Below are 52,937 nucleotides of genomic sequence, written 5' to 3'. Positions count from 1 at the left end.
GCACCCTTACGGGCAGGTGCGGGGGATGGCCGGCTGAGCGGGCAGGCAGGAGCCCAGGGCGAGGGGCTGGACATAGAGGGGCGCTTGCAGGGGTCTCTTCGGCAGCGAGGAGGGGCCTGGAGGCAGCGGGAGCAGCAGGAGCAGCCAGGCTGTGCTTTGGCACCCATGGCATGGTTACCGCTCCTGGCAACAGGTCTGGCAGCCCCAGCAAAACCCTGTCCCTGTCGAAGTTCACCAGGGCTGCAAGTACTGCAAAGGGAATTAAAAAAGCAGCATACACACGCCTTCCACAGGCACAAAGGAGGGAAAAAATGCATCTCAAGGTTTCAGGTCTCTTCCCAGAAAGGGTAGACCCATTTTTGTATCCAGCTATGTCTCAAGAAGCATTTTGTCTTGGATGGGTACTCATTGCTGCTACTCTTCCTTATCAGCCTGAGCAGGTTTCTCTTCCCTGCCTCTCTTCCCCATGCTTTGCAAGCTCAGAAAACTGTGCAGGTTTTGCTGTGGACAGAAGTCGACAGCATCAGTATTTTTAGATCTCAAGGCTACTTCTGTACCTGAACAGGAGAACTTTCCTCATTCCCTGCATGCCCACTGTGCTCCCAGTCCCTGTCTGTGACAGTCCTGGATGGCATGAGAGGCACTTCTTTAGCAGTCCAAACATCCGGTCCCACCAGTGTTTCTCACACCGCAGAGCTGACTGCCATTGAGGCCATGTATTAGTTCTTGGCCAAGACCCAGGACATCAGCTGCTCCTCCAGAGAAGAGCAAGCAGAGCCCTCCAAGGCATACAGTCCTGCTCTCTCTCAGGAGTCTTAGTCTCCTGCCAGACAAACTGAAAAGAGATGTTACTCCTGGACTAGCATGGAGACAAGCACACCCCCGAGGGGTCACCATGTGCAGGTAACCCTGGGGCAGCCTCTTGAGGGTGATCTACGCGTCCCCTTTGCTGTTTAGATGCACAGAGACTGAACTGCACTACATGCAGGACCCAAGAGACTCACCAGCATTCACTCAGGGAGCTTTGGGGGAGCTTTGACGTAGCTGCATCTCAAAGCACAAACCCCGCCTACCAAAATGTGATTTCTCTGCAGCATGGCTCTTATTTGGCCTCTGACCTGGGGCAGGAGGTGCTGCCTTGTCCCACAGCCAGATCACCGCCACTGCAGCTCACCTTCTGCTTGGATGCCAAGCACCAAAAGTTCACCCCTTAGTGACCTGACCTTTAGTCAGGCCACCAGCCCTGCCTCAGGCTGGCCTGGCAGAAGACCCAATTTGACTTTCCTACCTGCACTGCTGTCAGTCAGGTCAATTCCTTAGATGCACAGCAGAGCACAGGGCCCCTGGGAGAGTGCACACACATCTGCTGCAAATTAAGAGACAGCACTTCCATCCTAGCCAGCATCTCTGCTCACAAGGCATCAGCTGATTTTTCTCTTTCAAATTGTCCAACTGACCGTCAGGTTCACTTCAGACCAACTCAGCCTTAAAGGAAATCTGAGGAGAGGTTATGTGCTCAGAGAAGTTTTGCTGTTCCTCTTCCCCAGCTGAACCACCTGGTCTCCACCCAGATGCAGCTGTGATACCAGACTGCTCTCTTTCCATCAGTCATCCTTCTCACTGCTCTTTCCCCCTCTGCCTGAAATGGCCACATTTCCAGCTCCATTTCTTCATATCCAGGTGTGTTTTCTATTTTCAGACCTATCAGCCACCTTCTCTTGAAGTCACTCCGGCTCCTTCCTTTTGCAGACAGAAGAGACATGGAGGAAGGGAATTTTCTCAAGCACCAGCACATGGAGCAGGCAGTTCTGCTAAAAATGCAAGGTTGGCCATTTCCAATCCTGAGCCACATCACTATCATTCCTGTGACAGGTAAAACAGATATCCTGGCCAGCACAGAGGAGGAAGAGGCTCAAACCCAACCTCTCCAGCTTTAATTTACATTATTCCACTCAGGCTAGAAAAAGCTGGACTGAGTTTACTGTCATTCTGACTTGTCATCTTCTAAGGCACAGGCTGCTGTTTTGAAAAGGTTTTAGCCACGTGTGAGCCACCCCAAGCACTGAAGTTTTATTTTTTCAAGACCAGAAGGTCCTTGCCAGAAACAAGAGAACAATTCAGCAATACCATGAGCTGAGGCACTCCTGTCCCAGATCAGCCCCACTGCTGAACCTCGACAAGGAACTGCATGGCTTCGTGCACTTCCTAAGTCCTGCTGGTTACTAACAAAAGTACTGTACCTCATGGAACTCTGCTAAGTTAGAGGTTCCACTAAGTGGGTCTTCACAGGAGCACCAAGGAGGAGGGCAGGATGCACAAGAACTTGACTCTGTGTACTCTGTGTCCTTGCTAGTGATTTGATTGCTAAGTCTAGTGTATTTAATACAAGCTCATGACTTAGCTTGGAAGTCATTAGCCAAAGGTCCACCACTGACAGGGGACCCTAGTTGAACAATTGTTCACAGCTCTGTAGGACTTTCTGCCCCAATGTCTACCCTCAGTTGAAAGAAGCCTTCAGACCATCCTGGTGAGCAGCCCAAAGCCACTGCTCCCTCTGCCTGAGCCAAGAGCTCACACTGTGCCCATGTTGGGGGTGCCTGTGTCAGGTATTGCCAGCTTCCCCTGACACAGAACACAGGAAACAGAAACGCCCAAACAGAAACGCATCCATTTCATGCTACTTTCTTCACAACAGCCTCCAGCAGTCCTCTGCTGCTTATGAAACAAAGATGGTATCTTTACTAATGGTTACTGATGGCTGCTTCTTTCCCCATAAACTGGCCAAATCTTTTTGAACTCAAACTGTTAGCACCCATAACTGAGGAAGAACTTGTCACAAAGCTAAGCAAGGCATAGACTTGTTCAACCTGCCATCTTGTACTTTAACCAAGCATGCCCAATTCTAAATATTAATGAAAACAATGAACAGTCATTCCCTACTTGTCACACAGTTTTACCCACCTTTATCATTTCAGTTGGGAAAAGATGCCAGAGTGGGTGAATCCCAGCCTACTTACAAGGTTTCTTGAAGGGAGCTTTTCCCTTTTCTTTGGCTGGCCTGATGTGTGTGTATCATTCCCAGTGCTACTACCTGAGCTGCAGCTCTTCCAAATACCACCATCCATATCCCAGGTACTGACAGAAACCTTGGAAATGTGATCTCCCTCGCCTCCACAAAGATCTCCTTCTAGATCACTTAGGAGATGCAGCCTACCCTCCCTTTGACTCTTTACCCCCACAGATCCAGCCCCAAAAATTCCATTCACCAAGTGAAATAATTGGATGACATCAAAAAGAGGGTTAAAGACACTTATAAAAAGTTTTATTTACAGACCATTCCCTAAGCATGAAACCCTCCAAATGACAGAAGTCACAATTTCTGTAACCTATGTGTACAAAGTGCATGTCTTTCCCCCTTCTTCTCTCTGTAGCAGAAGAGGGGGGTAGGGGAGTATCTCTTTTTCTTTATACCTTTCTGCCCCCAAGACAATGGGAGTAACAGCTGGGTCAGACTGAAGGGGACAAGACCTGTTGATGACTGGGTTATCCACCAGGCAGACTATGAATAGTAGTTTAGAATAAAGTAAGGTTAGGAAAAGTGACTCTTTGTTTACTTGTTCAGTCTGCCCAGTGGATTCTCTGTGGAAAAAGAACATAAGATCAAAGCCCCAGGGAATAGGAAGGAAAGGTTATTCAGCTATTCATTAAATTTATTCACAGACTCAATGCAACCACTTCAGGTTTCTCAGGTACATTTGACTCAGTTTCTATTCACAGCCCTGTTGCTCTGGGTTCAAACACAGGCTCCAAAACTGAATCTGATTATCCCAGTGGGAGAGAACTCCTGTACTCCCCAAGCAGTTAGTTCCATAAGCTCACATATAGCCCCACACTATCTGTGTCAGGCAGGGATGAAAGGTTTTGGACAGCAAATGAAAACAGTGCCAACAGCAGCCCGTTGCACGGGACGAGCTACTCCATCTAATTCCTCTTGGAAGCAACCTCGAGAGAGAATCTCCTGCAGTAGCACCCTCCCTTGCACTCCTTGGTGCAGGCAGAGGCACTCTGCCAGCACTGTGCTCACCTGACAAGTAACAGGACCCAGCAAGGAGTGTATGGTTAAGAGCCAGGAAAGCTACACAATCACCTCGCTAGGCTACAAAGCACCAGCGTGAATGCAAGTGGCAAGGAGGAGCAGTGGGCAGGTACAGGAGTTCACTGTATGGAAATTCAAAACACAGATGCCAATACAGAAGAAAGCAAACAGAATGGACACTGGACTCTGAACTTGAGGAAGACTCACTTCAAGGAGCTGATGTGTAATACATCCTCTGTCAGTATGAGGCACTGCACAGGCTACACACCAGACACAGGCTCCATTTGAGAGCTCTCAATCAGGGAAGGAAATGCTGTAGGAGTGCTGGGCCCAGGTGTAGCTTCCTTATTACTTGGATCAGATCTATTCTGAGATAGTGCTTTGCTCACATCAAGGCATGATCTTATTCTCTGAAGAATTCCTCCTTCTCAGAGTCACAGAATCAACTAGGTTGGAAAAGACCATTGAGATCAACCTATATGACCTAACATCAGTATGTCAACTAGACCAGGTCACTGAGTGCCACATCCAATCTTTTCTTAAACACCTCTGGGATGGTGACTCCACCACCTCCCTGGGCAGCCCATTCCAATGCCCAACTATTCTTTCTGTGAAGAACTTTTTCTTTATGTTCAGTCTTAACTTCCCACAGTGCAGCTTAAAACTTTGTCTTCTTGTCCTGTCTCTAGTTGCCTGGGAGAAGAGACCAACCCCCACCTGGCTACAATCTCCTTACAGGGAGTTGTAGAGAGCTCCTCTTCCCCAGATGTCAAACAGCTCTGAAGTGGCCCATTCCAGGCAATAGCACTATGACTCACCTTGCAGTGGCAATGTTCTTTTGCAAGGAAAGTTTTAAGTGTCTTTCAAGTGTATCTGTTCTTGTGCTACAGTTGACCTTCATTTTGTTTCCATCCCACATAGCATTACCTTGATTTACTCAGAAAGCATCTCCTTCCTTGTCAGCCTAATGAAAGAAATACTGAGTTTTCCCTGTTCTCTTGTAGGATAGGTACTCTATTTTTGATATTGTAGCAGCTTCCTTCGTAACTCCTACTATAACTTGAATTAATCAGCATACATCACTACCAAGTACTATTGCTGAGAAAGGATGCTCACTATTTCTGAGATGTGCAGATGCTGATTCCTACATCAATGCATCAACTCATACACACTGAGCCATTGTCAGAAAAGAAAGATACACCTGGGAGTGAGCAAGTTGACAGAATGTTCCTGCCCTGTTAAATGTGGGCAGATTTTGGGCATGGCTGAGAAGAGATGTATTTGGCTCCCTGGAGACCAGAAAGCCAAATATTCCCAAGCACAAGTAATGCAGCGCCCTTCTGTGGCAGCTATTGGAACTACACAGCTATACGAGACCCTGGATTTCCTGTTGCAGATGGCAAGTTCCAGTCCCTCTGTTGACAGCAGCTCCTACTCTTCTGGTCACCTCTTCAGCGCTCTCTCTCTTCACCTGCAAGGTGCTTGTCATTGGCTGTAGGAGACAGTAAAAGAGACAATTTGTCTTGACCTCCCTTGTCATACTGAAAAGCTGGCAGAACATGTGACCAGCTCCTTGCCTCCAGGGATCCGGAGCATTGCAGGCAGATGACTGGACCTGCTTGATCTGCTCTAGCCCATCCCCTCACCAGATGGGAGAACCCGGCTGTGAGCCCACTCTGTGGAAGGAGAAGCAACCTCACAAGAGCAAATGCACCAACAACTGTGCTTTGTGACAGCTCCAGCACAGGGCACCGCTCTCCACCGGACAACAGAGCTAACAGCGTGTCACACAAAATCCAAACGACCTGCAGGCAGACCACTGCCATATTTATGGGCTGTGGAACTACACTTAGGAGCCTTGCACATCCCTCTGCAAGGAAGTCCATTTCGTTCATTAAAATGGTGGGAGTAAAAATGGAGCCTTATTAGCTTCCAGAACAAGGTAGTTTAAGCCAGATCACACTAGGAAGTACTCACAATCACAAACTCTTTCCAGAGATCTCTGAAGTGGGGAGATCTGTCACTTTGGCTCGTTTGTACAGTTCTTCAGGGCATGGCTCTTCCGCTCCTTCGTGTTTGCGTTTTGGAGAAGCCTGGTCTGCTTGAGACAGCCTCACTGCTGTAGAAGGAAGAAGAGTCATCACTGCAATGGTTTCCCTGTGTTTAGATGGCCTCACAAGTACACCCATGCCTAACCTGCCACAGAGCTGGGAGAAAGAAGACTGCGCACAAGCACAGAGCCATTTGGTCACAGTTTCCCTGAAAACATTTACCAAAAAATCTTCGTTAAAAGCAGAATTAAGTCACCCAAACACAAGAGTATCCTCCTTTGACAGAGGACAGCTTAATTATACCTGATTAACCCTACAGCGATCTGCATTTCTCCTTTAAGTGGCTGCATATGATCCCATACAGGCAATAAAAGACTCACATTAATGAACTCTTATTCTTCAGCCATTTTAGACATGAAGGCTCACTGGGGACTTTTGAAAAAAGTGTAAAGGAATGTGAATGTTTTACTAGCTATGTAGCCTCTTCTTATTAGAAAAGGATCCTCTCCTGCCTGTAACCTTTAACATGACATGCAAATCAAAAGCACACAAATAGGTCCAACTCACCTGTACTGGTGCTGCAGCCCTGCCCTGAAGCCGAGTCTGTGACCGGGCCACTGAGATCTTCCACACAAGAAGGGACAGATGCCAGCAAACCTAGAGAATGGCAAGAGGATCTGAGTTAAGAAACAAAACATACCTGGGCTGGGAGAAGCTTTTCACAGAAATACCTTTAGTGATCACCAACCAGCACATCCATATCCCAAAGCAGGGGGAGTTCAGAGCTGCACTGACCCAGTGCTGACTACAGACACACACTGTGATCCAGCTGTGCATTTATTTAGAATACACTGCTTAGGTTTTCTTACAAAGTGAACAATGGACCACTGGTGGTAATATAGATGGTGCTACGCTATCAGCAGCTCTCAGACCTAAGCACTCCACTCTTAGCTGTCTGAGAACATAAGGGAGCTCTCCCTGGAAACCAACTGAGCAGATTTGGCAGGCACTGCTTCCTCTTGCAAAGACAGGCCAGAGAAGCAAGTAACACCTATTTTAAATCATGACCTTTTCTCCCAGCATTCTATCTCCTATTAAAGACACAAACTTTTGCAATTGCTGGTACTTACAGAGGCCCCTATAGCGTGACAGCTGCTGGTAGATCTGCTTCATGCGCTCGATGTTCAGTCGGCTGGTCTCTGCGTGGTTCACCATGGGTTTGGGGTAGTCCACCCCAATGATGCACTTGGCTGCCTTCTGCACAGACTCTGGGGCATTCCATGGTTCGTAGATATATCGTGAAGGGAAACCCTTTAGTTTGGGCAGATACCTCCTGCAACACAAGTAGAAAGCAGTGCAGTCCACACACAATGCACAGAAAGTGCCATGCACCTGTGAGCCACTGATTGACTTCAGCTTAGAGATGCAGAAACAAAGATCAGCTCCAGTCAACATCACTTACTTCACATAGTCACCACTGGGGTCTGTGCGACGTCCAAAGCCCACAGGACAGTAACAGTGGAAGAACTGCTGGAAGAATGCGCTGCATGAGAGCCACATCCAGCTGCCTGCGTTCACGCTGAAATCTGCATCCAGCAACAGCTCATCAAACACCTGCAGCAATTGGAGGAAAAGGCACTGAGACCTTCCCTGGGGAGGACTTTGTGGCAGTAGGACCCAAGATGCTATTTCAAATGGCAGGCACTGAGCTATGAGAACAGAGCAGCAGCACAGAGGTGATCTGCTGGCTGAAGTCAGTTGGCTGGTCAATGCATCTCACTTCCTGACACTTTCACTTAGGGAGGCATGGTCTGCTCACACTGATAAAGTGCTGGCTTATCTCTCATGCAGCTACAGACTAAATCACTACCTAGTGTTGCAGCAAGCTTTGGGTATTGATCCTAGCCTGGCAGGCATAACTAATGTAAAGCATGAGCCCCAGGAAGGAGAGGATGCTGCACAGAAGAACGTGCGCCAAAGCAAGAAGAAAGAACCTTTCTGAAGGTCCCAGAGCACACTACCACTGAGAGGCAGAACAGTTTCAGCAGTATCTCACTCACATCCATGCACAGATGCTGCACTTTAGGCAGCACTTTCAATTATGCTCTTTGTCAGCTTTGTGACCGGAAGCCTCTGCCTCCACTTTTTGTGTAGGGCAGTATGTACACTGGATAGATTCAAGCTGTGTGTCCTTTCAGATGGCCCAAGAGGAGGGTCTTTTACCTCTTTCCTTGAGAGACTCTAGACTCAGATTTCACAGTCATGGAGCGCTCCCTGACCGGCACGGTGATGGATTTTATAATGAGGAAAAAGGTCAGGTTAAGAAGTGACACTAAACTTGCAAAGAAAACAGATGGACTGAGAGAATTTTTACAAAAAAACAACCCAAAACTAAAAGCACCCCCCCATTTAGTTATGGTTACTTGAGGCTTGTGACACAGTCAGAGCCTTGCAGTAGAAGGCAGAAAGAAGTCAGGCTGTTGGCTGGCCAAGAGCCTGCTAGCAAACCCTCTCTTCCATGCACCTTTTACACGTGAAGCAAAAGCCATACCTGTGTGCCCATCCTTGCAGCAAGTGCCAGGGAGACTTTGTTTTCCTTATGGCCTCCTGCAAATATCTGAAAATGCCAGGACTCACCCTGACTCCTGACTCCCAGCTGATCCAGAGGTCACCCCTGGTCAGGAAGCAGGCCACTGCATGTCTGGCCAGATGGTGGATCCACCCTTCTTGTCTCAGTTGGGTCATGATTGCATCAATCCAAGGGAAGCCTGTCTTGCCCTCTGCCCACTTTGCCAAGGCTTCAGGGTTCCTGTCCCAGGGGATTTGTATGCAGATGGGATTCCCCTCCATGCGATCAAATTTTGGGTTGTTGGTGGCTGCTGTGTAGAAGAACTCCCGCCACAGCAGCTGTCCGTACAGAGAGAGGGGGGGTGTGCTGTTCCGCTTCACCTGTGGAGAGGGAACATGGCTGTCACAAGCACTGAAGGACTGCCTTCATGAAGCTGAGCTGTGAGGCACCCATGCACTTACACACATTTCCCAAGTCAGCTACTGACCACTGCCATAAAGGAGCTCAGTGCTGGATCCCCCCTTATCAGAAAGCCCAGATGGTAAAGTCAGAGCACTGACAGAGGTCACTCAGTACAATGACAAGTGACTGGAACGATGTAAAACTAGCTGTAAATGGCTCCACATGGCTCATAAAACAGAAGTCCAGACTGAAGAACAAGGTACCACCAGATTTAAGGCCTGCGTGAGTACATACAGGAGAATTACTTTCTTACCCAAAAGCCTCCTCTGGTAGTAGCAACAAGCTCAGCCCAACAATTAAATGCTAGGGAGGCAACTTATCTTTTGCACCAATTCTGGCACACTGTCTGGCAACCAGCATCATGCTATACAAGCTCAAACCCCACCTGCCCTCCAGGTGAACCTTTTGTCTTACCTTCTTGTACAGCTCCCAGAGACGATAGTAAAACAAGCGGCAGGACAAGCAGCCAAAACGCAGGTAGGGACTGAGTCCTGTAGGGCTGGCCAGCAATGAATTGGCATTCATCCGTGGTCTCTCGTAATTTGCAACCCATGCCTAGACAGATTCAGGAGAAATGAGCCAAAACCCCCTTGTATTTGTGGGACACTGCTAAAGGCAAGCCTCTGTGCAGGTGGTGAGGACACTCACATCTGACAACACAGTCTCTTTTATTTACTTCCAACCACTGCTCAACCCCATGCCCCATTCAAGAAATGCAAAACCTTTGCCCCAAGATTTAAGCCAAAGTTATTTTGCCCAAGAGGATTAATTTGCTTTGCATACAGGAGCTAACAACCTGGAGGGTTCCTAGGGATACCAGCTAACACAACTGTTTATGTCCAGGTACATCTATCTCATTTTACACACTGAACAAATAAACTGGGGAGATTCAGACCCTTTTGTGGAGCATTATGTTGATAATTTATCTCCTCTTCAGCACAAGTATTTATGCTTTGATTTCCACAACTGATATCAAGCCACTCAGCTGGATGGATTGAAGAAGTACAAAATGGTTAAAACTGAGCCATGCTTTGGCAGTGGGTCACCTTTCATTACTTTGAAATTGTTTGCCTTGTGCACTATAATCAAGAACACCAGCTCCATTTAAAAAAATCTGATTATTTCAACAAGGAATGCCAGCCAGTGAGACACCCTATTAAGATGCTGATGGACAAGGGGAAGGCATTCTTTTATAAGCATGTACTCACACTAATACCCAAGGTAAAGATAACAAGAGGTGGTGTGCAGTGTGCAGCCAGGACTGAAAAACTTAACAGAAGAATTTCCAAGTTTGCACTCCTCTAAAGGAAACTGAGAAGTAGACACAAAGAAGAGTCCAATGTGCTTCAAACAGCAGCATAAATAACATACTGCTCTAAATTTTTGGACCATACACTCCTTTCCACAGGTGAACATTATGACCACTGCTAGGAAGAGCAGGGAATGGGGTAATAGGCAACACTACATTTTTCATTTGGAGGCACAGTCTGCAAGAAACACCACTTAAATAAGGGGTTACCTTTCTTTCCAAGTGTTTATCCAGCCGTGCCAGAGCTTCTGTCTCCCCTCCTTGCCAGATTGCAGGGGCAAGACCATCAGTAGGAAAGCCTGAGAGAAAGAACTTTGTAAGATTTGAAGCTATGCCAGACAGAGGGCATAGATATGGATAATGCACTAACAACAGCAAGACAGTACATACTACAGTTACCTAACGTGGCTTACTTGCTGCTCTAATCCTTGTACAGCAGGCAAATCATGTAGGATATAGGGAGAGCCTGCTCATGATACAGCACTTCAAGGGCCTCTCCCTGCAATGCTACAGGGAGCCTTATGGTGACTTTCCCCATTGCTCACAGCCAGCATTCTCTCTGGCATGTCAGCACTACCCACAGGCCAGAGCAGCTGACAATGAAACATCTGCTTCACAGCTCTGCCTTACAAAACACCTTGCCATCGACATCAGCAGCTCACTAAGTAGCCCAGCTGCTCCTGGTGAGGCTCCTACTCTGCTGAGGCTGGTGCTGGGGAAGGCACTGGATTAGTGCAAAAGAACCACTGCAAAGGGGGAAGCAATAATGCAGTCCCCCTACAGTGCTCTGGGCACACAGAGGAGCCTCCCCTGGCAGCAAGCAGAGCAGTGTAAGGTTACAGGTAGTCTCACATTTGGCCAGACAATAAAGAAAGTAGATCCATGCAGGACTGCAGCCCTCAGGATACTCCTGTTGTGAAGCCCCATGCTTTTACATGACTGTTGAAGCTGTGCCTTAAGGTGTCAGGAGATACTTCCTATAAAGCTGGTATGGAGCTTCCAGTCACAGACACACAGACAGTATTCTGCATTAGTCTTTTCTTCCCTTGCATTTAGATTCACTTCCCTGATGTAGGTCTTGCATTCCTCATGCCTCAGCTATTCATTCTCCTTCTTCAAGTCTTACAGGACTGTAAGGCACAGCAGGATGAGTGGAAGGAATTTTTGTAATATCTTTTGTCTTGCTAAGTTCACAAATTGGTGCCGCTTGGCAATACCGGAATGAAATTATCTAAACCTGGTACACAGTTAGTTTACCTCCTCAGGTCTGTTACACAACATGCCTGAGATTGCAGTAGGAGGAAAGCAGCTGGTGAGGACATGAGATCCTAGTACAGTGGTTACATGCTCAGTATAGCAGAGAGCACAATGACAGATGCAGAGCCCTTCAGAGCAGTGCTAAAGGGGATGCTGGGCATCAGCAGCAGTGCAAGAGATGCCAGCGTGTTATCACAAGGTCCGGCACTTGCTGAAAGAATTAGGCCACGCTATGGCTAGAGGCAGCCCATGTCAGGTGAGAACATGTGCCAGCCACTGCAAACAGTTCCACTAGATCCTGTTTCAGCTAGCAGTAGTCCTTGCCTTCACTCTTGACACATACCCAGCTCTTCCAGGGATGGGACCCCATAGACATCATCATGGTTTTCCTGGATGTCCACTTTACATGTTTCCATCTGCTGACTTATTACAGTGCTCACTGGCTTCTTGGGGAGCTCCATACGGCTAATGATGGCCTGGAAGCGCTTGTAGGTGAGGGGTGGCTTGTGGCCATTCAGCTCAATTATTCTGGAGATAAAATAAACAAGATGAAACAACACAGCCTCACTACCACAAACAACACATGGAAATGACATCCAGACTGGACCCTGCTATCTCTGTTCAGGATAGCCTTTCACTCTGATTACTGAAATCCTTATAGACCTATGTTTCACTTGATGCATCCCTCAAAGGGATATTAAAATCAGCCAAACAAAATTCTAAAATACATCAGAAGACAAAATATCATATATTTCCACATCTCCACAGGGGAAAAAAACAAACCTCAAAACAGCTCCAGCTGAATCAAGCTGAGCATCATATCTCTCTCCTGGAGCTCATCAGACCCCTGTATGAAACCTCTACCTGATTACTGCCTGTCTCCTCAAGGTGGCAAACCCTAGACTTGCATCTGGGTCCCCTGACACCTTGTGATATCCTAATCTGATTCTGACCGTACTTCCTTCTTTTCTGACACAGAAGACTCAGCCTGTTAGTGACCCCTCCTCCACCTATCTTGGATGAGACAAATCCCAGTTTGCATCATTCCTCTCTCCCTGTGATTAGAGAGATCACTATCCTCCCTTCATGCCATAAGGTCACGAGCAGCCCTGTCTCATGGTATTGACCTGTGTCAGATCACACTATGGAAAAAGACAGTCAAGGTTCTCCATTCCTCTACTTCATCAAGCATCCACAGCCTGCTGGGGCCATGCAGTCTTATTTTTCCTGGGACAGAGAACTTTGAGAAGCCCCCTGGGCACGGTAAACTTCCCCAGGCTGAAAGATGCCATTTTTAACCCCTCTCCTGTAGGAGTGGAAGGAGTTAACAGCAAAGCCGACAGCACAGGGATCGCCAGCATTACGTAAAGCGGAGGCAGGCAACCCCACGGCTCACACAGGAGCCGCAGCACAGCAGCCTTCCCCACCCATTTCAATCAACAGCTTATGCAAGGGGCCGGGCTTAGAGCCGAGTGTTCCGGCGGCGCCATGTGCCGCCCCTTCCCCCGGGGCCGCACGTGTGGCGGGGCGGAGCGACACGCCGGGGCCGGGGCTCCCTCCCGCACGTGTGCGCCGCGGTGACCCGGCTCCCCGGCACCGGCCCGGAGCCAGCCCTCCCGCACAGCCGGCCGAGGGAAGCGGAGCCTTCCCCACGGGCAGCACGGCTGAACAGAGTAAAAATGAAGCCGCCTGCAGTTTCCTCCCTGTTTTCTGCTTTTAAGTTGTAAACACTGGGAGATAAAGACATTAACGAACAGGGCAAGGAGGGAGGGAAGGCCATCGGGATGTGCACAGCACTCTGACATAGACAAAGCCACAGAGACAGATATATTTGCATTTGCCTTACAGCCAACACGTTCTGTCCTGCATCACCACCAGAGTGCATCTCCTCTGCTCTCCTGCGTGCACTTTTTTGCTGTCTGTCTCCACGTTCCACCCCAGAGATGGCAAGAAATGACAGAACTCATCACCCACCACACTCTTCTCTGTGACTGCTTTGTGAGTCCCCAGACAAGACCAGCCAAAGATTCCCAGAAAAATCAGTGTTTCCACTGGATGAGAAGTGAGGTACTTCCAGTTACAGCACTCTAGAGAGGCTCACTTGTTTCCATAGGAATTCAGAGCTTGGAAGAGAAAATGTGACAAAGCTGCACCGTGTTTGCCCTGAGGTGCTTGTGACAGGGGCAGGGAAGCTTCTTCTTCCACACTGCCTCTTTTTTCAGTCCTGCTAAAGCTGCAGTTGAGTCTGAGATCCACACCCTTGTACAAGATCCACAGCTAAAACTTCTGTGGACAGCTGGCTACTTGGAGCAAATCACTGTGACTAGCAGATGGATGCTAGTGTCTGTGCTTGAAATCCTCAAGGATGTGAATATGAGTGAAGTTACCTACTACCACTCCTGAATTCATAAAGACTTATTGGATCGGGGACACAAATATATTAAGATAGGACTAGGACAAGTTGCACATTTCACAGCACCTGACACTGGCATTATGCACTAAATCTGGACCTTACACAATGCTGCAAGGAAAAGAAGTATTGAATACTGGATATTGCACAATATGGGGTATTATGCTACACTTACTGGGTATTGTAGTACTGTTCAGGCCTTCTGTACAAAAAATTGTACAGGAAGCTCCCCAAGCAGGGGTCCTTTCCTTCCTCATACTGACCTTCTAATCCAGGCCATACACTTTCACATGACTTTCAATGACAAAATGGGAGGCCCCTCCCCAGGATTTAATACTCCCAGTTCACCCATCTCCCCCAGCCCAATTTGCCACATGCAGCAGTTGTTCTAGCTTTCCTGAAGTGGAACAGAGAATCACTGTATTCATCACACAGAACCTTACCTTAGTTAGTGAGCACACCCAAAACTGGCTGTGCTACCAAACTAGCAATATGCTGCTGCCCAGCACTATCTGACAGTAGTACCTTGATGCCAGAAGTTATGAAGGTCTGTTTGACCATCAGTCACACTTCACCTCAGGAAAGCAGGCAACCCAAACCTGACCAAACAATTCCAGCACTGCTATGATTATAAGGTATGTTACAGTCAGTCACCTGTGACAGCAGAGTGTCTGCAGACTCAAATTCATGTCCTCACAGGTGTCAGCTTCTAAATCATCTCCACAGCAGTGCCCCTGCAGGATGGCTAATGGGCTCAGGAAAGCTGCTGGCCTCAAACACCTGACACCTCAGCTCGCTAGCAAATGACAAGGCTGGGTTCTGGCAAGGGACTGAATGTGCTGCCCTGCTTCCTTGCAGGAGGAAGAGCTGGCTGCCAGCACTCGGCACGCAGGCTGCCCAAGGCAGCCCAGTACCAATTCACGCGGACTGTGTTGTTAGCCTTGCCAGCTTATGCAATTGCTCTGATCCAAATCCCCGCTCCAGAGAGCTCATGGAGGGTTCTGTCTAGTAGAACAAAGGGTATTTCTACAGATTCAGAGAGGAGATGGAGAGATAAGCAACTGATCTGTCCATCCAACAGATGCTGAACAAAGAACAAGCAGTTCAACTTCCGCAGAAACACATACTGAGAAGATGAGAGATGAAGAAGTGACTTGATGACAGGCTCGGTATCGGCAGTGGGGGAAAACACCTGACACCAGAGCACCATGCAAGACAGGAGAGGATAACAAGATGTGGCAAGCAGAAGTTTGAGTAAACCTTCTTAGAAATAACCCACCTTTTTGGCACAGTGTACTCAACTGCAGAAGCACCAAGGCACGCACAGCTCCCCAGGCTCGGTTCATTTAAGTTAGCACGTGCTCCTATGAGAACACATTCTACAGTCATTTCAGCCTTAGCCTCCGGCAAGGCTGATCCTGATGTATGCTACAAGCACACAAGATCACAGCATTCTTTTCTGACCTACACCACTCCTGCTGAACAACCCAGCCTGCCTGGGATTACAGAACCCACAGTGCTGACCACAAGTAAACACACTACAAAGGATTTCGATCCTAAGGAGGAGAAAATGGGCAGATCCAGGGAAGAGACAAAGCAACCTGTCACCTGGAAGCTGTCAGACAGAATAACTGTCAAGTAAAGGCTTATGAACAGGCTAAGCTGATACCCAAGAAATTATTTTTTCTGTCTGACTTCTACAATCTGAACATTGCTCAGCTTGATTGGGATTTCCCAGATTTTCTTAGGAGTATTTACCAGCACTGATGTTCATTTTCTACACCTCTCTCCTTGTTTTGGGGAAGAGGAGGTGAAAGATGCCCTGATAATCACACAGGTATGCTGGCAGTGCCAACAAGGGGCAAACTGTAATCTTCCTACTGGGTAAAACTGGTCAAATTCACAAGTTAACTGAACAGGCTCTTGGCAAATGTTTAAAAGAAGCTGGTGAAGGTGGTACCAGGAACACACTGCAGGGGACAAGAGAAGTGCTGGATTCATTTATGTAGGAGTGAAAGATTAGTCTAAATTGTTTGAAACTGGGCTGAAAATCTTGTCAGAAACCTGATTAAAGAAAGATGAGAAGTAGGATGCCACCACCAGGTATTACTACCACCTGCTAATTATGCAGGAAAAACATTAGGGTGAGCAGAGGGACAGTACATACCAAGAGTTAGAAGCTGGAAGGAGAGATAGTCTGAGACTTCCAGGAGAAATACAGTATCACAAACTGTATTACCACCTGCTGAGAAATCTCAGAGATGCCAAGAACCAAGAAATGTCAGAGTAACCGGACACCTCAAGCACATCCACACAGACTGGGCATCTATCACACCCCATCACCTGCCAAAACCCAGTTTTCAAGTTGCCATAAACGACTGCTTCATGAAACAAGAAATCAAGAACCCACAAGAAGTGTTAATTCATTATTTAGTCTTAGACAGTGCTAAGGTATAGCTGAAAATGTTAGTTATCACTTGCCTGCTCTGTGACTTTAGCATGCATCAATTTAACACCCTTCCAGGAGCAACAATATCATACAGATGTGAAAAGCTATTTCAGAAAGATCACAAGAGTCAAAACAATTAAAGAATAGCATCAGCTAAGACAAGAGAGGCAGAATCTTTTGAAAAAATGAAGACAAAAACAGAAACCCACCAAACTTTGGTGGGTTAAATTAAAAACCACAGCCTTCTTGCATCTCCTAATCAAAATCAAAGTTTGAGAAACTTTTTAAAAAAAGCATAAGTAGTAAAACAAAATCTAACCAAGACCATCCCATTTACAGATAGTCCAAGATATTTACAGGCCCAAGAGGTGATAAACTCATTAAAGAGAGACTGTAAGAGCACCTGCATATATTTCTGTAGGTGTATTCACTATGGAGGTATCTAGGGAGGTTATGACTCTTGGTTTTTTTAAAGAAAATGTTATCAGATGCTGTGACAGATTGGGAGACCAGGAAAGAGTGCCTGGTGGAAAAAAGTGCACAAAACAATGCTATGCTTTAAAAGCTTGCCAGGGCCACCAACTATTCACCCAGAAATTGTAACTGTCCAAATACTGTGGGGGAAAAAAAGTAAATACCACTCCTGATTTTAAAAGCATTTCAGGGGCATCAGAGGGACAAATGAATAGACTGATGTGAACATTAGGCAGATGGGTAGAAAACACTAATGGAAACAGTGAATGCATGGATGTACACAATATGTTGGAGGGTTAATTTGGCCTTGGTAAAAGGGAAGTTGTGCCTGAAAATCTATTAGAGACATTTGAGCCTGGGGCAAAGGAGTCAATATATCCTCTGAATTTTGAGAAATTTCATTGAGATCCCTCAATGAAAAAATTTAAAGAAACCACAATAATTTGCAATAAAGGAAAAGATCCATGCAGACAGAAAATTCTTTCATTTACAGAATTAGAGAAGGAATCTATTTTTCCAACAGGAAGAGAAATCCTACACAGAGCTGAACTAGGGCTTGTGCTGCTCAATATTTTTTACAAAAATATCTGGGAAGGGACAAAAAAGAGCATGATGATAAAGATTACTGACGCAATAAGCATCTGGGATAGCTAAAGATAAAATGCAACTTAACAATTTCCCTATATACCACATAACCAGCTGCCAAAAATATCAGATGAAATTGCAGTGTTGGTCATGTTGTTTCTCCATATGCAATCCTAAACTTATTTACAGAGTAGCAGCCTCTCAAATAGCTATGACCATTCTCGAAGGAAGCCCTGAGACATCAGTTTAATGTTTAGCAGCACTCAGAAAAATCAGAAATAATGCTACTGTTAGGAAAAGACAGGACACATTATAGCACTCTAAAAATCTATGTTGCTTCTACATTTTGCGCACTTCTTGTCATTTTCACCACTGCTCTCCACCTCTAGAAATACCTGGAAGTATAAAGAAAGGTGATAAAACAAGAGATTTAGAACAGATTCCATCTGAAACTCCATTTTGGAAAAGACATAGGTGACATGAAGAAGAATGTGATGGCCGTTGACACTGGAGGGGTGAGAATGTAATAAACTTTGGTAATAAACATGGTATTCTAATGCAGAATTAGAAAACAGCACCTGCTCACAAGACAGGTTCAAGAATCCTTCTCACTCCAGGGACAAACATTTCCACACAGTATGTGCTAACTGCAAAGCTTCTTCCCGTAGGAAATTATGGATGTTAAAGATTTACAGGAGAAAATCTACATTCAGCATTACTGGCACAAGTCACATCAGAAAGAAAAGGGAAAAAAAAGGGAGAAAGAAAAAAAAAGCAAGCAACCTGTAAGAATAGTTCTAAAACACAGTACTGACTTTGAAGTCAAGCATACATTAGAGTCTTAGCTGAAAGACTGTCACCACCATTTAAAATCACATGTATATAGAGGGATTATACATATAAGTGAATATATAAAAACTCAACATCAAAACAACAAACATAGCAAACACACAACAAAGACAAAGCATTCAGGTTTTAGAAAAAGGGAAGTTTGTTCCAATCTACCTTGTTTTACTTCTTCCAGCTGTCCTGACACATCCATCAGTTAAAAGCCCTGCTTTCATAACCTGTTTGAGACAACAGCTCAACTACCTTTATTACAATGAAGCAAAAAAAAAAAAGCAATCCATACATTGAGGACATGCTCAAGGGGAGCAACCAACAGGACACAGCTGAGCAAATTAAATGCCACTCAAGTACAAAGTTTAATAAGCTTGAGGCAACACCTTTCTGTACATTCACGTCACTGTCAGCACTTTGACGTGTTCTAATCAAAGTGGAGTGTGCCAAGTAATCCTTACAGGCTCACTCAGGATGACAGTGATCAGTGTAATGGAACAGACTGAAGTCTTTGCAGACAGGACAATCCCAGCCTAGCCCTGACAGCACCTCTGCCCTTTCTCTGCCCATACCTGTCCAGGTCATAGAGGGTGTGGGAGTTCTCTATCACCACCTCCACACCAGCCTCCTTGGCCAGTTTGACGATAGCTGCATCCCTCTCCTTTCCAAACGGCTCCGAGTCATATTCAAAGGTGAGACGAGTGACTCCCCATTCCTGCAAGAAAAACAATACACCCAGCTGTCAAACAGAAGACTATTTCTAACTAACACAGTTACAAATGAAGATTTCAGAATTCCTGAGCAATTTAAAGTTCTGGAAGCTTTGAGTGTTGCTGTGAGAACAGCAATCTGAATTTGAGATAAGCAAAGAAGCAACAATTTTATCAGCTCTAGCAAACATCAGATCTGCTATGCAAATTTGTAATGTCAGGTTTAAAACACATCAGAGGAGGTTCAGTTCTTGTCTATTACTGTTCTTAGATATCAGCTCAGTTCCTGAGCCCTACCAGTAACACGTTTTGTTGCACATGCTGTCCTGAAGTAACCTTACCATCCTCTTCCAGCATTTGCAGAAAAAGCATTTCAGAAAGCTCTTCCAACAGAAGTTCTGCTCAACCCCCCATGTTTTTTATGTGGCAACATTAAGTAAAATCAATACAGTCTAAATTTTTCCTGATATCTCTTTAAAGACATCACACAATAGGAAACCAATATCCATCCCAAACAGAAAGAAACAGGAAATTGCAGGACATAGGACAGCAACTGAGTGAATCTTTCTGGTGTGCACAGTAGGGTATGATACTGCAATTCAGATTTAAAGTCCTGCCTTTCTGGAGTTATTTTAGAACTCTAGAATTATAGAATGGTTGGAGCTGGAAGGAACCTTAAAGATCACTTAGTTCCAACCCCGTTAGTCAAGCCATGCACTTACTCTCATCTTCATAGCTTTAATAGATCCCTCACAAATTACATGGCATAGGCCTTATGAAAGAGCACTCAGACTCTTCCAGGCTTTTCTAGAGCACAGATTGTTCTCAAAGTCTATGGCCTAGTTTTCCTCAGAAAATGAATCCTATGAGAAGAGGTTTAATGGTTTCCACAGCGACCTTCCCAAGACATCCATCAACCAGAGCAGCAGCCCACAGATTTGTTTAGCAAACACAACCAGAAATCTACAGACATTTAAAAACACCCTCACACAACTAAGAACCACAATTCTCCAAGTGAGAGAGTCTAAATCACCCCTGTATATACAGGAGACTTTTCTACCTGCCAAACAGAAGCAAAGCACAAAGAACAAATGTGGTAGTTCCCTGAAGACCATTAAAAATAATGCCAAATACGGGGAAGGGGATTTTGAAGCAGAAAACAACTGTACAAGCCACCTACATTTCTAAACTTGCAGACTCAAGCCTAAAATTAATTTTAAGAAGGACAGAGAAATTAACAAGTTATATACCAATGAATGTACATCTTAAAGAGATCCTCCACCCATTTTTCAAAGTAAGAACATGACAGCATCCATAACTCAGAGCAGGGGTCAGACAGACATTCCAGGCCCTGCCCTGCTCCTCTGTGATTTAGCAGTTTAATTTTAAACTTTTCTTTCTTCTATAAGAAAGCCAGGAGCAACTAGAGGACTTGGAAAAGATGGCTTGGTCTCAAAGAACTACACATTACTGCCTTGAAAGAATGGAATAAAAAACCATTAGGCTTACAGGAATTTTAGGTAAGCAGCCAACACTTTAAATTCAGGTATTTCCTACAGTTTTGAGAAGGCCACTGCTCTATGTGATGCAGGAGTACACAGGAAGCAGAGCACAACCAACCAGAAAATCTGTTACCTCTATGACAGTAAATTGCTGCAGATATACAAAAGAAAAGTTATGACTGATGACTTGCCTCTTAGTGTCTAACCTAGAGCAAAGAAAAACTGTAGGGGAAAAAGCACCAAAGGAATTGTGAAAACACTTCAGTGAACAAACAGTGCACTTTTATAGAAGAGGTAAAACTACAGATGTTTATTCAGAAGAAGTGAGACAAAAAACTTCTGCACAGGTTAACACACTGCTAACGAGTACACTTGTCATGGTATCCATACACAGCAGTGCCTTTGTGGTGACTGTTAATGACAACATAGCTCAGCTACTGGCAGAGAGAGCAGAAATTACATTAGGCCTAAGTATTGCAGTAGCAAATGTGACATAACTCTCCTCTTCACAAAAGCTGACAGCAAGGCACAAGCTGCTGCTAATTCCGTGTTCAGTGCAGCAGCTCTGGAGAGTCTCAATCCCTACCAAAGCCATATATTTATCATGTAAATGATAAACTTCCCTCTACCTTTTCCAGCTCTGTTGCAGTACTCCTGAGATACTCATCAGCTCACCTACCCAGACAAAACAGACTGCAGCAAAAAGCAGTTCTGGCTGATTACACAACCAATGTCTCCAAACTTCAGACTCTGCCAACTAGTTTTTGTTCTTTAACCAACTGAGCATTTTCCTCTGATAAAGTTTTAATTATCTGGTGAATACCCTGAACTAAAGAGGGCATGAACTACTATTAGCTGGAACTTACTTGCAGGTCAAAAGATAAAAATAATCCAGACTCTGAAAAGGCTAAAAGCAGCACATAGTTTGTGTCATGTGTTAAGATGCAGAAGCCAAAATAAGTATCAGTGCCCCTTCTCATCTGCACAGTCCAGTTCCTCCCCGGTACTAACTGCCCTCCTCCAGAAAATACACATCAGAACCATTTACACAAGGAGGGTACATATTCAAGTTCACCACTCCTTCTCTGGCAGCTGCTCTGCAGTAGGATTTGGGGGACACTATTCTGTCAACCATATAAGGCACAGCCCACATGACACCCCCAACTCATACAACTATTAAGAGACACATTTTTTTCATTTAGTTTTGTAACACTATCAAAGACATTGTCAAAAAGGAAGAATGACACTGTATGAGAATCCCTGATATTCAAGGAGATGCTCTTGTTAGCCCTGACATCTGCAGCACTGACATATCATATTAGAAATGTGCTCCAATGATCCATTATTGATCACCAAGGTAACTGCATATTCCTAAACAGTACATCAGCAGGAAGCTTGGACCCAAGCTATATCCTGCTGCTGAGATGACTAAACTGCAGTCTTGAACAGAAAAAGAAAAGGAAGGTCAGCTAACATAAAAGCTCCTGAATTTTGAAATTTTAACACAAAATCCTACTTGCAATTCACATACAGATCAGTGAACTTTCTTCTGTTGTCTGTAAAGGTTTATGAACACAGCAGTCTTCCTAAGTAAAAACTGCAATAAGCAAATTGCCACTAGGGAAGAAGCTCTCAAAAAGAAGGGTCTGTGTGTCACAGCCCTGTGAGAGGTGACTTAGACAAACTAAGTTCAAGACCACCATCCAAAACCAGATGGGCACGCTGATAGTAGGTTCCACCCTACAACTACATTTCTTTGCAAGTCTGAGTTTAGGTGCAGATCTGGCTCCCAAGCTGCTCCTCATAGATAGTAGTTAGTTAGTTGTAGTTAAGGAGGAAAGTTTGTTATAGTGAAGAACTAGTTATGGTTAAAGAGATGCCGAGGGAATCACCATTCATTAGGGAGTGAAAGCAAGTTTAGCACCAGGTCACCAATTTTTCTTTGTTATGCTCCAAAAAATTACTCTCTTACTTTAAAGAGTCTTGGGAAGACATCTGTTGGCTGCCCTCGCACAACAAACAAGCGAGAGTTCAGTTTCCTTAAACTGTTATCCAGATCTTCCAGGGACTGGAGAAGAAATCTGCAGAGAAGAAACAACAGCAGTTAGTGTCAGCTATAAGGCAAATGAGAATTTGCATGGAACTCCAGCAAACCTGCGTCACCAAATGAAGCTGAAGTTTGGACAAGAACCAGAAAACAAGAATTCATATTTACCTCTGGTCTGTCTAACATCTTTTATGAGATTGCAGCACCAGCCAGCTCCCATTCACTCACATGCAATTTGTGCTTGTCCAGATCCAAGAGGCTTCCAGGATGATGTTCTTACTGCAACCCACTTCCCACATTCTCCAGAACACCCTTGTCAGTTCTTCTCTCCACATTACATGGAGAAAGCATAAACCATGTAATTCCCTACTGTATGTTTTTTCACAGGTTTTGGGGCAAAAAGGGATGTTGCATATGAAGAACAATTGTGATGCATTACTCCAAAGAAAGTAATGAAATACTGCAAGAACTGGGCAGGTTTTACAGTTCTAGCTATAAATACATCATGTCACAGCAGAGAAATGTACTCTCCCAGCTCATCAGTAGCACAAGACTGAGCACCAAAATCTCCCAAGGCAAGTATCATCTGTACTTTGAATAATTGCAAAGAGAACTGCAATTCACCTTGCACCATGAAGGCACAGAGATGAGAGCATACCGAGACATTCTTCTACTCCCTCTCACCCCAAAACTCTAAAAAGCCATGTAAGTGCTTTCTGCATTTAATGGTATGTCTTACTAATCCCCCACTAAGCTATAAACCACCAAATGTATAACATTTGCTTTTCCAGTCACACATCACCCCCATCTACAGAGTAACTTCACTTTGTTTTATTTAACTCTGCAAAAGACACCAGCTTTAAAACTTTAATGTCTCCTCAGCACCTGGCACTGCTGGCAAACCCACAACCCTTTGTAAGTGAGCCTGCCAACCTTTACCTTTCCCTCTGTCCTCCACGCCCACTGTGCAGTGTGATCTGCCAGAACCCCTCTGCTCCCTAAAGACCCCCCACAACCAAGGAAAGCCAAGCTACTACAACTGCACTGCAAAGTGGCAACTTCTCTCTCCTCAGCTGCACTGCCCACAGTGTGAACTGAGAGCTTCCAGATAGAGCAAGTTAGCTCTGCACTTCTAGAAGGAGAAAAGGGTGCAGGGCTCAAAAAGAAGGGCACTCTATGACAAAGGAGAACACCCAGAACCAGGTCCAGGTAACCTAAACAAACCACTCCGTGAGCCCCAGCCCACTTTCAATTTATTAAGTACGAGCATCAAGTGCCCGAGGTGTTCTAAAAACTTTAACAAGCATTAATTAGTCCTATATGGCTCACACATGCTGTGCAGTTAAATAACATAAGTTTTCCAACACGATAAATTTGTAAGAACTAGGTAAAACATAAGCATTTGCCTTTGAAGAACAGAACTCTGAAAACAAATATTTGGATTAAAAAAAAATCAGCAAAACAAACCCAAGGCTCACAATGGGAATGAATGGGACTTTAGCCAACATAAGTAACTTGCTAATACGTTTTTTGCCTAACAGCCAGTGGCACTCATTTCTGACCTCTGCAGTAGTTCCACACCTCCAAGAAAACATTATTTTTAAAAACTTTGCTTGCTCATATATTCCATGATTACAACATAAAGAAGACTCCTAACTGTTTCCCTCCCTTCACAACGTTGGTGGAAACAAACAAGGATTAAACAGATCAGGAATTAATCTGTTGTGCCACCACTTTGGTTCTTCCAAATGCGGACAATCGGCAACAACAGCAGCACGTGAAAAGCATTTCTGTCTGTAGAAAGTCTGGTCTATGGAAAGATCAAATCAGATTCCTATAACAGAATTCACAATTTTCTGCACTTTGAATGACTACACTTAAGTAACTTCTGCACATTTACAATTTTTAAGCCATTGTCTGCTGTGGGATTCTAGAAACATATAGATATGACCCATACAATCCCATGCCTTGAAATGAAGCTAAGGTGCACAGTAGAAGCAATCAATTACAACTCCAGTTTCCCTAGTGCACAGCCACGTGACATTTCCAAGAGCTTTCAAAGCATCTTTAGCCGGGTGGTTGTCTGTCGACTTCCTCTGAGAGGGTAGTAGGAGATCTGCTTCACTTGTATGCAAGGGAGTCTTGCCCGGGAGAATCCCTATCTGGACTGGGGTTCCAAATATTTAGGCTGCTGAGACCTGCCAGAACAGCATTATGTAACGTTACTGGCTACAGGTACGTGAGGTCTTGATCTTTGCACAGACGTGACTCATGCTATACATTTTTCCATTTGCAGAGATGAGGAAAAGCCCATTCAGCTTCATCTCTAGTTTCTTAGCAGCAGCCGCTGTGCATTTCCCTAAAACCGGAGCGATGGGAGGACCGGAGCTGCGTGCGCACATGCCTACGCGCGCCCGGCAGCCCAAGGGCAGAGGGGAGGCGTGCTGCAGCCGCGAAGCTGAGCATTCTTTGCCCTCGTCTCTACATTCAGGGAAAAGGGTTTCCCAAAGCTAAGTGTCCATCGGTTGCTGCTCTCACGCACTCGCCCCACTGATAAAGTCTAATGACATTATATAAAGTTGAAGGCATCCTCCCCCACAGGCAGGCAGCATTGCTGAGAAAACCGCGGCGAGGCCAAGCGGACAAGGCACAGCCGCTCTCCTGCAGGAGGGCCGGGGGAGCACTAAGTGGGCCCAACACGGAAGCGGGTGCTGCTGCGGCCCCAGCGGCACGGCACACACCGCGCCCAGAGCGCTCCGGTGCCGCGGGAGCCTCGTCCCGCACGGTCCCACCCGCGGCCCGCAGGCCCGGTGCCACTCACCGCCAGCGGTTGATGCCCACGGCGGAGGAGGCGGCGAACCAGGGGTCCAGGATATAGATGCAGCGGAGGGACGTGGCGTCCCGCAGCGCTTCCTGCAGCGCCGGGTTGTCGTGGAGCCGCAGCCCGCGGCGGAACCAGTGCACGGAGCGGCACAAGGCCGGCGCCGGGCCCAGCGCGGCCGCGGCCGCCGCCGCCATCGCCGCCGCCCGATCCGCGGTACCGCCCCGCCCCGCCGCGTGACTGGCGCGCGCGGGGGCAGCCAATCAGCGCGGCGGGGCGGGGCGGGCGGCGCGGCGGGGGCGCTGTGCTGCCCTCCAGCGGCCGAGGCCGCAGCTGCCGCCTGCGGGGCGGCGTCGCCCGAAACCGCCCCGGAAATGTCGCTGCCACCCCCAGAGAGCGACCCCCCAGTTTAGTCAGCAGGGTGGGTCGCCACAGGTCAACGTTAAAAATCTCCATTCCAATAAAAAAAAGAAAAAAACCAAAATATTTTCAAACACCCCCAAATGGCTGCCTGCATCGAAAAGGGACCTGCGGCCATGAACCCTGGAGCAGGAGCACCTTCCATCCCCCCAAATTCAACAGGAACATATTTTGGGCAGAAATTGAGTGTTCTTGGGTAGGCGTGGTCAGACATCACTCACGGGACATGGTACATCATGTAGGATCCATGGAGCGGGGTATGAAGCAATGGCATGGACTGCCCAGGATTGCTATGGGAGTAACTTTATGTTTAAAAGGGCCAGGGATTTAGAAAGCTGGTGCAACATCACAGCTCACCACAGGATGTTTGTTGCTACTGACCCCAGGAATCAGAAATCACAGCACTGACATATTCTATTGCATAGAACCAGACTGAGGAGGTGGGGCAGGTTGGGCAGAGATTTCTGCAGACCTGCTCAGCAGCAAGTTCCAAGCAAAGGAATTGATACCGTAGAGCGAAACTCATTGCATTGAAGGATTCACAGAGGAGCTACAAAGTAAACATGGATCAAGCCCCCTGAAACAAGGGAATGGACAACAACCCCATTTTCAATACACACCTACTCCCTACAAAGAGGGTAAGGAGAAGTGTTGCAAACCCTTGGTGTACTGGGATCCCCACCCTACAGCAACAAGTGTTTCAGAGTAACTTTTCCACTCCTGGGAGTCACTGAGTGACACAGAGGCCAAGCTCACTCTCCTGTGAGAAAGGCCACTGGAGCGAGCATGCTCTCCCTCACTGCGTACAGCGCAGAGAATGAGAAGTTTAATTCCTGACTCTTACCATGCTTCCTCAAATTGAGAAACCAGGTGTAAAGCAACACAGGAAAAAACCTCAGAAGGATGTGATACTGACTCTTTGGAAAGGTGTTTTGGAGGCACTGCTGTTGCTTAGACTCGTACATAGCCAGAAGGGAGAGAATTTCGATCCTCTGCACTGAATGGGGCAACAGGAAGAACAGCTGTTGCAAAAACTTTATACAGCAAAACAGTTTACTGAAGTCTAACCCAAACAGTCTGGCTACTTGCCCCTTCCTTGCCTGCAGGTTCAGGATTTTATAACTCCAGATTGCATTCATTCAGGTAATTTTAGATCCCTAACTACACAAAGCTCCCATTCCAGTCTTTGTCTGATATGAACCCAATGTGCCCCCCCCGCCACTCCCCAGATACAAATTTCCCAGAATAGGTAAATAACAACATCCATTTTAAAAAACAATCACAAAAAAACCCAACCCAGTTGATCTCCACAACACGTGCTCTCCCCAGCTCTGACACGGGGTGAGATAAAACATGATCCAGTCAGGTCTTTGGCTCTGGTTCCTGACACAGTTCCCCATACACTTTGCAGGTCATTTTTTCCTGCTCCTTGTTCTTCTCCCCAAGAGGAAAGGAGCACCAAAGGTTATCCCCTCCAGGCCCAAAAATAGAGGTGCAGAGCTGCCTACACACCAGTGTCATTTCTTTCACTGCTTTTGACATTAGGATCCTCTTGCACCTTTCTCATTTCCAGTCCTTTCACCCACGTGTAGGCAAAGGAGCCCCCCAGAACCATCAAGTTACTCGTCCACCACAAGAAGCTCTTTGTCTCCTCAAAGTAGATAACAGCCAGCACTGTTTGTGCACAGGCCTTGGCTGTCCCAGACACGTTGTGGGTGAGTGGGCTAGTGAACTTTATCTGAAGTCCAGTCACGTACCCAATGGCAAAGCCAAACACTCCCCCCAAGATCATCATGCCCCAAAAACTGGGGCTCCCCAGTTTGTCAAAGTGGTAGAGGGTGCGGAACTCGCCCAGCAGCACCATGAGGGGGAAGAACAGGACACAAGCATTGATGTTGTTGTAGAAGGTCAGGCGCCAGATGCTACCATCCACCACAGGCAGCACTTTCTTGGTGTAGATGGCATTGAGAGAGACACAAAGGCTTGCCAAGATCCCAAAGAATATACCTGTCCATGACAGAGTACCCTCTGCTCCTTCCTGGTCAACACCCAGCCAGAAGCCACCTGCAACCAAACAAATCAGACATCATCTGAACAACTGCTGAAAGGCTCAAAATATACAGTCAAAAATTCATCATTTACTTGATAGTGAACAACAACAGCGAGAGACAGGCTTAAGGGCTTCCCCCTTCTTTTATGCGAACCCACAAAATGCCACGACTGGGAAGACTTATTTTGTGAGTGCAGGAAATTTACTCTGCGGGTAATGCCACCTCAGAGGACTAATTCCTACACTGAGCAGGCAGCAGTTCAGAAACTACTATTCCAGCTAGTCTTTGCATATGGGTAATTTTCAGGACAGCATTTTATTTTTAATTGAAAAGGCTGAAAATTGACACATGGGTAGAAAAAATATTCATCAAAGTTTGAGAAAACCTAACTTTATAGACTTTTCTCTGCTGTTAACAGGAAGGAAAATATAGGTCAGAGAAGAAGATGGAAAGATAGTAAAAACATGGCTGTAATATTAAGCATGATAAAAAAATCAAAAGGCAGAAACTGTATGCAGTATCTTCATGTTAAACTTTGATGGGCAAAGCACTGTCTAACCGCCTCCAAAACAGGAGCTACAGGCTTTGCTCTCCAGGGCAGAGAGGGAGACCTCTCCCCACCCAGCTCATAAGCAAAACATAAAAGGGAGATGAGCTACTGAAGGAGCACTGCACCACATTTTCATTAGCTGCTTCTTGTTGGAGGCTGTCTGGGAAGTTGCCTGCTTGAAACCAAGCCCAAATACAAATGGGTTCCATCCCTCGTCAGGAGGGGCTTTGTCTCAGGCCACAGAGGACACTCAGCTATGCTGCTATAGGCACACAGGCAATGCTCTCACAGAGAATGGAGATGGAGCCAGGAGGACAGAGCCTTAACCCTAGAGAAACCCTGTCAGGCTGCCAGGCACCACACTCCTGGGCAGTGCCTGAACAAAAGATTAGCTGAAGGCAACTGCTTTCATCACTTGCAGAAAATACAGTAGCCTGTTCCGGTTCACTTCTTCCATGGAGATGAGATTCCCGTATTTTCATCTGACTCCATCTGGCCATCTAACACTAAGTGAATGCATGCACACATGGAACCAGACTGGAATCAACAGTTCACCATTCCTGGCATCTAAATGGCCCTTCAGTGGAAGGTAGCTTTTGGGATTATTTTGCCTTTGGAATGGACGATTTATAAGCATTCCTGTTAAGCCACTCAATGCCTTGCCCTACATCCTAAACACACCCCCAGATTTTCTGGTGGTGTTTTACGCTTGGCTTGATCAGCTAACCCTTTATCACATGCATTCAGCCTATTGTCAAAACCAATTGGCTGACCCTATTGTATGGTCCCAGTGGTGCTGACATAAATGTTATTGTTACCAAAGTTAATAATCAACAAGAACTTGGAAACAGGAAGAAAGCCACCTGCTATTTTATGGCCTGTAAAGGGGGAAGAAAGAAAAAGGTAAGGCAAGTTAAACTTCATTAGAGGGTAGAGAAGTTTTAGTGCTCAAAGGAAAAAGGGAGCTGTGTCAAATGAGAGCAATTTCTTCTCATAGTGAGTCACTTACATCCTCCAGACATACAAATTTGGTTGCCATACACAGAGCAAGGCCCGAGCCCTGAGCTACCCCACCTCACCAGGGAGCTGCCATGCAGGTGGGGATGACTTCCCAAAGGAAAGACATCCCACCACCGTCTCTCCGGGGCTGGCTGTCGGGTGGGAGCAGCCCTTCCTGCTCCCCCTCACCTATGATGACTCCGCAGGCCAGAAGGGCATAGAGGGAGGTGGTCTGCTTGAGGAGGAGGTAGGAAAGCAGCACGTTGAACACGGTGGTGAGGGAGCGCCCCACGTTGTAGAAGGCCACGCCGACATGCTTGAGGCAGAGGTTGTTGGAGGTGACCATGCCGATGAAGACGGCGGAGAGGGGCAGGACGCTGCGGGACACCTTGGGGTCGAGGCGGAGGGTGGGCAGGCCGGCGCAGGGGGGCCCGCAGGCCGCCCCCAGGCTGAGGCCCAGGCAGAGCGCGGCCGTGAGGGCGCACTGGAAGAAGGTGACGAAGAGAGGGGCGTCGAGGCGCAGCGAGGGGCTGTCCAGCAGGTACTTGTTGAGGAAGACCATGGCGATGGACGTAAACCAGTAGAGGCAGACCACCACGGCGATGCGCAGCGCCCGCAGCAGGAAGGGCGCCCGCCGGTCCCCGCCGCCCTCCGCCGGCAGCAGCGGGTCAGCGCCGCCGCCGCCGCCCAGCGCCATCCGCAGGATCCCCGTCCGCGTCAGCTGCGCTCTGCTCATGGCGGGCCGGGCCGCCAGCGACGCCCGCCGGCCCCGGCCCCGGCCCCCGCCCGCCGCCGCCTGCCCCGCTCACCGCCTGCGCCGCCAGCCCCGCGCGTCCCGGAGCGCTGCGGCTCCGCCCGCCGTCCTTTATTCACGCCCCGCGGGCGCCGCTCGGCACCGCCCCGGCCGCGGCGCCATGGCGGGGGAAGGCCCGGCCCGGCCCCGCCGCCCGCTCCGCCCCGGGGCAGCCCCGGCCGCAGGGGCAGCGCGGCTCTGACAAATATGGAATTTATTAAAAAATTCTTAAGAAAGGATGCTCTTTGATATTTGAACTTCGTGTACTTCCAGGCCGAATCAACAAGATAGGAGACTCTCCGTGGAACAGAGAGCAGCGAACAAGCAAGCTCTAAGTGATGCCCGGGTGTCAAAAAGAAATTACTTGTCGGCAGAATAGCCTTGTTAAGGTTCAGGTCTTCACGCATTTCAACGACCTCAGACCCAGGTGGAAGTTAGCAAAGCTTGGGGGGCAAGCTGACAGGCCACACAAAGAATGTAGAATTTACTGGCCCTAAGGACCTTTGGCAGGACCCCTAAGATAAGGAAGAAACTAATAAAGACAACTCAGCAACTGTGCTGAGATCAGCTCCAACTGGGTAAAAGGTAATTCCAACCCGGGGAGATTATAACCACCAACTCACTGACCAGCAGCTCAGGAAGCCCACTGACCCAAAAGAAGAGAAAGACAGAGCATGTGGACTAATAAACATGAGAAGCGAGAAAATCATCTGGATAGAAGATAAAATATTATTAAAAAAAAAATCTAGGGAACTTGTAGCCAACAAGAATTAGCTTTGTTCTATAGCAAACAATGTCTTTGTTTGTGAAAATATGTGAATAGTAAAAAGTTTTGGTAGCTGTCACACTGGCCTTGTGGATTTGCAACCCAGCACCCCTTAACATGCAGAACTGTAAATAAATTAAATACCTCAACTCTGTGTGTGGATTGGTGTCTTGCAAACTGCATGAAAGAACCTGTTTTGGGAAAACAGGGACAGACAGCAACTGGGGCAGTTTAATGAGGACCTGAGGATGGTCCTTGGGCACCCTCCACAGCCAGGAGAGAGGGCCTTGCTGTCGGACTGCTGGAGAGGGGCTGCCACGCTCATGGATATTGATGGTGACCAGCACTGTATCCACCTGGCATCGCTGGGCAGTGGTGGCAGGAGGTAACAGGTGGTTCCTTAGTCAGGAACAAGACTGCTCTGCTGACTCCTGTCAGCATCCTTCATGTGCTGGTTGGAGCAAGTGAGATCTGGGTGTTGGACAGGCAGTGGTTTGCTAGTGTGGATTTTGCCCACATCAAAAGCACAGTGTGCTCTGCTGCCTAAACCTTCTGTACAGAAAACAGATTTGAGTTTTTGTAGTGGTAAATAAAACCTTCCCAATATGACCTAAATGAAATAGGCATGGTGATATGTCCAAGCAAGGACAGCACAGGCAAGAGCTGGCTGCCTAGTTCCCATTCCTGCATCAATAATTTTCATATCTAAGTAGGGGAATGTCTGCCAATGCCATTTATCTCTCCAAAACTAAGGTACAACCTGTGCTGACTTGTGCACTACCCTGCTCCATTGCAAGCAATACAGGGGCTAATGCTTTCAATGTAGCCTGGGTGTTAGGATAGGCTGCACACATTCTCATGCTAACTCACTTATCCCACAGTCCCACATCATCATTCCAGGTATAAAACACCCTTCTGCCCATAATCACATGCCAGAAAATCCCATGTTCTCTTAATGGTGCTTTATAACAAAGAAGCCTTTCAATAAGAAACTCTAGCATGTTGTGAATTCAAACTGCTGGACAAGATGAAATAAATTAGAATTAATGCCAGATTCCATGTGGTGGGGGAGGCAGCAGTGAGCTCTGTCAAACATTGGTCAGTGTGACCCTCACTTATGTCAGCTGAGACTGCTGCAAAGTGTCTGGTTTGCAATATCCTGGGGCCCAGCAATTTGCACAGGGCATAATTAAGAGGATTTTGGAAGCAAAGCCAGCAGCGTTAATTGGCCCCCATAGCAATCTTTGCTGCTCTTACAGTTGGGAAGGATGGAAGGATAGTAGGGGTTTTGGGGAGAAGAGTACTTAATTAGGCCACTTGGTGCGGGTGGAAAATGTTTCAGGCATAACGTGCTTTTCTCAAATCTCTGAAGTCACTCTATTTTTTTTCTCCCAGGTGCATCAGTGGTTTAGAAAATGATGCTGCCCTTCCTCACAACTCTTGCCTTCTAAGCAGCATCTGGGCTCTGATGGGAAGCATGTTTCCTCTGGACAAAGAAAGCTGGTGCTGGTGTGCTTGCTTTGGGCTACCCAAGTGCCTGCAGGGTGAGGGAGTGTTCAGGGTTGTGTTAGGAGCAACATCTCAGCACTGCACCTTGGGATACGTGCCTGGTGGAGCCCTTACAACCCCAAGTGAGTTTAGTCTGCTCACCTCACCTCACCCGCCTCCCCGCTCTGCCTGCACAGCTGGGAGAGCCACCCCATGCATGGTGCTCGCCCAAGCTCACATGGGGTGTGACATCCCCTGGATGCAGGCTCTGCAGCTCCTGCCATGGAAACAGCAGATTGTGACTGTGCAGAGGGGCTGGCATTAAGGCAGGGAAAGCTGCCTTTGATCCTGCTGCTAGAGGTCAGCCAGCATTTACTCATTACTTCATATCCTGTGTTCCTTCCATCCACCTTCTTCCAGTGCCTGTCCCAGCACTCCTGTCATGAGTGGTGTCAGTCAAGAAAAGAAAGAAAGCAAAGAGAGCAGGGCACTGTGTTCCATAGGTCGGTTCCATAGGTCCCTGTGGCCTGTTATACATACCTGTGGCTTCAGCATCATATAATTTGGCTTGAATTTCAAGGAATTTGACCTCTCCTACCGCTAATATTGCAAGAATGACATGCCCCTGGCAGATTCAGAGTCAGATATAATTTTTTTTCTTCTCTCTGCCACTCGCTAGCATTGTTGAAAGTGCCTTCTCTAAACTAAACATGGGGGTTGAAGAAGCCAAAAACCCCCTCCCATTGCATCGTGTTCACTCATTCCATGCACAGAAGATTGCTTTGGCCTGCAGAAGTTTGAAATATCCCAATCAATAAAATCCTTGTTGCTTCTCCTGGGGGATTATCCTACAGCCCTATCACACATGTATGGCACGTCTGCATGGGAAAATCAACTAGAATAACTCTCTCACCTCTGCCAATATAACTCCCTGCTGCTGACAGTGTATTCCAAAATAAAAGTGATTTGTTCTTGAATAATGAGGTAGTTCTGTGATAGTTGTGCTGGTCAGTCTCCCTAGGCAGAGCTTGTCTACAGCATGGCAATGGTTTGACAAGCACTTTGAATAAAGGCTTTCCTAGGTGCAAAAACTGACCAGCAGAATTACTCTGCCATAGCCCTGCCTGCCTACCTGCCTCCCAAGGGTGCTTTGCTTTGGGAGGAAGCTGGTTTAAAGTCATAGGTTTAGAAATTTCAGAATAAAGGTAGGAATAAGTAGGTTTAGACAATGTTGTCTGGCCTCCTGAACAACATCAGTCTTAGGCTTCCCTGAATTAAATCTTACTTGAATTAATCCTGATTTTCTATGAGAAAAACAAAATCAATTTTGATTAAAAATAATTCCAAAGACTGAATTCAATAGGGCACTAACAATGTTATTCTGATGGCTGGCTCTTTCCCACTAAATAATGCACACTGCTTTTCATGCTTGGCATTGCCCGGTTCAATGGATCTTGTTACAGCTTTGCTGACTCTTTTACAGGCAAGCAGTTACAGGCAGATGAAGCTACCTTTTAGCCTTGTTTTTGGAGAAGATAAATAATTTTAATTTCATTACAGAGCGTGTTTATTATGCTACAGCAGCAAAGATTCACTTCTGTACGCAGAGACCTCAGTATTTTCCTGCCCTGCTGCCTGGCTGTGTATTAACATGGTAGCACATATTGTGATGAGCCAGCACAGGATTATTCCTGGCTTAGGGATGTGCTGCTCCATGTTGCCTGAGTGCTTACAAAATAAGCAATTAACACTAGTAAAGGTCTGAGGCTGGAAAATAAGCAGCTTTGACAGGTTCTTTATGTGGGAAATCTGGCTGGGAGTGTCCTTGCTCCCATGTCTTGTGAGATGCCTGCACTGCTGCTGGTGCCTGGCACACCTGATGCCCTGCCTGCTGCTGGTGTGCACACACATATACATACACTCCTGCCTCTTATTTACTTCTTTCCTATGTGATCAGAAAACCTTTTTAACTATGAGAGGTGCTGCTCCTCTGAGGGGAGAGCTCTCCCCTTCCCACTAAAATTAGGTGACCTACTTGAAAGCATGCAAATCAGCTGATAGCCAGCAGCCTGGCTTATAAAACAGCAAGAGGCTTTGGGGTGTATATCAAACCTGGTGGTGAGACAGTACAGATTGCATTTCCTGGCCACACAAGAGACCTGGACATATCGACCAGTGTGTTATTGTGGGAATAGGCCCTCTGTAAGTCATGTAGAAGAGCAAACAATGCAGCAGAAAACACTGCCAGTTTTGTTTCTGGGTTTAGGGTTAGAAATAGGACTTATTCCACTACCTAGAATGGGACATGGGAAAAAATCCACTCAGCAGAGAGGTCATTCCAGTGTATTTAAGAATTTATTGTTCCTAGAAGCATACGTATCTGATTTCCAGTTAATACAAACATCCTTGATGCTGACATTTATGAAGTATGGAGCTTACAAGTTAAGATGTCAATCCAGATTCATACATGTGTCAATGCACACATATATACAAGCATATTCGTATGTTTATATCTGCACATATGCATATGTGTGTGACTATGCTCAGAATATGTACAGGTGGTGTGGTGCCACAATGGTGTCCAAGCAGGGACCAACAACCCAGGAGGGCTCATCTGTGACAGGAGCATTACTTTATTGTGACAGGGGTATTACTTTACTGGACCTACTGGTGATTCCTCTGGTTTGTCGTGTATCTAATTAAAATTAGCTTGAGCTTTCGAGGTTTCAAGTTTGAACTGCAGATACTGCCTGGTAAGGACAGGTCTCAGCTGTCATACTGTTATTTAGCATTTGTTGATAATCAATACAGGAGAAGAAGGCCAATGCAAAATCTAAGATTTATCAGATCAGATTAGCTGAATCAGGTCTCTCTCTGCTAGGGTAGTAAACACGAATCAGGGGAGACAACTGAGTAATCTCTTGGTATTGTCCTCAAACAACACCTGTTTTTAGCAGCAGTGTTTCCCATTACAATGCAGCGTCTTTCCAGACTCCGCCTGTCTGTAGGAGACATGGCCCTGGCAGAGCTGTAGCCCTCCTGCTGCTGTAGCAGGATAATAGATCTTGCTGCAGTTTCATTGTGGAAAAACATGGAACTCCAGGGGAGTCCAGTGCAGAGGAGGCTTGGTGTCACTGCAGAATTGGAACAGTTTTGGTCTAGGTGGGTTTTTTAGCTGTGGTTCTTTGCCAGCTTTGTTGGCCCAGACAGCTGCTGGAAAGATGCTTTGGTGCCTCCCCCACATGCTGTCCTCCAGCAGCCTGCTGACACTAGCTGGAAAGTGCTTGGATCCAGCTGCACCCAGCTCAGATACCTTCCTGGACCCTAGAACATCACACAGAATCTGCTGGAGCTCAGCCCAGAAGGGGCTAACTCCCAGCTGGATCCAAACTAGCTTTGAAGCTGGATCAAAACCAGCACTGCCTGGGCTCTTCCATCTCTGGACGTCTGGTGCCAGGTCCCTGGAGCAGTCATGCTGACTCAGCTCTGTAGAGAGGCAACAGAACCTCTACAAAGGCTCAACCACATCCAAGGAGTCCTGAGCTTTGCAAATCTGAGCTGTTTCTCGAAGCAGTGCAGGTGTTCCATCAGCCAATAAAACTGGCCACACCTCAGACTCTGCATCTGGTGTATGCTGTATCCCCAGCCAGGATGGTCTCACTGCACATAAGTGGAAGGGCATAAGAAAGAGTTAATGAAGGTTTCTCCTGGTTGTCTTGTCCCCTCCTGGCTTCCTCAGAATTTTGAAATGGTGGGTACCTGCTTTGACCATGGGCAGAGACTGGAGGTAAAGGTAGGAAGTTCCTTCCACCCCAAATTACATTATCATCTGCTGGCAAATATCTGAGCCTCGATGCTTCTTCCCCTTTGCTGCTCCCCTGGCGTGAAAGCCAAGCTCTGTTGGAAACAGTCACACCGAAGTCCCCACTGCGCATCTGTACCACGGTGCTGGGGGATGATCTGGATTACAGGGAGCGGCTGTGGCAGAAGTGACACTAGAGGGCAGGGCTGGCACACGGTTGGAACCTTCCCAGGCGGGGGTGGCACAAGCCTGGGGCTGGACTAGGGTGCAGGTGCAAACTGCTTTCTGGGGTGCATGGGGACGCTAAGGCAAGGGGTACATCTCCAGCTGCCCATGCTGGCCTCTGTCACCACCCAAGAACGGTATGGAATCAAGCCTTAAAGGCCCAGGTGACAAATTAGAAATCACAGCATGACACAAACCAGCAGAGATTACATACATTGCCCAGTTCCTGAATGTTTCCCGGGCACCCCTCACTATCCACCTCATCCCCGTGGGCTGCGGCAGCCTCTGCTTTCCACTCGTGCCAGGCAGGAGCTGGCTGGGGCCCGACTGCCTGTGCAGCAGAAATGACAACAAGGCAGGGTGAAAACTGGCAGCCCACAGCAAAAAAAGCGTGAAGAAGATGCTCCTTTGTGCCTCTGTCTCTGAAGAAGAGGGGATAGCGTGAGGGAAGGTGATCAGCATCCCAGGGTGATCCCTGGTTTGAAAGGATGGCTGGGGATGGCTCTGCTTGCCATGGCTCGGGAGCAGCCTGGCTGCAGTGATGCTGAGCTCTCTGCCTGGAGCTGGAAATGCCCCTGCTGCCAAGGCCAGGTCAGGTGAGGGAGCAGTAGCCCAGCCCCTTAGGAGCAGGGCAGGCAGGTAGTGGGCTGTGATTTATGAGGCAAGCCCTTGGAATCTCTCCAAACCCAGTGCTTAAGTGCTTCTAAATGGCAGCATTAATTACTATTAAAAACATACATTTATATCTCTCTCACCTGCTTTAAATCCTGTGAAATTAGATTTCCTACCCAACCCTTCCAGCCTTAGTGGCAGCTCAGGGTGTTTTATAGCCCTATAAAGCCCCACAGTACCTGCTGTCTACATGGGCTCTTATTTACGAGGCCTTTAAAAGTCTTCCTGGCTGCACCATCTGAGCCCCCTAATCATTCCTTTCCATGTGCCTTGGGGGGAGTGGTCCCTTCAGCCACCCCAACAGCCATTCCTCCCCACAGGGACTGGCTGATTCACAGACCCAGGTACCTGGGGTGGGAGTGAGGCTGTGCTGGGGCATCCTGATGAACCCATTTCCAGCATTTGGGCCAGTTTCCCTGGGTTTATGTAAAAAAGGGATTCAGTGAGACAAGTGCCTCATGACACTGTTGTGAATGTCCTTGTTTGTGTGTCTTTTACAGCAAAGTCATGCCAGGTATCACCAAAAGCCACCCAGAACCTCCCAGGGTTAGGCTAACACCCCAGATTTACTGCGCACAGAGAAGTAGTTTATATAGATAAAAAGCAAATATAATTTACATAAATTATCCTTTCTTTTGGATGCAAGCTATGTAGAAGTATCTTAAAATAGCCAACTTTTCTCTAATGGACTGCAGCCATTTTGCAACTCATCCTATTTCAGATGCCTTGACAGTGTGTTTAAAAATGTGGTGTGCCTTTGGACCGAGATGTGAACCCCATTTTCCTGGGGGTCCACTTGTCCCAGGTCACAGAGGACAGGGTGGGGTGGAGTCAGGATCTGCATTCTTCTCCAGGTCTCTCCTACATAATATCCCCACTTGCCTCCCCAGAACTTCTGGGCTGTCAGATCTGCTGGAGACCAGATGATGCTCTGGGGATCTGGGCAAATTTGTGTGTCTGTATCAGCCTGCTGGGGAGGAAGTGATAGATATCTCTGCCTCCTGACTCCCAGGCTGAGCATGCTAATTTATAGATTGTATCTGTCACTCCTGATAAACGATGTCTTACTTCCCTAATGCCACCTTCAAATTGAGTTTTTAAGGCTAGGTCGGGTGGAGAAACCAAAGGGTGACTCTGCTTTTGCTCTGCTCTGACTTCATTCTCTGCAGTTGGGCTGAAGTTGGCTGTTCAGGTAAGATGTGGATCTGTTGTGGCTTATCTGTTGTTGTGCTTTGCTGGCCAGTTGGGCCCAGTGCCTGCCCCTAACTGGGCTCTGAAAACTCCTGCCTGGCTCCCTCAGGTGTTTGGTGTGTTCTGATGTGTTTTTGGGGAGGGCCAGCCGAGGCATCTCCCTCCTCATCCTACTCCATCCAGCTCTGTTCCCAGTCTCTTCCAGCACTGCTGAGCTGGCTGAGATGGTGGAGGTGGACCCAAGGCTTTGCTAAAGAGGGTGTCAGAGCCCGGGCTTCTTCAGGAGCACAAGGCATTAACAGAAAGCTCCCAGCATTGGCTCCTGCCCACACTTGAAGCCAACAGTGTGCTCGTGCCGCTCTTCAGGGAAGAGTGGCATTTTCCTTTCTCTGCACATTTCAGGTGGGATCTGTTGAGCATTAATTTCTTAAGGGGTTGTGTTTGAATGAGCACAAGCAAAGCTTTGATGAGCATCCTTCTCCAGCAGCAGAGAGGACCGTTTTCTGGAGCACAGCCAATAGCTTAGAGCTGTACAGACGTGAGCAGCTTTGTTCCTCCTCCAGGGAGCTGACTAACAAAGTTAAGAGGTGGCCAAGCAGGCCAGGATTAAGCATATCATTGCTCTAACCCTCCTGGGGCTACAGTGGTTAAAGGCACGTGAGTAAGACCTGTTTATCTTGTCATTATTAAGCCCTGAAAATTTTCTTTTTCCCCAAGAGCAGTTTTTTGAAGCTACCTCTTTATGCCCTTTATGCCTGAATGTCACAGCAGTAACACAAAATAAATCAGCCCAGTGAATATCTTCTACAGGTGATGAAAGAACAAACCAGTAATGCCTCACAGAGGCAGTAACCTTCTGCCCAGGGCTAGCTCTGAACCTGGTAAACCATCATCCAAACTACACCACAGCCCTTGCTCAATTTCTAGCAGCCACAGCAGTCAAAATTTCCCTGCATAACAATTACAGCCATTTGAGATCACAAATCCTGCAGCACACTGGAAACTAAAAATGATGGAGTTGGGAACAATAAATGGAATTTGAACTTCCAATTAAAGAAACACAGAGGAGATGGCTGTGATTTGATTCAGATTTAATTCAATCCAAGTTTCTCCCTTTCAAGGTTTGGTTTTTTTTCTCCAGCCACTGCAATTCAAGCTGCAGAATAAACCTTGCTATTGAATTTAGGTCAAGCTTGGCTGGGAATACCCTGGGCCTTGGCTATTATTAAATGAATATGTATAGCATGAAGACCACACTGCAAATGCAAGAGTGGATGCTTTAAAGCCAGCACCCAGTTCCGTACACCTGAAGGACCTGTGAGCAATTAGGGAGGACAGGAACTGGCATGGGGCACAGGGGATCAAATTGGAACTGTGTCTTCCAAAACTAATAAGCTGAAATCCTCGACCTCCCTGTAGCTTGGGAACTTGGTACTGAGGAGGCACTACCCCAAATCAATAAAAATTCCTGGTCAGAGGAACCCAGGGCAGAGTGGAGGCTGACAGCAAAGTTCTCTCCAGCTGCCTCCTCCCCTGCCATTCCACTTGGCTGCACAGGAGAATTTTCATGACATTATATTTGTGCTTTTTAACCTCTGGCTCCTGTTGACATGATGTTGAACATTCTCTCGTCCAGAATATTAATAAGAAAATGGAAAGACACACAGGAGTCCCGCACTCATGAGTGGATGGGAGGAAATGGGGCAAGGAACCCTGATCTCCCGAACTTCTTGGAGCAGCAGGAAAGCAAGTGAGGGCTGCCCACAGGCAGGAGCTGCTTCTGGATGTCCAGCTGTGTTTAATGCATTCTTTGCCTCCATCTTCAACACAGATGAGGGTCAAAGGGGGTCTCAGAACCCTGAGCTTGGGGATCATGACTGTGAGAATGATCACCTCCTAGTTGATCCTGAAATTGTGCAGGATCTGCTGCTCCAGCTGGATCCCTACAAATCTGTGGGGCCTGATGGGATTCATCCAAGAAGCCTCAGTGAAATGCTGATGTCATCACAAAATCTCTCTCAATGTTTTTTGAGTAGTCTTGGGAATCCAGAGAGGTCTGAGCTGACTGGGAGCTGGTGAATGTTATCCTGATTTTCAAGAAGGGCAAGAACTCCAGAAACTACAGGCCTGTCAATCTCATGTCAGGTCCCGGTAAAGTTATGGAGATTATTCTGGGAGATATTGAAAGACAACTGAAAGACAACGCAGTCACTGGCCACAGCCAGAGGATTTCATGAGAGGAAAGTCTTGCTTATCAAACCTGATTTCCTTTAATGACAGGGAAACCCTCCTGGTTGATCAAGGGAAGCTGGCTGATGTAATCTTTTTGGATTTCAGTAAAGCTGAGCCCTGTGTGCAGTTTTGGGTGCCACAATATAAGAAAGACACGATACTATTAGAGAGTGTCCAAAGGAGGACCACAAGGATGTTGAAGAGCCTGGAGGGGAAGCTGTATGAGGAGTGGCTGAGGTCACTTGGTCTGTTCTGACTGGAGAAGAGGAGACTGAGGGGAGACCTCATTGCAGTCTGCAACTTCCCCATGAGGGGAAGAGGAGGGGCAGATGTTGATCTTTTCCCTCTGGTGATCAGTGACAGGACCAAGGGAATGGTCTGAAGCTATGTCAGGGGAAGCTGAGATTGGGTATTAGGAAAAGGTTCTTCACCCAGAGGGTGGCTGGGCACTGGAACAGGCTCCCCAGGAAAAAGATCCCAGCACCAAGCCTGACAGAGCTCAAGAGGTTTGGACAATACACTTGGACACAGGGTGTGACTTCTGGGGATGATCCAGTGCAGGGCCAGGAGTTGGACTTGATGATCCTTGTGGGTCCCTTCCAACTCAGCATCTTCTGTGATTCAGTGTGAATAGAAAGGTAAATGCAATTGAGGAGAAGCCTGTGTGAGGCTGAGAAGCAGCTCAGGCTGGGCATGGGGCCAGGAAGGTGGCTCAGTGCTCCTGCCTGGGCGGAACTGAAGCAATCCTTTTTATCTTTCTGTGAGGATCAAGAACGCAGGATATGAGCAGCAAGAGGGCTGCTGACAGTGGTCCAATGCACAGCAAGTTGCAGCCTGAAAATTATTCCATGGATTAAAGCATAGAAGGGCCAGTTTACACCTCACAGAGGAGCTGTTGGCTACTGTAACACATCATAGGAGCTGCAGGACTCCTTGCAGCAGCTTGTATTCTGATAACAGAACAGAAGTGCATCTAGTGGCATGGCCTCCCTGCTGCCCTGTTCTGTGTGGGTCCATATAGTAAGAACCAAAAGGCAAGTACTCCTTCCTTGCTTCCACTTATTCATCAAAAGATATAAAAAGGGTATAAAGATAATGCCCAAGAGCTCACTGAACACTAGTTCATGTAACTGCTGCCCCACTCCAGCTCTGTCTGATCTCCAGGATACTTTGCTGGACAGGCAGGCAGACTAGAGAAAAACAGATACCAAAGGCTGGAGGGGAATAATCTCACGGGCGCAGCCAGTCCCACAGCATGTTCCACATTAACTGGTCCTGATGCAAGTGCCTGGGGGCTGACAGGGAGAGGAGTGAGGTCTGTTGGTGGCATCTTGTCCCCAGCTCATCCCTTGCTCATACTTCCCAGCACACTTGGAATGGCATCACCCTGATCCTCCCAGGATCACTAACCACGCTCTCTGTTACACACCCCGTGCTGAGCTCTACAGCACATGGGCTCTCATAACTCATTTTGTGCCAGTGGGGCTGCTGATGTGACTCTGATTGCCTGATAAATGTCACTGAAGTGAGTGGTTTACCCTGGTGTTATTATCTGGAGCTGCCGGTGGGAGTTAACAGTGGCTGGAGTGCAGCTGTGGTGCCTCCTGCCTTTGCAGCAGCACAGGGGACTCCTGGGCAGTCAGTGCCCTGCTCTGGGTCACTCCCCTCCTGCCTCCTCCAAGCTGGGAAAAGGTTTTGCCATGCAGCCCTGCGGTATCCAGCTAGTTCAGACAGTCCTTTAAGCTGCACCTTTTTGGTTTGTAGAATCTCCCTCACACACTTGAAGGAAGTGCCATGCCAGCCCATCCCCACACAGAGCAGGCTGTCACTGCTGCTCCCACATGGACAGCTGGCCCTCTGCTGGCACATCAGCCATGGCCATGCTGCCACATCCCTGTCCTCAGCAGGGATGCAGTCACTCTGCATGCTCCCAGCTGCAGCGCTGGCCCAGAGCTCACCATCTACAGCCTTCCATCCCTGGGAGGTGCAGAGCTCACAAGCTCTTGCAGCAGGGAGGTTGTGGGGTTGTCCTTCCCTGGGTAGGGAAAGCAAGGCTGGAAGAGCCAGAGCAAGAGCACAGGCATTTCCTGCCCCTCAGCTTCTTCCAGGCTATTTGTTTCCTGTCATCTTTGCCAGACTTAGCCATCTTACAGAGCAAAGGCCCATCTAGCAAAAAACCAGCAAACGTGGGATGGAGGAAGGGGGCATGACACAGCCCCAGGCTGCAAAACTTTGCCCCCCACTCCTCCTTTGCCCCTCCCAGGAAGTCCCAGGCTCTTCACTTATCTCTCAAAGCACCTGAGACAGCTCAGCTCACAGAAGTCCCCACCTCTATGGAAACCTTTTTATTATTTTTTTTAAATTTCTGTTTTTATAGAGGCCTTTGAAGATGCTTGTTACCATGGAAACATGCTTTAAAGAGTGCCTTTTCCCTTCCCTATCTTGAGAACTTCTGTTGCCATAACAGCTGCATCCAGCTCCTCCCTTCTCCCTGCCAGCTGCCCCACTATGGGATGCAGTGAGGTTCTGCCTTTGGGGTCCCTGGTGGTCAGGGCCAGAGGAAATGTTTATGCTCCTGCAGGTGTTTGGTGTCCCTCCTCAGGCTCTGTGTGCTGGGTGTGGAAGAGACAGCCTGCTGAAAGAGCCTCTCAGGGCCATGCAGTGCCTGCAAGCCCCCCTCATACACAGGGGAGGGCTCTGCCCTCACCCTTGGCTCTCACATCCCTCATCAGTGACACTGGCTGGTCTTTTGAACCATTTCTCCTAAAGCCCTAGACTGAACCATTCCCCTGCAGCTCAGTGGGCAGCATTGTGGCTGAGCTGAAAGGAACACCTGTGATGAGGGTGGCTTTGATCTCTACAGCACACAGCATTGGGCAGCTGTGTCTGTTTTCTGCCCCACACAGAGCAGGGTCCCTCATCTTGCTGGCAGTCTTCCCTGGGCAGTGGTGCATCCCTGGTGGATGGGACACACTGGCTTCAGGAGCATCCATCTCCAGAGCAGCCCAGCCCATGACACACAGCAGGGAGGATGGCACAGGTGGTCACTGGCTGCTGCCCATCTTCTGGGCACCCCGTTCCAGCCCTGCTCATCTCACTGTCACTGCAGACAAACCACACCTACTAGCCTGTTTCTTTCCCATTCACTTTGCAACCATTAGCTCCTGTGGCCACAGCTCCCAGTTGCTCCAGAGTGGCAGAGCAGCCTTGGACTGTGCTGTGAATCCTCTGGTCTGGCAGGTCCAGCTAACCCACAGCATCCCTGCTCTTGGATAGCAGCTTGGCAGGGTGGCTCCAGGCAAGATCTGAGGCAGGAGGACCTGAACCACATCTGGCTGTGCTGTGTCCCTCTATCCCACTGCACCTTCAGCCAGCCAGGTCTGCAGCCACTCCCCAGCTCTGAGGCCAAATTTCTGCCTTGACAGCCCTGAGCTCCCTCCTCAGTTCAGTTTACAGCCCTTGCTCCTGGCCTGCATCGCCTCCCTCTTCTCCCACTCTCACGTGTTGCATGAGTAATACCTTCCCTTTTCATTAAGGAGTCGTTTGGGAAGAGGGTGCTGCGACACCCCCCGGGGCCTGCAGTGCCTCCAAGCACGATTCTGGAACAGGTGGGAGGAGAGGGGGCGAAAAGGGGGGCGGAGATGCCGCCCCTCCCTGCTGGGCACGCACATGCCTGTCACAGATGGCTGCTTGCCTCCCACCCTGTGGCTGCCTCAGCCACTTGCATCTCCTTGGCACGACTGTCCCTGGGCAGCAGGGATCCTCAGTGCACATCAGCAAAGCCAGTTCTGGTGCTGGGTAAGGCACAGCCACACCAGGGGGTGTGGAGCCGCAGTGAGAGGTGGAGGTGCCGCTAACAATGCCCGGGGTACCCAGAGGGAGGCAGGTTTCCCATCTGCCCCCTTGCAGTGCCTTGCCTGAAGCACCACTGTAGCCAAGCAGACTCTGTCCCCTGTTCCCCTGTCTCTCCTGCCTCCCCACAGGCTGCTGCAGAGCCAAGCCTAATGGAGAGCACATTGCTGGCTGCTGTGATCCCCATTAATGCAGCCCTGCTTGCCTTTGCAATTACCTGCCAGTGCCTCACAGCCTTCCAGCTCGAGATCTCCTGCCAGCAGCTACAGCTGATGAGTAGAACTGGGGGGCAGATATGGAGCACCTTCATCCATGGATGCTCTGAGGGCTGGATGCTCTCTCTGCCAGAGATACCCGTGTGCCCAGGACATGGTTCTGGGACTGGGACAGGGACCAGAAGAGCCAGAAGAGCTCTGGCCACCAGAGAGCTCCAGGTGAGTGCATTAGCCCCTTGCCAGACTATAAATTAGACTTTGCACAGTCTCTGTGGCCAGAGAAGGGTGGCAAGTCTCTCAGCACAAGCACAGCTTCTGTGGCTGCACCCATGATCGTGGTAAAGCTCTACATCAGGAAAGGATGTCGGGGAGAGCAGTGCTATGGTCCCCCACAGCCACTAGGGGCTGGCTGGCAGGTAACAGCATTCATCAGCTACTGGGACAACTGAATGTCCTCAGGAAGGGGCACAGAGGCCACACTGGCTTCTTCTGCACTGGCACCACAACTCCAAATCCCCCAGAGGCACTAGTCTTGAAAGGAAAGAGGAAAAAAATTTCTCCTGAATCAGGGCAAGAAGGGTTAGGAGATTGCTGGGCTTTTTTCTTAAATGTGATTTTTTAAGTTAGAAGAGAAAATGCTCTTTTTATTTACTTCTTGCTTTCTGAGCTTTTAGGGTGCATCAGGGTCAGGTTTTCAAAGTGTTTCTCCAAGCAGTGAGGGATAGAAGCTTATTTAAAAGTGAAGTGAGGTGGGAGAAAGAGAAAAACATGCTCCTGCCATCGGGAACTGGGTTTGCAGAAGAAACAGCAAGTCCTGAGAAAAGCACAGCAATGGGGTCACCCTTTACAGCTCTCCAGCTTGCTGTGAGTCTCAAAACCTCATCCCCAAATCCTCATATTTTTCCAAATGTCTCCCACTACCTTCCTTCACCACTGCAGCTTACCCTGCATGGCCCAGTGTGTGGGCTGCAGCACTTCAAACCCATCCCAAACCCCTTCCTCCTCTGGAGCTCAGCTCTCCAGAAGCCCTGTATCAGCTGAAGTGCTCATGCAAAATTGAGTCACAGACGATACAGAAGAGGAAGAAGTATCTCCAGCCTTCCCCAGAGGGCAATAGCCGTGGACATTCAAATAGCCACAATGTAATTTCCCCATGATGTTGAAAACTCTCTCCTGGCTTGGGTTCTGAGCTGTGCAGAGCTCTCTGTCCAGCCTCAGCCCTTGCTCTGCAGCACAGGGAGGTCTGGGCACACTTCACTCCATCAGTGCCGCTCCTGTGGCTGTGCACCCCTGAGGGGCCTGTGTCTGTGTGCCAAACAAAACATCTCTCTGGCTAAAAAACGGTTTTGCCACACGAATCTTTTGGTTTTGCTACTGATCACCATGACCAGGAAAGCTTAAAGAAGCGGTTTGGTCTACCTGCACGTCCCAGAATACCTCAATGCCATGACATTCCATGATCCCTGAGCCAGTCTGCAGGTGGGGAGCAGCTCAGAGCAGGCTGCTGATGTGCTGTCCTACTTCACCCATCAGACAGGGAGTGGACTTTAGGAAATAGCTGTATTCTCACCAAAAGCTGTCACAAGTGTATTAGGCAGTAGCTCTTTGCATGGTGATGTCAATCAACTCTTCCTAGCTTTATGGGGATGGTGCTCCTAGTGCTATATGTCTGCTTTGGGCTGGAGGACAGTGGGTGATGGGAATGGGTGCAGTCCTGAAAGCAGCCTTGGTCCCCTCAGCCCTGTGATGACACACCAGAGAGTAAAGAAGCTCCACACCTGGCTCTGGGGATGTAAGCCTTGAGCAGGAGACATGGATGCTGCAGAAAGCAGCCTCAGAGTCAGTGCTGGCAGCTTCCATCCATCTGACAGGATGGCATAGGTCCCTCTGCCACCCATGACAGAGGGACCTGTGCCAGCCCAGGACCTGGCTGTGCCCAGGTGACAGACTGTCCTGTGAAGCTGTCTTTAATCTTTGCATGTTTGAAAGGTATGATTACCAAGCAGCTGGTTTGTCCAACCCCAGAAGAAGCTGGAGGCATACCAGCCAGGTTGCATCAGGAGAGGCAGCAGCAAGGTCCTTTGGGATCGCTGTGCCCCGAGTGGGGAGCTCCAGGCCACGAGTGCTGGCACACAAAGGGATGCTGTTTGTGTTTGCCAAGGCACATGAGTATCAGGTGTTTGCTATGGCACGTGAGTACCAGGCCCCTCACACAGACCAGAGGTGCAGCAGCTGGGCTTCCGGCAGCAGGGTTTGGCTGGAAGTCCCAGGAGCCCAGTTTACACAAGCACGTGGGTGCTTTTCAGCCAGCAGGCATGCACCTCTCAGCATAGCCAGAAACTAAACCTGATTGTAGACCTGAAAGAGAAATGCCAGCTTTGTGCATTGTGGAGGAGTTGATGCTTACCACTGGCAGTGCTGTGCAAAGCAGTCCCGTGTGCTGAGGGCACAGGACTCCGAAGGGCTGGACAGCAGGGACCAGCTGGAGGCACCTCAGCTCTGGCTGGGGCTCACAGGGCAGCCAGCTGGTCTGTCAGGCTGTGTCAGGCAGGAGGGCCAACCCTCCAGAGCCAGCTGGGACTCCGAAGAGCCTCATCTCCTGCTCTGTGTACCACATCCTTCCTGCCAAGGATTTCCTTGGCCAAGCGGTGGCTGTGTCTCGGTGCTGCTGCCCGATGCTGCTTGGCTGGAACAGAGCTGCCCTAGGAGGGAGGGAGGGGGCCGGGCAGCGATGGATGTGCTCTGCCAGCCTTGCTGGGCTGGCTGCTGGGTGTGTGGCTGCATCTGACGGGCCTGTGCTGGCACCAGATTGATGTCCTTTTTGTTCCTGATAAGGATCCGAAGTCTCCTCTGGGTTCCAGCAGCAATTCTTTTATCCTTCCTGATTGTGGCATCCGCACTCCCGGCGTCCCCGGAGATGCATCAATCGCGGAGCTGCAGGCGCTGCGGCTGCTATCGGCAGAGATGATGGAAAAGCTACAGGAACAGCTGTCATTTCTCCCTGTTTGTGTTTTGTTCTCGACTATCAGTAGGATGTTTTCCAGCAGACACCTATCAATCTGCCACAGTGGAGCCCAGCCTTGTCTGTGTGCCTGCCACTGCCAGTGCCAGAGCCCGCCTGCAGCCTCCTGCCCGTGGCCAGCCCGCTGCCATGCCTTCTCTCCTGCCTGGGAGCTGCCCATCCTGCAGCACTGGAGTGCAGGGCTCCATCCCGGGGCCAGGGCAGCAAGGGGGATGCAGCCAGGGACCTCTGTGCCTGCTCTGGCCCCTGGCCTGTCCCCACGTGGCACTTGCTGCTCCCTTCCTTAGTGCTTTGTTTCAGCAGCCCCCTGCTTTGGGCTGGATGAGGTGTGCCCTGCAGGAGATGAGGACAAAAAGGAGCAGAGGGGCACTGTGGAAGTAGCATGGCAGCCCCTGAGACAAGCTCTGCAGAGCCCAGGATTAGGGCTGGGCATTCAGGGTTACACTGGGGTTGCCCATCCACCCCTCCTCCCTTGGAAGTACTGCCCTGGGAGGAGGAGCTGCAGCCCTGGACAGGGTGAGTCAAGCCCATCCCTGTGACATCAGGGCTGACAGCACCAAAGGAAGAAGTTCACAGGGACATAAGTGGCAGTGGGCACATCTTTTAGCTCCATGTGATGAGATAGAATACCTCATATGGAGAAAAGCTTTGATTTGATTTGACTTGTTCTTCCTCAAATTCTTTTGAATTGAGGATGAACATAAGAAGAATTTCTAGTAAGCTAGGATTACAGAACCTCCAAACACATTTCCTTTCAGAAGGGACCTTCCAGAGCATCATGGAGCAAAGAGGGCTGTGGGGTCTGTGATGCCCCCAGCCCCTTCTGCACTCTGCTTCTGGCATTACCTGCCTCCAGGCCAGCAAAGGCAGCAGATCCCATGGCCTCAGTGCCTGGCATTTATGTCACCCACTCTGTGATGGCTAAAGACAAGATAAAGACTGGCACCAAGTCCCATTTAATGCCACTCTCTATCCATCACTGAGCTCACAGGCATATCGTTCCTCATTATTTAACATCCTCAGCCTGCTCCTGCCCTGTACAGGAGTCAGCACCTAAAGTGACACCTGCAGTAATCCAAGTTTTCCCCTCCAGCTGATCAGGGAAAGTCACTGTCCACTTGCTGCTCCCTGAAAATGGCCAGAGGAGGACACAGTTCCTGTTCCACAGCCAGCAGGCACCTGCCAGCTGGGACTTCTGTCCCTTGCCATCTGCCCTGTCCCACTGGTGATTTCACATCCTTCTGTACTGGGCTTTCCCCTTCACATAGTTCTATCTCTCTCTCCCCCCAGCCTTGCCTTTGCTTCTTGCCCCTCATCAGCTCCTTGCCATGGTGTCCCTCAGTAGCTGTGCCCAAGCCCAGGGCCCAGAATACTACTGCTCTGCCAGCAGGTCTGAGCAGATGCCCAGTTTCTTTCTGTGAGGCTGGAAACACCCGAGATGGCAAAAATTTACATGCAGACATCTGCAGTTTTTTTGTGGTATCTTCATGTCTCTTGGCTGCTGGTATAGCTGACGTGCAACTTCATATCTGGGCTGTCAGTGCCACCACAGAGCAGCTGGGAGCATGTTGCAACCCCAGCTGGATGACCCTGTCCCTTCAGATGCAGCTAAGGCAGCTCCTGGTTTTGCTCTGAAGAGTGTCCTTGTGTTTGGGCTGGCAGGTGCCACTTGGCACCACCCCTTCCCTCCTGCTCCAGGTTGGGCTGGGGTGTCTTCAGGCAGAGACTCAATGTTCCAGACACTGGCTGAGAAAGCAGACTATTCTAAAGACATGTTTCTTTCTCTTTGGATTTATTTGGGTTTTTTTTGTTGTTGTTTTTAAGCCTCACTTAACTCAACTGAGTGACATATGCTGCTTTTGGTGAAAAACCACTGTTTCCTGCCACACTTGGGCTGGGATTGCAGATTGCTGTGATGGCCCCTAGCTCTTCTTCCTCAGGCTAAAGCATCTCCTGTCAAAGCCAAGAGCTGATTTCCCTGCTAGTGCCACATTAGAAAGCCTCTTCTGGCTCCTCGTGCAGGAGTGACCGAGCTGTCCCAATGTAGCAGTTCTTGGATGCAGCCTGTTCTCCTGGGGTGCCCAGTGTCCAGCTCTGCATTAACCTGACTCCCCAGTGAAGCTTTTCCATCCAAGCCTGTGGTGCTAATTAAACAAGTACATCTCAATTCTGATTAAAATCTACATGTAAATCGTTGTGATGTTTCACAGCAGGCTGCATTTTAGCAGTTGGCTCTGCAATTTCTTATGCCTCCTCTGAGAGTGCATGGTCAATGAACCTTAGTGGGGGTTGAAACTTCCCAGGCCCTCCTGCTTGGGAGACAGGACTTGCTGTCTTCATACCCTGCCAAACCCAGCTCTTCATCCTTGCCTCCCTGCACAGGACTGTGTGCCAGGGCAGGGACTGTTTTTCTCCTGGGCACCTCATTGATTAAGTCTTGTTTCCTTTTTGTGCAAGAGCAGATCGACTGTCTCTTTAGCTGGGACGAAAAGTTCAGGCATGAGGTAAAGGCTGAGCTGTGGCACTCAGGCTCCATCTGCAGTGCCCAGAACAGCATAGGATTTTTCCACTACACAGCCTGACTGAGCCACACAGTGCTGCATCTTGTATTATGCTTGTTTGCTTTCCTCTCTTCTCTGGCAAATGAAGAGAAAGGAAAGAGAGAGAGTGAGAGAGAGGAGGCTTTTTAACCTGTTTATAGACTCAAAGTAATTATAAATAGAAAGGTTGCCTGCCTTTTTTGGTGAAGATAAACTTCTTGAGAGACAGCCTTTGTGCATATTGAGCACTGCTCCTGAAGCTCTCTCCCTCTGCATGGGAGGGAGAGAGGACGCACACTGCACAAATCAAAGGCACTAAATACGGCTGAGATGCTACAGGGGGTACTGTGAACTATTCCAATGACATTTTCATCTTGGGGAAAAAAAAAGAAGGAGTGAAAAAATTCTGCCTAAAACTTCTGCCTAAGAAGATGAATTTGCAAATGGGTCTGATCATGAAAGGGAGCTTTTTGGGGCACTGCCCCCTGAGGTTACCCCCTGCCTCTTCCTACCAGCACTCCAGCTGGGCACCAGCACTTCTGAGTCTGCTATTCCACCACCATCTCTGGTCTCCTTAGCATTTAAATTCTCCCTGCAAATGCAGAGCTTGGGTGATGAAAGGCTAGTGGGATGCTTCTGCTGCTGTTTGTCCCTGCTAAGCCACCCCAAGCATTCCTGCTCCTTTCACCAAGGTTGCAACAATGTGGGGGTTGGTCTCTTCCTCCAAGTAACAAGTGATAAGGACAAGAGACAATGGCCACAAGCTGTGCCAGGTGATGTTTAGGTTGGATATTAGGAAAAATTTCTTCACTGAAAGGGTTGTCAAGCATTGGAATAGGCTGCCCAAAGAAGTGTTGGAGTCATCATCCCTGGAAGTATTTAAAAGACATGTAGCTGTGGCACTTAGGAATATGGTTTAGTGGTGAACTTGATGATGCTAGGTTAATGGTTGGACTTGGTGATCTCAAAGGTCTTTTCCAACCTCAGCAATTCTGTAACTCTATGATTTCCAGCCTGCCTTCACCCTGTGGTGGCTTGGGAAGCTGTCTGCTGCAAGCTGTTAGTCAGCTACACGTGCTAGCTTGCAACCACGTGCTGACTGACAGTGGCTTGGCAGCCACATGCTGGCTGTGATGTGGCAGGGTGTTTGGACAAAGGTTCTGCAGCCCAGTGGGGCTTGAAAACACTTGGCCACCACTGCTGTGCCAGAGCAGGACCCCTCTGAGGACCAAGATCCCCAGCTTCAGCACCACTGAGGTTCTCCCCTGCTTTGCCATGCTGCAGTGTTGCCTGTTGTAGGGGCACAGATTTACCTCTGGCATGTTTGTCCTACCCACAGTCTGTACAAGCACAAGTAACCAGAGCAGGGAAGAGCCAGGGTTTGTGCCAGAATGGCACTTCCCTGCTCAAGGGGCTTCTGGGCCTTTGCCACATCTCCAGCTGTAGCTGGCTGGGACTCCAAGCAGCGGCGAGGGTCCCTCACTGCTGCTGTGCACCTTGCTCACAGGAGTCACAGGCAGTGATGAGACTTGGCTGTGATGAGATTAACTATGTAGGAGCTGTCTCTCCACTTTCTTTCTCCTCCTCCCATCACCACTTATTTCTCCATCCTTGTGCTCTAAGTAAGGAACTTCATCTCTTGTCAAATCCCCCGTCTGTGTTGGGGGATTGGGGTGAGCCAGGCGTAAAATGAAAATAAATCACTAATTCCTCCTAATAATGCCTGATTTCCTGATTTGATATCCCACATTAATTCTAATTACTCACCCAGAGTCAGGGCATTAATCAACACGTTAAAACTTCTCCTTGCTTAGCAACACTGACGTGCCAGGCATCTGGCAGGGCCGGGGCGCTGGGGATTTGTCTGTCACGCCGGCCCCGTCTGCAGCAGCTCTGTCAGGGGGTGGCGAGGAGGGGTCCCTCTCCTGGCTGGGCACATGGGGACACAAGGGTCCAGCCACAGCTTTGGGGTACTTGGGGACCGTGGCCAGGCACCCAGCATCCTGCCTCACTCCTTGCAAGGGTGAGGACCTCGCGAGGGTATCGCCAGCTGTGCAGCTCCATGGCATGATCCAGCAGCTGTGGCATCCTAGGTTAAATGGAAATGCCTTGCTCAATAATGTCTCTTCAGCAGAAGTACTGCTAGATGATCCACTCGTCTCATAGCCTTCTTTTGAAAAATATGAACTAGGTACAGCACCTCTCTGGAGGTGGAGAGAGGTGAAAAGGTAGTGAGGGGGAATCACACCTGCCACAATCCCTGATCTGCCACCATCATAGTTTTCCTCACCAAATCGCTTCCAGGCAGGAAGGATAAATTGATTTCAATTCAAGTTGATCTAAATCTGTAAACAGGAAGCCTTTAAATAATCCACTCTAATCTTGTTTCACATTTGAGCTACTTCCCTGTTTTCCTGAAGCAAGCTGACTGGTGCTGGTCAGCAAAACCCAATGCTTGCTTTTTGCCAGCTTCCACTCTAGTTAAACCAGCTTATTAGAGCTATTATGTAATTAACATTTATTCGGATTTTTTTTTA

At 48.3% G+C, this 52,937-nt stretch overlaps 2 protein-coding genes across 3 annotated transcripts; both read right to left on the bottom strand.

Annotated features, from left to right (window-relative positions):
* Positions 1 to 3,300: 3,300 nt before the first annotated feature.
* Positions 3,301 to 25,819, bottom strand: CRY2 (cryptochrome circadian regulator 2). 2 transcript variants are annotated; one of them, XM_071427390.1, is made up of 12 exons: positions 25,583 to 25,819; positions 22,687 to 22,795; positions 19,075 to 19,217; positions 12,088 to 12,272; positions 10,698 to 10,786; positions 9,593 to 9,733; positions 8,785 to 9,096; positions 7,610 to 7,761; positions 7,278 to 7,480; positions 6,715 to 6,804; positions 6,074 to 6,212; positions 3,301 to 5,588 (listed from the first exon to the last, which is right to left on the bottom strand). In XM_071427390.1, exons 1-11 carry the CDS (start codon positions 25,777 to 25,779, stop codon positions 6,076 to 6,078), a joined length of 1,758 nt encoding a protein of 585 aa, XP_071283491.1. In that variant the 5' UTR covers positions 25,780 to 25,819; the 3' UTR covers positions 3,301 to 5,588; positions 6,074 to 6,075. The 2 variants fall into 2 exon arrangements, with proteins under 2 accessions (XP_071283491.1, XP_071283490.1); XM_071427389.1 differs by having other exon boundaries at positions 6,074 to 6,215; positions 25,583 to 25,818.
* A 1,111-nt stretch (positions 25,820 to 26,930) lies between these two features.
* Positions 26,931 to 30,392, bottom strand: SLC35C1 (solute carrier family 35 member C1). Its single transcript, XM_071427386.1, has 2 exons — positions 29,792 to 30,392; positions 26,931 to 28,066 (listed from the first exon to the last, which is right to left on the bottom strand). Exons 1-2 carry the CDS (start codon positions 30,336 to 30,338, stop codon positions 27,507 to 27,509), a joined length of 1,107 nt encoding a protein of 368 aa, XP_071283487.1. The 5' UTR covers positions 30,339 to 30,392; the 3' UTR covers positions 26,931 to 27,506.
* Positions 30,393 to 52,937: the final 22,545 nt, after the last annotated feature.

Source organism: Agelaius tricolor, unplaced genomic scaffold (genome assembly GCF_023055355.1).
Source record: "Agelaius tricolor isolate 1412-34295 unplaced genomic scaffold, bAgeTri1.0.p SCAF_5, whole genome shotgun sequence".
Taxonomy (NCBI): domain Eukaryota; kingdom Metazoa; phylum Chordata; class Aves; order Passeriformes; family Icteridae; genus Agelaius; species Agelaius tricolor.
Note: the sequence above shows the minus strand (reverse complement) of the source record. Positions and strands in the feature narration are given on the sequence as shown.

What these genes read in the sequence shown, in the direction of transcription:
- SLC35C1 (XM_071427386.1), bottom strand. Translation starts at nt 30,338, where the DNA reads ATGAGCAGAGCGCAGCTGACGCGGACGGGGATCCTGCGGATGGCGCTG. An exon ending in GGCCTGCGGAGTCATCATAG is followed by an intron (nt 28,067 to 29,791) that starts GTGAGGGGGAGC and finishes GTTTGGTTGCAG; the next exon opens with GTGGCTTCTGGCTGGGTGTT.
- CRY2 (XM_071427389.1), bottom strand. Translation starts at nt 25,779, where the DNA reads ATGGCGGCGGCGGCCGCGGCCGCGCTGGGCCCGGCGCCGGCCTTGTGC. An exon ending in TCTTCCCAAGACTCTTTAAA is followed by an intron (nt 19,218 to 22,686) that starts GTAAGAGAGTAA and finishes TTTTTCTTGCAG; the next exon opens with GAATGGGGAGTCACTCGTCT. An exon ending in GCTGGGAGTCAGGAGTCAGG is followed by an intron (nt 7,762 to 8,784) that starts GTGAGTCCTGGC and finishes CAATTGCTGCAG; the next exon opens with GTGTTTGATGAGCTGTTGCT.